A 62,542-nucleotide genomic window follows, 5' to 3' on the forward strand; every position below is an offset into this window, starting at 1 on the left:
ATGTGTGATCCGTCATGAGGTGAGAATAATTTGAGTGTATTAGTACGTGCTGACGGAGTGGCTGAGATAGTAAAGAAACCCACGGAATGGTCAGAGTTTAAGTCAAGAATATTTAGAGAATTTTAAGTTGCTGGATAACTTAAAAAAATATTTATAATGTCTGGATTCTTTTTAAGTGAACTAAGTCAATATGTAGGTCTTGGCGGCTAGATAATAATGACATTTTTGTTGTTAGAAAAACTGTATAGTATAACACCACGGGGGTGATTAACACGGCAACACCAGCTTTGACCTTCGGCATTGTAATCACCACCAATAATCAAGTTGTTTTTAATTGAACTAAAGAAATCGTTAAGTATAGGCTCCCTTATAATGTGATAAGGGGGGGGGGGGTACAAGGTAATTGGAATATTATTCAATTTAAAAAGAATGGAGCAAGATTGAGTATAATCATGACAATATTCAAGAAGAGGTTAAAAAAATAGGAAAGTTTTAATTAGTAAGGCTACTCTTCCATAAGCAGTATTATAAAGGTGAATGGTTTTTGTTAGATGAAATCTAGAGATCTGGAAATAAAAGTACTTAATGGAGTGGGCTTTGGTTATTAATGTAATGTCCTAACCTATTTTGGAGTATGGAACAGATTGAAGCTCGTTTATGTGGTCTTTGAGGCTATGTGCATTAAATTGCAAAATTAAGAATGAATTTTTTTTTGATTGTGTTATTCATTTTTCTATCTAATAAACTGGTAACTAAGGTAGTGAGCTAATAAATTTCATTGGAGTAAGACGTAGGTTCTAAGTCTACGGAAAAGAGAGGGAACGGGTTTTTGTTGTGTCTGTAAGACTGGCGTTACTGGCTTAAAACCGTATAAACGCATTGCTGGTTCTGCTTTTATTAAAGCACAAGGCGTGGTTCGATGTAAGTTGCGAATTACTACTGGAGTTGGTTTGTCCTCCAGAAATCGGTGAGTGTGGAATTCTGCATTTTCTTTTTTTAGAAATTGAATAAGCGCTCTATATAACTCGGGATTTGAAGTTTGAATTTTTAATCACACAGCTGTTGATTTTCAGTGGAAATTGTCAACACCGATCAGTTAAATTAGTTCTCTATGAACATGCAGAAGCACCAAACCTAACTAAGTCTATTATTTCCCATTCTAGATCTTAATCACATTTTAACTCTAAGGAAATAAGCAAAGCAATAAGCAATAAGCAATACGCAAAAAACAATATACTTTAACGAGTAAAATATGCAATGAAGGCTTAATGACTAATTTATTATAAATTGTTTAATATTATTAATACAAATACATTTATAATTATGTTAAATAAAGTTCAAAACATAATCAATAGAAATATTTAATGTATTTATTATTTTAATTTATTATTTTAAATTCTTAACTACTTAAAATGTTATAGGTAAATTTTTAGAGTCGAAAAGCTATATTCAACTAATGCTACACTGATGTAGACGCACACGTCCCTAAAGTCTTGGTAGCTTTATTACAATATTCTTATTTGATTACAATTTTAATGTTATAAAAAAAACTTAACGAGCATATTTAAGAAATATTTTAGATTTAATATTACTTTTTTAAACACCAAATAATGTTACTATAACGTAACAATTATAATATTTTAAATTTAATCAAGTACTAAAATTATAATAATATTGATGTTAGGAAATTGCTGTATGGGAAGTGCTATGATTCTAAAATTGTTGGTTATTTTGTTATTTGTATCATTATTCATTTCCGTCAGACATCTGTGGTCGCTATTTTAGTTATACGAGACTCGTAAATTTTAAGGTTGTGTTGTCCATATTTAATTTGAGTATTATTATCTTTGATATTTTTGTTATATACAATCTACAAAATGAGTGACAACACAAGTGTAAAACGTAAAAGAAATTGATTTAAAGTCGTGTGCTTAAAATGTGGCAGTATATTTCAACAACGATTTTAAAAAACAACACGAAGAAAAAGTACACAATGGAAAGTCGATCAATATAAAGCTTGTTAGTGCTCCCGAAAATCCTTTTCAAAGTGCAGATAAGACTTCAAAAATCGTAGAAAAGCGAGATTTGATATCTATGTGCTTATTTTAATTTAATATTAAGTTCATGAATAGTTGTGTTTGTAGTTTGTTATTAAAATATGATAAAATGTTATACCTACTACAATATCACTATGTCTGTAAATTGGAATCATGTTATTACAATGTTACTATTTATTTATTAAATTAACATTATTTCTAGTAGTTATGCAGGTTCAACAAAAAGGTTCATTCGTAATTGTTTATTATGTTATACACTTTTATGGAACAGTAATTTTATAAATAAAATAGCACATCAATGGTAAATTTTAAAAAACCGACGTATACAAATTTAGTGTTAATTTTATTATAAATACAATATTTATTATAAGATTTTTCGTTGATTTAAAAGTATTTGAATATTATATTATATTATTAAATTATAATAGTATAATAAATATGTAACAGTATTATAAATTTTGTTATTGAAAATATTTTATTCTAATATACTAGTCAAGATGTGATGAAATATATATACGTAGAAGCGAAGTGCAATGGAGAACATAATTAAATAATTAATATTTTGGAATATTGTGTAAAGTATGTCTACTGATTATTATGCATGTAGGTAGGAGATAGTTGTCAAACAAAGCAAGAACATTTTTTGAGTTGGGGCCATTAATGCTTCTCACCCAACCCCCCCTACCCCTAATTATTTCGTTCGAGAAGCCCCTGGGTGTCATCAAGTGTACCATCCACAATAAATGACATAATTATTAAAAATGTTGATTATATAATAGGTGTATTATATTTAATTATTTAAATACTTTTTTTATTAAATGTATGTGTTTGGACAATGAACATAATAGATATATATAATAAATTATAAATATTATTGAATGAATGTTATTCATCATTCTGGGTAATATTCAAAAGTACCTACAATTGATATTAATTTCATTGTTTATATTTTCATTTGAGATACTATGATCTCAGATCTGTAACAATAACATTTGGAATTGGTTCATCATCACTTTCAACGATAGCAAATATCCCGTTATTTTATTACACTTAAAAGCGGATGATATTAAAATATCATCCTTTTTCGTTTTTCTTTTCCGAGCACCGCTTTTACCGCACATACTTTTTACAGCCACTCATATTCGATTTTGATATCACAAATTCGCAACATTATTAACATACTTCAAATATTCATACTTATAAGTTGTATTTGTAAAACAAAACACAAAAACTAGTTAACAACGTTATCATGACTTCAACTTAAGATTGTTCAAGATTTGTATTGTTTTCATAGAAAAACAACGGAAATATAATTTGTTTGGTTGATGAGTAATACTTAATTATACAGGTATACCTATATTATATTTTATCATCAAAAAAAGTTGTATAGTGATTATCTATATTCTATAATAGGTACCCAGTAATAATGTTGAAACCGTCATAAATTTGTAATCGACGGTATTCACACTACTCGGATAATCGTATAAATCCCATTTCCTTACCATTATCATCCTACTAAAAAGAGACGATATTGTCGATATTACGATAGCAGAAAAATAATATCATATTATCCAACATCAATGTAGTTAGCTTATAGGAAAACGTTAATGTATTTATATTTTTATCCAAATATTTCTTATTTAATAAAAAAAAAAATCGTTCTATCTACCACTATTGTTTAATATCTATCCGTTGTGGGGCCGAGGCCATGCCCCCCCCCACATTTATAGCACATGTATGTACCTATATCACATATATTTTATTATAAAATTATGTAGTTAAAAAACATCAGTCTTAGATATACGTATAATATACGTAATTTATACAAAAATTGCATGCAACATACATACAACTAGATATACAAATAATATTGTCAGTGCATCGTTACATAAAATCAAATCCCAAAGTTATACTAGCCATTTTAGCAAAAAAGAAAAAGAAAAGAAAGACGGACTTTATATTATGAGTATTAATAATTTAATTTAATTGTTTACTTTATTGTCTTTGAAATCCATTATCAAACCATTTACCTAATTTAATTTATAATAATAAAAAAGCGGATAAGCGAGTACGCTCTGCTGTACATTAGGTGCCTAGAGACTTGAGAGTCACTACTCACTGTAATGAATGTGTTAAATTTAAATTCAATTATCATTGTATACGTAAAACGATTCTGGTCTGTATAGACAAGAGTAGGTCAAATTCATTTTTGCCAAAAAAATTGCAATTGAAAATGTCATTGTGTGTCTGGAATATAGTAATGTATTCTTAATGTTTAACAAAATTTTTTATTGTTTGTGGTTATATGAAATGTCATCCAAATGTGAACTTAAAATGTTTGTAAAAAATAACCGTGTTTTTATATTTTTTAGATTTGCACAGTATGAACTATTTATGAGAATAGTTATACATATTTCAAGATTTTGTTGAATGTTGTCAATATTTTAACTTCCTACGAGTATAAGCAATTATTGTGCATTAACGATTTACTTTTTTGTTAAATTTCCACTAACAACAACTTATGACGAACGTTGTATTACATTTTCAAGTTTTTTGACAGAGCAAAAAATGTTGTACATATCGATAAAAATTTTAAAAAACTAATACAACTCGAAATTTTCTTATGCCTTTAAATAGGTTAAAAAGATTCGTAATATTTGAAAAATGTTATGAAGAAGAAATTGCTAGTATAAGTATTCAGTGAAAATGTCATCTAGATCAAACAATTCATCGCTTCGATCTGAAACTAAAAATGGTGGATACCTCTCAGCTGTAGATTAGATGTAGTGTGGTTCACTGTAATGGAATGAGTTATATCTGAATTCAATGATATAACATAACTGTATACGAAAAACGAGAGAAGACAATCTTTCATTCAGCATGCATCATGAAAATATTTTTAAATTTCAACATAACAAAAATTGTTATTCTCAGTTTAAAGATCTAATTCAGATCAAATCTGCGACAGATTGAGAATAGCAATAAAAATTAACTTGGTTTATAATTTTTAGATATATTGTAAGCTACAATTTGGACGAAATTAGATATTTCATCGGGGAACATCCTTTTTATAGTTTATATTTTAATTTGTTTAGATGATCTTATACCAAGACCGTAGCCAGAAAAATATTTAGGGGGGGGGGGAGAGTATAAATATGTTATATTATATAATAAAATATGAACCGTAGCCAGAAAAATATTTTAGGAGGGAGGGTTAAACTATAAATATGTTATATTATATAGTAAAATATGAAAATATAAAAATATTATTTAAATTAAATTAATCTTTATTTAAAAAATAATAAAATCTTATTTTAAAAAAAATTTTTGGGGGGGGGGGTTTAAACCTGAACCCTCTCCTGGCTACGGCCTTGTCTTATACCCTTAAATTGTTTGTATTTTAATGCTCGAAGTGCATGTTAAAAAATTATTCTCATCCTTCCATCCCCAAAGACAAAATGATTTGACCACCACTGGATTAAGTTATGATTTCTAAAGGCTTAGGTGTTTGGTTAAACATGTCTGTAAATGAAACTGAAATATCATTATTTAACACTGCAAGGTGTTGGCAATACAACATATTTTGGTATCTTTTTAATATTTTATATTTTTTATGGTACACCTATATAATGCTCCATTGTGAAAATGTACGTTTTTATATGTGTTTCTAAACGCTGTTATCAAATTCAGTACCACACTGTAGTAGTTATACTATTTTAGTCACAGTACGCGTACCTACGACTCTCTTCCTCATTATACGATGGTAAAAACTTCACTGCAGTTCCCGCCTAACCAGCAATGCGCAATCATTCGATCAGAGCTGTCAAACACTGAGAATAAAACCCTGTTCACACGTCGTATGAAAGTTTTTTTTTCTTCACATGTTCACTGACGGTGAGGTCCGTCACTTGCGCATTTTCAATCATCGTCGCCGCCGATAAAGAATACGCACCTATCACGCTTACCCGACCAGTAGACCTACTCAACGGCGAGCTTCCCCCCCACCACATGATACGACACCGACATCTCACGCACCGTCACACAGCCTCACAGGAGATAAGACGGCACAAGACGGATCGGAATATTTAGCGTTGCACGGCGCCCGCGACGCACCGGGTCCGACGGCGCCACGGTCCGCGCCCCGTACTCGTAACCCGCTCGTAAGTTGCCGAATAGCACGCATAAGGGTTGGTATGGTAGGGGTTTGATGTGGGGGAGGTGTGCATGATGTGACGGAGGGAGGTGTTATGGTATCGCGGTGACAAGGGTAGAGTGGGGGATGCATGCATACGTTTTGCGAGGGTGCGCGCGCGCGCGCGCGCTCACGATTACAGCGTCTCGCCGGGTTGCCGAGGTTTTTTTCCGCGCTCAGTACATGCATGCACGCCAGCAGTAGTGCCGACTGTACGCCGTCTCGCGGTTGACCAGCCACGGGCGACGTCGTTGTTGTCGTCGTCGTTGTCGTCGTCGTCGTCGTCGTCGTCGTCGTTGTCCACCGTCACCTCTGTCGCCGCTGCGAGATAGTTGCAGGACCCCAACTGTGGCACGCTCATACCTATTATTTCGGTAATAATGCTTCGTATAACACATGTATTATTATTATTATTATTATTATTTTTTTTTTTTTTTATATATATCGATCATCGTCGTGCAACAAACTGTACGGCAGATTAAAAACTACAATGTGTACCTATCATTGACATTTTTGTAACTCTAATAAATGTAATGAGTTTGTCTTTTTTCCAAATCCTACTCTTTTTGAACTTATCCTGAAGAATACGTGAATTCATTCGCGTAGTCTGTTTACAAGTTATGATGCCTGTTGCCTATACTCGAACTCACTGACATTTATTGTTATACTTAATTTCACACCCCGTTGACTCAAGTCGCAGTGATTTGTTTTAATTCGATCTTGATTAGAATCGGCCATTATATGAAATACAAATATTGCCAGCCACTATAGGTACTGCGAAAAATACAGACAATAGAAATTATTAATCACGGACGAAAATCTAATTGTTGTATACTCTATGTCTATCCAATTTTAACGCTTCAATGGTGTGATTTAAATTTATAACACGGTGTAGTGTATCACTACAATACAACACGAACAAGAATCATTTAAATACTTTACCTAGACAGGTTGAAAATCGTATAGGTTATTATGAAAATTAAAAACTTATATTAATATCGTACGATAAGGTAGTGATTACCAAATCGTAAAATAAAACTGAGAATAGTTTTAAAATGTTAAATATTTATTAGAACAACCATTTACAAACACAAACAATTTTAATCAAAACAAATATCTTAATAAATGAAAATATAACTCGATATTTTAATATTGTTTACAAAATATCCAGTCCAAATTAGAAGTTTTCTTATAAATTATTTTTGAATAGCTTCGTGGAAATAAACCTAGGTACTATTTTAGCATAATATATGTAGTAGATATGTAATTTTGTATGCAACTACTGTCTACTATACAGTATTGTATTAATATTTTAGCATTTTAAATGTAGACGTGTCAAAATATTCAAAACATCCTATTTCTGATCAATTATTTATTCAATTTATTTGTCTAGAAACATTTTTGGAGTTAGCTAGGTATATAAAAAAAACTAAATTAACATAAATCATTGCAAAATGAACCATCAACTTTCCGGCTTTGTTTTAATTTACATATTTTATGTCCTTTTTTGTTCTCTATATGAAAGTATAGATATATTTATATATATATACATTATATAGGTAGAGGTACTTAATTTGAAAATATAATATTAAATTACATAATACACAAAAAAAATCATTAAATCACGATAAGTAATATTTTTGAAACTGTATCTTTTTTAAACTTAAGTGAACTAGTATTAAAAAAAGCTACAACATAATTACTTTAGGTACATATTTGTGTTAAAACTATTGCGCTTTTACTTTATCAAAATAAATCACACATTAGGTAGGTAGGTATTACTAACCAGTAACCACATCTAAAATTTACTTGTGTCAAACTTGCTTTGGTATGCAGTTAAACATTTGTTTAATTATAACTTATAAGACGCGAACACTGTAATTAAATCTAATATTTTAGTCATTTATAATACAGCTTAGTTTGATAATACGATATTATAAATTGTAGTTCGTATATAATCGACTAATACCGATTGGTAAATAGTTAAAATTATATTTGATATTTTATATTTCAAAATAATCAACTATCTACGAAATATGGACATTTTTTAACAAATTAAAATTTAATTCAAAATACAAATGTTATGTTATTATTTTGAGGTTTTTGCATTATCAATGTTTGTGGTAATGTGGTTAATTTGTTTTCGAAAAAACTGAAAACTTGTTTATCTGTGTCGTCACCCGTCACTATCATCTTTTTTTTTTATAGACAGTTTCGAAATTATCCTAGCAACCGTACCATAAAAACTTTTATATTTTTGCTAGGCAATTATAAATATAAATATATCAAATAATTAGTAATTTACAAAATGAATAAAAACTATATTTATACATCATAATAAAATCTGACAAGATATGTTGTAATTTAGTTATATTATTTTATTGTGAATGTTCCTAGTTGCCTCGACTTTTTTGATATGATATATGTACAACTTTGTCAATACAATATGATTTACTTAGTATAATTCAAAATAATATAGATTGATAATATCAATTTATAATCAAATCACATTCTTTTGAACATGAATTCCATTTTATTTTATTTCAAATAATATTCAATAGATAAAGCTTGAATGCTTGATATGTGATTCATAGACTTCATAATAAGAATGAGGTAGACATTTGTGTATTAAACATATTTTTTGGACGATGATTTCAAGAATAATTGTATTTACATATTATCTACATAAAGAATAGAGCAATTTAAAATATTGATACTTCCTAGAAAATTACTTGATACAAAATCTAACGCAAGCTTCAGTTGTGTAGCTGAGATTCAATACGATGTATTAAAAAAAACAATATATACCTATATATTCTTATATGATATGCAGGACATGTAGGTAGGTACTTATAAAATATAAATATATCAAAGTTAAAAATATATTAGCTTACGATTGAGAATTTTTTTTATTATTATTACATTACAATATATTTAATTTCAATTACGTAGGTTATATTAGGTACTTTACCTACCTATACTTGTAATTATTACTATTTATAAACTTTCCTCTCAACAATTTATTGATACTTTTTGAGGATAACATACTAACATATAACATACCCATTCAAAATCCAGTTAAATTATTACTTTAAGAGAAGTTCTTCCAAGTAATATTTTCAATTTTGATGTACTTAACTGTTTTTCTTCATATTGATATTTATGACACATAGTATGGATTTGTTCGAAAATATATTTATGTGGACTTTATACGAGTTTCGTACATTATGTTTAAGCTTCTGACACAAAAAACAGAGATCGACTAAAAACTGTTAATGAACATAATATTATAATTTATCACTCAATAGTCAATACTTGTTAGTCAAGAATTTACAAAAAAAATCTCGCAGGAACTTATACGGAGATATACTAGACAAATAGAGGAAATTTTAGTAGTTTTGCAAGTGTTTTTTACCACTTACGCATAGATTACCTATGCAAAGATATTAAGATATTAAGGCGTTTCATGTCTTGGAATATTTATCAAATAATTAATGCATTTAATTCAAGCTCTAGTTTTGAAAAATAATCTGATGAAATAAAGAAGGAAAATCTCTTAATATTCTCTAAACTATTTTACAGATAATATTATTTTAATTAACAAGATGTTATAAGTGTGCTAGATGGACATAATTTTAAATATAAATTCTGTGTCCATACAGAAAAGACAATTTCGCCTCTAAATAAAGAGAAAATTACTAAAACAGGTATGTTTATTTATACAAAACAACCCGAATAATTTTGCCCGGAAAGTCAATATAGCAAGTTCACTTGAATGATTATTATTTATGAATTATCACTTTGTCTGAGTCCCACACAGTTTTAATTATCCACCACCAACCAATTTATATAACTATCCAATACTATTATACAAATATGAACATAAATAAAATTATAAATATGTTAAAGAATGATAATTGTATTGTTTAATGGAATTATTGGAATGACTAAGTTATACTATTGTCTTGTAAAATAACATGGCAGTTTATAAAACGTAGTATAGTATATATTATGCAATAAGCGTACGTAGATAATATACATATAATGTGCATTAATGTTTAATAGATACAACAATTCAAATGCAATAGTTGTATATACTATAACTCAAATGTGGAATAAAAAGGAAAAAAATATATTACACTATAATTCTATACCCAGTATATTATAATACGTTTTCATTTCATTTGTAAAACTTGAAAGTTATAAATAAATATTTAAACATTATTTATATGTATTCTTTAAATTTTATATAAGATTCTAAGCGGATCAAGGAGCGATGAATGTAATATATTTACAATGTTGTGTGGTTTTTTTTGTCATCAACATTTGGGGTCGTAAAAATGCTCCAATTTTTTATATCAGCATCTTTTCTTCACCTTCTAAGTTTTATTAATAATAATAATTGAATATAAGCATAGGAACAGATATAGTGCATTACAAAATATAGATGTATCTAATATATAAAATACGTAATTTATCTATATATTTATTAATTGAATAAAGTTTATTTGTTTTTTGTTTGTAAATTCAACTGCAGGTATGGTTTTTTACCCGTAAGAATATGTTAAGTCCATACGTACTAATTTTTGATCTACAATAATAGACACTGTCATATATGTTTTTACTAATATAAATTTTGTGTAAAAATTCATTTAAATTAAATAGGCACTTTATTTTTTAAGGTGAATTTACATGCGCGCTCATTGCAGCAACATTTTTTCTAGTTCAATGGAAGGAGTAAATATCGGTAAAAAAAATTTAATCATAATCTTTCAACATGTTAAAATGGTTTATTTATGCTACAGATCTAATACTATGGTATGAGACAAAATACAACTACTTAGAATATAGCTAATTCCTAAAGTACCAACTTACTTTATAAATTTAATCTTCATTCTTAAAAATAAAATAACTCTAAAAATAACATAGACATGTAGTATTGTAGTTAAGCATAATAAATCTGTTACAGTGATATACCAGTTAGTAAACAATTATGTACGATTAAAATACACGAGTATGTGTTAAAGGATTTATTTACTTTCGTCATTTATAACTTTCGGCATACTATAGGTAGGTATATTCCACATGAATAACACGTTTATATCTACATACCTAATTATTAAATACACGTTTAAAACATGATTTAATTAAAACTCTGAGATGCTCAAACGCCTTGTTAGGTAAATTAATTTAAAACGAAAATACTAATTTATTAAATAACCTCAAAGCTTAATTTTGATGAACAAGTTTATAAATGATTAGTCTCGAGCATTTTATTGATTTACTTTAATATAAAATTGTGGTAAAATTACTAAAAAGGAATAGACGATATTTAAAAATAATGTAATAACATTATTGAATGGTAGAATTTAAGGAAAATATGGAACATCACAAAATTATTTTTTTCACAGTAATGGTAAATTGGTAAGTTGAATTCATGATAATGTATTTAAAACTGCAATAGTCGACATTTTTTTCTTCGAGACTGATTTGGAAGATTCTATTATTAAGATAAATACCTATCTACTCCGTACGTTGCAATAAATTCGGCCAAAAGTTGAAATTAGTAAAGTAATCCATATTATACATATATAAATCTATAATTATTAGTATAACATATAGTAGAATCGTAAATGGTAATCACTAATTAATATTTAACTAACAATTATATAATTCGGTTTTTATTAAGTTTTAGATTTTTTAAACCACATTAAAATAGTTGCTGTTATTGGATATTGAATAGGAGCAATATTAAATACTAGACATTTTGTTCAATTAAAAATATAAAGTTCTGTGTTGATGCCTGTTGGTTTCATCGTTTAACATAAGTTTTAGAATCATATATCAGATCAGTGGCGTAATTGTGGCGGGGGGCTATGGGAATGTATCCAGCCGGACCTTTTTTTTTAAACATAACTAAGTAATTCAATACTTATAAGTACAAAATATTTTAAGATTTAAAAATAAAAATTAATGAAAAATGGTTAACTATCACAGTTAAAAGATAAAACTTATGAAAACTTACAACTTTCTACTTCTAGTACAATTTTTAACGACCTAAATGTTTCACCTAAAACACAGTTATGAACACAGAATGAATTAGAATAATTTAAACAAATATTATTTGTGAATAATTACAATTTTTGTAAATAACTCAATAATAAGGGCTGGGATTAAATAAAACACTTGTATTCCCTAAAAAATATGATCAATGCAAAATTGTGTTAAAAATTCTTGACTGAATGTAGTATACTAAAATTATAATATACATCTTAAAAGATAGTTAAACAGTTTTACAGACTGAATTAATAGTTTTGGGCTTTTTTAATCTAGAAAAACAATAATTTCTATGTTTTATATATTTTTAAATTATTTACCTAAATATAGTAATAGTTTGTTAAATTAATATAAAAATCATGTACCTATACATTTAAAAATAAAAAATAAAATTTTAATTTTGAACTCAACCTTTAAAAGCGCCTCGAAAATTCCAAAATTTTCTAAAAAATTAAAAAATGGCCTTAACATCTAAAATTGTCAAAAACTGTAATTTAAAAATATCTTATTCTGATTATAAAACGAGCATTCCGAGGATAGATTCAGAAAATAATTCAAGTATCAAAGTTCATCAAAATCTCAACCAAATTATTTGAATAAATATGAATTTGTATTAACTTAATAAGAACGTTTAAAAATGTTGTCAGTGCATCGTTACATAAAATCGAATCCTGAAGTCATGCTAGCCATTTTAGCAAAAAAGAAAAAGAAAAGAAAGACGGGCTCTTATATTATGAATATTAATAATTTAATTTAATTGTTTACTTTATTGTCTTTGAAATCCATTATCAAACCATTTACCTCATTAAAATTTATAATAGGTAATAAAAAAGTGGCTAAGTGGATAACGATCTGCTCTACATTAGGTGCCTAGAGACTTGGGAGTCATTGTAATGAATGTGTTAAATTTGAATTCAATAGTTACAGTAGGTTGAATTCATATTTTTGAAAAAAAAATTACAGTTGAAAATGTTATTGTGTTTATAAAATACAATGAAATGCTCTAAAAGTTTAATATATCCACGAATAATATTCTTAAATTACAACAAAATAATAAAAAAATGTATTCTTGGTGTGAGCATATAATTTCATTCAAATTTGAACTAAAAAAATGTCTGTAAAAAATAAATTTGTTCGTATATTTTTTAGATTTTTTCGCCACAGTATGAGCTTTTTATGAAAATCGTTGTTCTAAATTTTCAAACTTAGGCTATAAAAATTGAACATTTTATAGTTTTTAACTACAAAATAATAATAAAATTGTCGAGATTTTGATAAATATTATCGAAAATTAAACTTTAAATACTTAAAAAAAAATTATGCTTATAAATCTTTAATATTTCTCAATTTTTATTATAACTTCTTACCAAGAACCTTGTATTAAATTTTCAAGATTTGTAATCACCCTACAAATACAATTTTATTGACATGGATAGAATAAAAACTATGAATATTTTAAATTTCAAATTTCTATAAATACTCAAGACGAGTCGAAATATCTTGAGAACGTTTCATGATGTACAGACAATTATAAGATTAATTTTTGATGAAAATTTCAATTATCTACGGTTATTAGTTTTTGAATAACGACGACATAAAAAAATCGTTGTCTGAGAATTTGTTAATTTACGGTCGAATATCCAATGTCTAAATTTAAGCGCTCGTAAACCATTAATTTGATTTTTCGGTAAACTTTTTTACCTTGGCAAATGTAATAAAACTTAAGGGGAGTCTTGTATTCAATTTTCAAAGCTTAGATATAAATTTAAACATTTTTATGAATTTTTGACTAGAAATGATTTGCCAAATTTGATTTTTATGAATGTATTCTCAATTGTCGAACTTTAGACTAGCACGAACAATTATTGTGCATTTATGCTCTACTCTTTTTGAAATTTCCACTAACAATAACTTATCACGATGTTTGTATTACATTTTCAAGTTTTTTGACCGAACAAAAAATTTTCCAAAATGTACTTATTGGCAATAATTTTAAAAACTATTATAACTCGAAATTTTCTTATGCCTTTAATTATGTTGAAAAGAGTCGTTATTACTGGCTAATTACAGTTTATTACATTTCATGAACATTCACATTTATCGCCAGTTATTCGCCCCCTACGCTTTGTGAGTATAGCGTTACTTATACTATAAATTCGGAAGGTTTTATTCGGAAGCACTGCTTGGTAACGTAGTGTTAAGTTCTATAAACACTTTTTTAATATTAGGTGTGTTTTCTAAAACCAGTAAATTCTTTATAGGTTAAGTTTTTTATTAAAAAGCTTGGTACTTAATTGTCAATGGAAATGTTGAAATTTGAACGAATTTTTGACCAAGAAAATAATGAACATGTTTCATCATCTTCATGCTCATTAGAATTTTCATCGCTATTCTTGTTATATGATTCAAAACCTCCAGGCTTCGATTTTTTTTAAATAGCTTCTTTGAGGCAGCTAACTCTTTAATAATACCACTTTTATCCACAATGTTTTAAAATATGGATGAGGTAAAGCAGCAACAATCAAAAACTTCTGTATTAGTTTTTTTCTAAAGCATGTTTCCATGCTTGTTTTGATAATATTAATTAATGTTACACAATAATCTAACAGTGAAACTATCTTACAGACTAGATATTATTATGTTTATTATAATATGGATTTTAGAATATTTAGGTAAAAATATTATATAAATTATAAAGGTACCAGTGTACTACCTATATATATTGTAATTTTTAATTATACCTATTAGGTAGTAACAAGTCGGTAGTATAATTACCTAAATTACCTAATTATCAGTTCTTTATTTCTTATGCAATTTGTACAATCATTATATCTAAAGACTAAGGACAGGAGACACACAGGAACCAGGACATTCATAAAAATTAATTACGTATAAAAAATATGAATTCGGAATTAGCCATAAAGTAAGATTAATATATTAAAGGCAATATTTGCAAGATACTTCGAATGTGTACACTATTCAACTCACAACTACATATTATTTTAATTCCTTTATAAAGCATATTATATTCCACGGAAGAATTAGTTCGTTAATCTCTTTGTTATCCATACTTAATAAATTAATTAATTCTTTTAGTCTTTCGTACTTTTATTTCTTTATATTCGCGTCAAGATAACATTAATGTATACAACTATCTAGTGACCACGATTTAAGATAATATGGTTGCTCAACGAATCATGAAAAAGAGTTTGCCGAAATCACTGTTAAAAACAGCTGGAAAACCCAACACTATGGCTTGTATGTAATAGTGGCGATAAGTTCAAATATCGCGGTGGCGGCTGGCGCATTGTACATTTTGCTTCTATATTTCGCCACACATCATATTCTCGCAAGCGCTAGTAATGCATAGTCCAGTTGTTCTAGTCATTTAATTTGGTTGTAACTTTAAAGCGATCTTATCATAGGTCATCGGGCAACCATACTATCGTGCTAGACAGTGACTAGTGAGTAATGAGACTAATGAGTCACAATAGGCAACTATACAAGTGTGTTTGTCGGGACTCGGGGTGTTGTCATGTCGAGTCCCGTGCCACAAATTATGATGCTATGAATAGCCAAATAGATATACCGCATACGGGAAATATTATTTTTCCCGTAATATGTTTAAATTGTTTTTAAAAAACAAATGTAATAATCGTACGTCATAGTTGCAGTCGCCTCGTACCCTCGTCGACATTTCTGGGGGAAAAAATAGTCCAAAAACCAAATTAAAAATCTTGTTCAAAAGAATTTTGTATTTAATATTTTTAAACACAAAATATAATAATAAGTATTTAAATATTTAACAAGTATGGTTGTAAGATGTAATGTGATATTAAATACCGTCGCAATGAAGGATTACAAATCATGATTGATCCACTTGTGTTTACAACCTTATCGTGATTTGAAAATAATAGTGTGCGATTTGTAAGCCCAAACTAAATTACATTTTGGTTTCGAAATTCTGTCTTTCCTAACTTATTTATGGTAGGTACCTAAACATAATTTATTTTATGGAAATTTCAAGCAATCATTACAAGTAGTGTATTTCAACTTCTTAACGAGTACACGCTATAATGCTATATGTAATGACATACATAATTCATTAAACCGACATTCATATTATGTCATTTATATTATTTAAATTAACTGTACTTATTTAAATTAAAATGGATCATAAGATCCAAGTTTAAGACATTTGATAATACAAACATTAAAAGTAATAGAATACAAATACTTTATAATATACAAATGATTTTATTCAAATAACTACTAAAAGATTTAGTGGGAGTTTAGTTGAATAATATATTTTTTGTTTTCTTAATAATGGTTTTAAAACAACAGGATTAGTTAGTTTTTATAGTTCCTAATTACAAATCCTAATACCTTAGATGATTTGCTGATTATATGTAATAAGTGTTAATTAAATGAAAAAGTATTAATGAAGACTTATTGATATGGCAAGATTGCAGAAGTGTAACCCAAGACCTAAACGATTTTATTAGGTACATTTTTCAATATTTAACGGTGATTCAAACATAATACACAAATAAAAAGAATATTCTGATAAATTAATGATAATGATACATATTTAGCTTCATTTAATAGATGAAATAATTTCAAATCACCAGCACAAAGGTTCCTCATGTAAAAAAGTAGATCATAATACATGAGAAAAACAATAAAGGAGCCCAATGTGAATCGTAGGGTACACCAGACGAGACATGCAATGGATCTGATTTGAAATTTTAATTTTACAATTTTTGTTCTGTTTGATATGTAAAACAAAATCCATGATAGTACTATCAACGAATACCATGTTATGTAGCTTAGATATATGTCTAGTGTGATTTACTTTATCAAAAGGTTTAGAAAAGTTGGTGGAAAAGAATCTAATATGTATTTGGGAAACGAATTGATTTGTAGCCGTTCTTACCCTGCCAGGCTATACACATACTGACATTGAAAGTAATGTTATAATATTTTTATAAATGATTGATTGAAACATTTTAGATATTATAGATAGTGAACAAACAAACGGGGCGATCATTTGTTATACTTCACCGTTCACAGAGAACGCAATCGTGCGCGGTTACCAAATCTCGTCTATTTCTACGCATCCCCACCACTATATTAGCCCGACCTCCATATCTGGTAGAATTCTATACCAGACGTTGCTTGGTTGGATAATTTGACCACGAGGCGTTAACTGGTTTACTTAGATATTGGATAATAGACTACGATAGAGCTAGGAGTTGTCTCAGTTGACGGAGTATTACTTCACCAAATAAGCATAAAAACCCTGTCTCCCTAAAGAGATGGAAAAGGACTAGTTGATAAAGATAGATTAAATGAATTTAACAGTGGAATAGTTTATACAAATATTTAATTTAAAAAGAAAATGGTCGGAATCATTTTTGAGCCTGGCTAGATTAATAAGTAATTTTATAAATTCATCAAATATGGGAAAATAGATACAATTATGAAGGTATATTTAATTTTCTTTTTTATTTAAAGTAACATTTTAACAAATACAATTTGCTTCATAACATTTTAACTTAGACCGATTCTAAAATACATTCTTTCATTGCAGTTGATGTTGGTTCAAGTCATGTGCAAACTAAAAATGGTTTCAGCTGCTCTATTTTTCAAACGATTATTGTCAACTAACACCTTGAATTCGCCGTCTCCGATTCACGAGTGCTTTCATTAAAGCGTTACAGTAATTCTAAACTGTAAATCTTTGTATGAACTCGTGCTTTGCAATAAAGTTTGCATTTACACCACCTAAATGTTTTAAGTGAGTTAGTATTTAGTTTATCGAATATCTGTAAAAAGACATTGATTACGATTATAACAATCATTATAGTATAGTAATATTCATAAATAATAATAATTATATCTTCTTATACTAGCGCCATGCATTAGTTCTATAGCAACTGCTGATAAGGCGATTAAGTTTGCCAGTCACAAAAAAATAAATTATCCCTACTTGTCGTTAGGCTATCGTTAACCTAACCAGTATATCTAAAATCATGCACTAAGCCTATTTATAACCTTTTTTAGATTAGATTTGGTAAAAGTAAGTATGTGGTTACTGATTTTGGTTAACCCAAATTGTTGGTATGAAGGCGGATTTTATCAATTTTAACAACGCCAGATAATCTCTAATATCGTGATAAAATTATATTATGTTATATTATTACTATATTTCTATAAAATAATTGAGCTAGTATTATTTTGACGTCTCGCGTCGGGCCCAAATAGTCTAAATGACCTATATTGAAAATTAATGTAGAACGTCAGCAACATTTAAGGCTAAATGCTTTTAGACGAATATGTATCTATAGAAACATTCTCAAAGCTTTTTTTATTTTATTAGTTTAATCTTGGGGGCTCAACATTTAAGTCCTATTGGTACACACATAGTAATAACTAGTAGACCTCATTGGGATGTTGATATCTAAGTAATTAAATTCAGAAGAATTATATAATTTATTTTGCCTAGACCCCAAAAGCTAGCACTGTCTCTAGAGTGCCAACTTAACAGCAAGGCTAAGAAAAATATATAAATTAACTTAATACAGCTTGGGAGCGTAACTTAAGTTTTCTTATATACATTTAAACGTATACATGATTGGAAAAACACATTCACAGGTTTATCATTAATATCAATCCAACAAAGAATAGGATATATAATTAATTTTAAAAAACTCATCTGACATTTCTTTGATAAAGCGAAGAAAATACAAATTTTAATATTACATTTAAATCACTTTAATTTCCTTTTTAATTATATGAATATCTTAAAGCGAAGAGAATAGCTATGTAATGTTACATAATATAATGTGTCATATAGTGAAATTTTATTTAAACTGTAACTATTTTTATAACTAATTTTGAATTTAACATATACAACTATATAATTAACTCAATAGGTAGTGTGTATTATTTATTTCGTTCGGTACTAAAAATAAACCACACGTGTTTTTAATTTTTAACAAGCTAATGAATAATTCTACCAGATAATCACATATTTGTATCATTTTTGTACATAAACAAAAGAGACAACTGTATGCTAAGTCTTAAATTTAAATAAGAGTAACCTCAGTCGGTGACTAATTTTCTTCACATGATTCGGTCATATCACACACATCAGTTAAACCAGTTCTCGACGTCTGTTTTAATGTGTTAATCACTTAATCTAACAAAATGCGAGGTAGGTGATTGTTAGAACAATACATTGAAGTAACCGATAGTGAGGCACTTTACGCATGTTAGCCACACCCATTACCTTCGAAGAGTACAAAAGCATGCCGCAAGGGTTACTCTACCTTTTTTTATACATAGCAATAGATTATTGATTTCTTAGGTTTCTGTTATGTTCTTGATATTTTTGCACAAAATTGGTATTAATAAAAATTGTTGGCACATTTTTGTCTACATAACTTAATAATTTCTCAACTTTTGGTTATTATTATTTTTTTACGGTTTTAACATGTATATTGTTTTAACCATCGTTTGTAATTTATGTATTATTCCAAATTATTTCATTCAAGTCTTTCAGTCATTTTAACGTTCAGTTAATCTTACTGTGAGTTCTTATCTTCATCATCACTCCACGTTATCTTGGCACAACTACTATATTAATCATATCAGTTGTATTTATTTGGAGACTTAAACGCTAGGCTTCGAGGATATTAAGTCTTAGTTTGCCCCTGTTTGCTGATATTAGAAGCAACCATCTCTACAGTTAAGACTATCGTTGTGTCTATTGAAGTGTACTGTATCATAATTCATATTCCCAAATCAAACATTGCCCCATTGCATAAGACTTACAGGCAGGGTTTAAAGTGGGAAAAAATTTCAGAGGGGACTAATGTATCCATATAGATTTAATCGTTCCATACATCATTTTATGTAAAACGTCTAATGTATAAAATCCTAATTTGTTAAAGGGGACGCTCTTTAACCGCTGTTAGTGTTAGGGGGACTGAGTCCTCCTGCGCCCCCCCCACTTTAAACCCTGCTTACAGGAGTAAATATTATATTCTTTATCTCTGTATACATTGTACATTATACTTATTTACGTTATGTATTTGTAACTTGCAAGAGATAAATAAAAAAATAAAAAATTCGAAACACACAATAATTCTTGTTTAGTTATTCCCTACTGATCATACAAATGATGAAGAAACAAGCCTCTCATCCGGATAAAACACCGTTATTCAAATTCTAGCTTAAGTCACTTATTGTGGTATATAATAAACTTTTAATTTTTGTGATGTTGGGCTCAAGCTTGTAGTTATTATAAATTATATACAATTCAAAAATAATAAAATTTTGTTTTTCATTGTATCCATTTATGAATTATTTATGGTTTTTATTACGTTGATGAATATATATATATATATGCTATTATTTAAGTGGTGAATTGTGGCTTAGGTAAGAACTATATGTTATAACTATACAATCTACGAATTCTCAATTCATTCTATATCAATATCCAGATAATGTAATTGAGTAAGTATCAACTCGATTCATGACTACCGTTAAATAAAATAACATATACATTATAATCATTATTAATTACCTACTCGAGTATTATTTAGTAACAAAAAAATTGTCCCATTAAAGGTCAGGGAAGCATAATCATATTTTAAAATAAAAATAAACTTGTGTTTAATTAAGAACATATTAGCTGTAATACTATTTCTTATAGTATATTCATTATGGAATTGATGGTTAACTATTTTTATTTTTGCAGTTTTGGTTAATTTATACAAAATGAAGATTCAAAAATCAGACGCCATGATTCGGACAAGTTTACTGACTGTACAAATGATAATTATCGCTCTCAATCTGGTATTGATTGTGGTAGTGATCAACAAGAGAAAATGCAAGGTATTGTTAAACATATCACTGTCATTAACTAAACATCTATATTTTCATGTTCATTCCCGTATGATAATCACAAATGGCCTATCCACTCTATAATATCTATTTGTCAACTTTTGATAATGTTATGTAAAATAAAAGAACGCTGTGTAGCCGCTATTTAAAATATTAAAATATTTTAATTTCTTGACTGACGAATATAAATTAATGATGGATTATGGTTACGAAAAATGCTGCCACCCGGAGTTATGGTACCTCCTCGTCTCCTTAAATACGTCCCTATCCACACATAATGGTCACCGTTTGGTATATGGAAATTTGGTCTCGAGAAGGTGGAACTCCGTAACATAAAGAGGAATCTTAAGTTCCTACAAGAGAATAGGAAGTATAAATTATATACGTTAATACTACATGTCTACATATGAGATGTGTAAGTTCCTACGCGTTAGAAAAATATTTTTATTGCCATTTATATTTCATTATCATACATTTTTTAATTCAATATACCTTATTAATTTAATATTTTATATAATATTATAATTTGAAAATGTTATAATACAATGTACTCTTGATCATCCATTTTGCGGATTATCGGTTGTCGGAATCATCTACATACATATATGTATACGAAAAATATATATTTATCTTCACATTATACATCATTATCGGTTTAATTGGTGTGTGATAGCCGATTACTCGATAACAGTAAATTACAATAAACGCTGCTGTTCAAAAAACTTCAATCACAAGTTAAAAAGAAGTGTTTTAAAAAAAAAAAAAAAGTACCTAACTGATTTTTTCAATTAAATAATTTTTGAATAAAAATATCGATTTCCAATTTATGTTTTATTATATAAGATGTAAAATATTTTCGTAATATCCTCGGAATTTGCTGGATGTTCTGCCACCCTATTACACGGATAATCGAGAAGTACACTGTACATTCATCATTTCCATGCATTTAAATATAATATTTCATAGTTGTAAAAAAATGGTGGGCATGTGGGTACCACTGTTGTACAGTAGTTATCGAACATGTCATTGTAATGAATGTATTATATTTTATTTCAAAGATGGAAAACGATTCTGTGGACTTGATCATTTGGTAATCAAATTTAAAAGTTAAAAAAAAAATTAATTAAAATGAAACACATCTTATGGCTATAATTTCGCGGAGCTAGAGGAATGAGATTCAGGGAGCAATAATTTTGTTCGAGATCTTATCAAATAATAATAATTATAAAAATTGTTAATTTTACAGACGATTTCATTGAGTATGTGGACGTTATTGGTAACTATGATAGTCGGTTCCATCATATTGGATATTGAAGTAAGTTATAAAAATACGTATATCAACATTTAAACATACACAACTAATCAAAACAATAATATTCAATTATATGTACTTACATTAAAGTTATTAATAAAACAGCCAATAGTAATATTTGTTTTCTATTCGTTGCTGGGAGACGGCATAAGGGTATATGTGAGGTAGGACATCCAACGACTTAGGAACATACATGCTACTCGGACAGAAGCATTTGCTCTCGTTATCTATTTTTAAAAATGATCTCCACTTAGAGATGGCAACGCTAGGTATATATTGATGAATCGATGTATCGATTTATTCAGGAAAATATCGATATTTGATCTTCAATAATATGGGAAAATTGATATATTTAGATCAATGATACCGGCATATCGGTATTTAAAAAAAAAATATTTATTTATATTAGCATATTGATTTCGAATTATCGATCTAAAATGTATTTTATACACAGAGTCGTACTTGTAATATATTTATATAATTTAAAAATGATATTGTTTCAGTTCAGATATATTTTACTGCCATTTTAGGTTCTGAGCGCAGCAGTAGTGGTCAAACAGTTGTATGGATGGATGGATCCCCCTTGACCTATTTTCAATATTTACATGATATTAGCTACAGTCCTTACATCCGTTAAAATATTTAATAAAACAAAAATCTATGAGGAACCATATACTACATTTTTAAATCTTAGAATTTCGAATTTACCTTGTATTTTATAGTTAAACTATTTTTCCTTCCATGATTTCCATGAAAGTTTAACATAAATATCTGTAGTTAAAACATCTATATTCACAAAAGGTTTTTTTGGGGTGGGGTAGGAAAGGACCTCGAATCAATCAGAAGTGTTTACATTAGGTTATATTCATATTAGCTCTATCACGAGGGAACAAGTTGCAATCTTTCGTCCTGAATTTAATTTCCACTCCACCCACGAACACAGTAGATTTTAAAATAAAACAAATTATGGTGAATCTCATTAATGCATTAGACCATATGTTTAATTTGTTACTGAAGTAGAATTCTAGTCATATATTTACAAGTAGATTCGCACTGCTTGCTTAAGTATTGAAATCCTTCATATACTAAACTAATTTTACAGAAGAATATACTTATACATCATCACATTGATATTTCATTTTTTATAAAGTATCTTGTGATAGTATAGTTTAAACAAACAATATAAGGATAATTTTGTCTACCATGGATTAGTTACATATTAACAACTTAACTGTTTATTACTGTTATTGTGTGTCCTAAAGAAGCTCTTACTAGATCTTATTGGATTATGCCTTTGTTGAAAAACCACAGCTACACCTAATAACTCAATTATAAACTTAATTAAAAGCAGTGGCTAGCCGTTTTCGAGGAGGGATAAGCCCCCCTCCTAATATTAGAATGTCAGTCGGAAATTGTAAAGACTACACCCCTAGAGATTTTTAAAGATTATCCCTATAAAGCATTAACTTATGTGTTTTCTCGTTTTTAGGTTCTCCTTCAGTACTTTACACCAACATTACCATTATGCCTTTTAACGCCATGGCTCCGGGAATTGGGGTTTGTGATATTCTACGGCGCGATCGATCTTAAACTGTATAGGTAATTGTACGGTATCAATTAATTTATTCAGTTTTACTGATATTTACATATCCATAGGATTCTGATGCAATTTCGTACTAGAAAAGCTCACTGTTGGACGATTACTGACAAAGATCTGCTGAAATATTTATTGTTCGGTGTTATTGTGGTCACTGTTTACCTCACAGCCTGGACCGCAGTTAGCCTGAACTTCTTTCACGAAGGATGGATCCTCTTGATCCACATTGAATCTGAAGATGGCTCATTGTACACCACGTGCAAACCTCAGTGGTGGAATCACGTTACAGAATTCGGTAATTAACTTAAGTATAATATATTATTTTATACTAGGTAAGTATTTAAAATAATTTTAATTATTGATCTGAAACAAACTGTGGCTGCATAGGCCATTAGTCAAATACAGTTTTGTTTTTCTTAGAACTTATAATACGATACTTATTTTAGAATGTTGGAACTTAAAATTGTATTTTGTTTGGTTGAATGACCATTTAGTGTCATATTGGTGGGGAACTCAATATTATTTTGTAAAATGTGGGATAACACGCTCTTCCGTCTTTTATTGCATTAAGACGTGTACTGACTGACTAATCTCATGCCATGTGATTTTAAGTGTGCTAACATTAATTATCATCGCATAAATTATCAACAAGTATATAATTTAAAAAAATTAATTTTTCCAATAAAAAAGTATAAAGTAACATAGTAGTTCTTCAGTCAGTCGTTGCCAAGAAGAGTAAATAAACTATAGTGGCTGTGATGTGTAAAAGAAGAAAAATGATATATTTTGAGCTTATTAAATCAGTTAACATAAGATGGAATTGAGAGAACCTTATGGAACGTTACTTCAAGAAGTATATGATGAACTAGACCAGTGTTAAGACTGGATAAGTAAAAAATGATCTAGATATAGATAAACGATACTTGCTCTAGGATTATCTAGATTAAGATAAGATAAAAAAAATGATGTTCCTGGTTGATCTAAAATAGATAAATAGTAGATAAAGTTATTGTATATTATATTAGTGAGGTAAATCATTTAGAAATTATAAACTACCGTGTATCGCACAACAGTATTTACCTTGTTCGACATCATCATCATATGATTAAATTTGTTCTTCTCTATTATAACGTGACAAAGGCAGCGATTCCAAACTAGCTGTTGAACAGAAAAGAAAGTTTTATATAAATAATTTATAGTAATAAAAAAAAATTATGTATTATAATTACCTGAATTATCATCATCAAAACACAAATTATCAAGAAACTCATCATCTGACTCCTCGTTAGCTAATATATTATCTAATTCATTCAAAATATCAATGTCTGACAACATATTTTCAAATTTTTTTCTTTCAGAAAACGAAAAAAAACACTCGTTGAAATCGTATTTATGACGAAATTTTACAAATGAAAACATTATCGCAGGCTAAATAATGATATTATATATTTTATAAATAACCTTCTATATAAAAAAATACAACTAATATTATATTAATAATATTAAAACCAGTAATAAATTATAAACGCAAGTAATGCAACAGCGTAATCAAAAATCTGATTTCAAATAATAAATATTTCGGTTTATCATTAATTAATGCTAGTTTGGGAACCCCGGAAAATTAAAAATTTTATTTTGCTTGTAACTTCTTTGATAATTGTCGGATTTTTATTTTTATTATCTCTTCGGATTTGTCTAATCATTTACCAAATGTCCGTGTTATCGAATCAATGAAAACAGCTATTGCTGATTTTTAAAATGAAAAGAAGCATATGTGCGTCCATAGCACCACGGAGTTGCTTATATTGGACACATATATGCGTCCATAGCAGTGAAAGGGTAGGTTAATAACTAACCTAACTATGGGAATTTTTGTATTTTTTTTAATTCATTATCTTTTATGTATTATTATTATATTTAAGCGATCAATAGATTGAATTTTTTTAAATGAATTGTATTATATGTATAATATAAACCTAACCTATTTTAATAACTGTAACAGAATTATAGTTCAAATGAGACTATGATTAAAATCAAAATAATTTTCGCTGGAAAACGTGTTCACTACCTAAGTTAGTTAAAACATGAGAACTAATTATGAAAAAGATTTTTTGACTTACAGGTGAACTATTGATTTTAACTGTGGGCTTATATTATGGAAATTCGGCACGTAATGCCCGCGTGCAGTTTGAAGAACGGCGTTTTCTCTTTTACGCAATCACAGCGGAATTAACGTTTAGTAGTATCCATAATGCAATCCGTGCAGTCTATCCAATACCATTCCACCAGGATGTGACATTCATAGCTGCCTTTTTACGCAGTCTGTTGACGAACACTCTTGCGTTATTCATCATATTTGCACCAAAGGTATGTTCTAAGTATACAAATATATTTTACATATTATATATTTCATATAAATATTTAGTTATTATTATTTTTTTTTTTAGTTCAGTTAAGAGAGAATGTAAAAAATGCATTCTTCATTCGTTAAGTAGTTAGTTTTTCGTAAATACCCAGAAATGGAGCACTTTATGAACTTGGAAAACTTTTGGGGATTCTATTTACAATTTAATTAGAAATAATTCAATACATTTTTTTCATGTTAATCACTTAACATTTTTGTAATAAAACCATACTACTAAAACAATAAAATATGTTCCGGATCAAGGTATAGTTAATATTACATTATCCAACATAGAGACGATAACACCTGTCCTAATTATTCGGACAGTGGCAACTCCAAAGGATATATTTATCAAGGATATGTAGTTTGGTTTAACTAATCTTTGTTATTTTGATAAATGAAATTAGTTAAATCAAAAATAGTTGAATGATTTTGTGCGAAATGAGTCAAATCAAGATATGTTCTTATCGTCTGCAGAAAAATCAACATTTTTTCGGGATTATTTACAAAGACCGTACATTTAATCAGTACTTAACTAACATTTAAAGATATTGATTCTTTACTTTTCTGCTTTTAAAAAGAGAGATTTCTTATGTTTAACCTAATGTCCAATGCATAAGCTATAGTTCCTTAAATGATGTACCAACAATCATTAACACATATCAAGATCAGCATAAATCTACTAACAGTGTAAAACGCATATTAAAGGGGCCTTTTTGGTCAAAAAAAAAAGACAAAATTAGTGATATGAATTATAAGCACTGTTAGTATGGAAATGTAATAAATGCTTATTGTTGCCAATTATTATTACAGTCACATGGTATAATCTTGTTATTATTTGTTATGTGAATATTTTTTGTCATTAGGTATGGTATCAAAAAAAAGTTAACGCTGAACTCAGACATTCAGCTGTAAATCAAGAACTTTCAGAATCATTAAAAGCTGATATGGCAGATAAGGACTTCAGAGAAATGAACATATCAGAGATGACTTCAGATGAAATAAGGGTGATATTTTTTAATTTGAAAATCATGTGATTGATTAACATTTTAAGTTACAATAATGTATACTAATTTATCCACAATAATGATATTTAAGCACTGGCGTGGTTAGGTTAGGTTAGGTTAGGTTAGGTTTGGCTTAGCACACCAATGTGCCCCGATAAACCGTTTGGGAAACACTGTGCTAGAGTGTAAGAAATTTTAATATTCGTATGGATGTAAATGGGAATTTAATTCAAATTGTTGAAATTTTCAATTTTGTTTTGAAAAAATAGGCTATAATAATATGATTTATCTATAATGTATAAACTTAAGTATATTTATTAACTCATGAATACATACACTTATAAGAAAATAATGTAACATGATTATTTTTGATATTCATAAATAATATAATTGGAGATTACATATTAAATCAATTTTATTCAAACAATAGCTAAAAATAAAAGTAAAACAGTTCCACATGTACATTGTTTTAAGCATACTGACTGATGTCAGCGCCCTTTCCGAGGCTCCGTTTCCCATACTACGTGACAGTTATATTTCAATAATATTCTTCTTGAAAATTTGTTACTTTTGAAATATTTTATTGTACATATGTAAGTACACAGTCGAGGAATATTTTCGATTTTTCTGGCTGAGCGCACCCCAGTGAGCGAATGGCAACACTAGCAGATTACATGCTTCGTGTGCTCTGCGCGGTACTAAAGTACTGTGACATGCATGCGTATACACGTAAAATTGCAAGCATTGGAAGGCTATAACTTCCAAAATAACGGTTGGTTTCCGTATTGAAAAACACGTCTTTCAACAAAAAAATTCAAAATTCGTGAGGGGCGTGGTAAAGTGCAAATATCCGTGTGAAAAATATATGTTTATTTAAATTATAATATAAATATTTGAAATATGTTAAATTATCTCATTTAAAAATAGTCGCTAGGTTAGGTTAGGTCAAGATTTTAGCAAAATTATTAAACATAATTTTATTTCAGGAGGAACTCAGTCGTGTCTATGTACAAATGGGAATATTACGGGATAAAACTGTATGTAAGAAAAACCCTCATATATCTAAACGAAAAGGTGGAAAGAAATTGCCACATAGACGATTTTCATTACAGGTAAATTAACTGAACCAGCTGAAACCAGGAGTGGGAAAATGTATTGTTTCGTTGAATAAAATAAAAACATAATGTTTTTTTTCTATGTTCTCGGAACGGTTGTAGAAGAAAGGAAGCAGAGACAAGGTATGAAACTTGTATGAAATATTGGAGTGCGATTCTTAGGATCAATTTTTTCACATTTGAGTCTCTGTAATAATAAATTTAATTTGTTTTTCAGTCATCCATTAAAATTCGAAAAAAGAATAAAGAACTAGATTCATCTGAAATAAGTGAAACAAATGAGACAAATGAAATCTCCAAATCTCCCGAAGATTCGGTGGTTAGCAATGAAGACGTTCCTACTGTTGGAAGTGGATATGGTATTTGTAGTTGTCATTCAACAACGGGAATACATCAAACTACTTGCAACGAATTTAATGATAGTAATGGTAAGATATATTACACAATGTTAATAAATTTTTATTTATAATTTATTTCGGTTGAGGATTACATTATTAAGGAATAATTATCACAAGATTATTTATATATTTAATAGAGTTAAACTTCTGCTATTGTTATCTAATTTTAAATGTGCAATATATTTTAAAACTTATGGTAGTACTAATCTTAAACATATTATTTAAAACCTACAATTTTAAAGTAGGTATAGGCTATGTAACACTTAATATGCAAGAATGATTACAATTTATTTTTTTGAATAGCCGAATCTTATAAACATAAATTAAATTAAATATCTCTACTGCTGTCTCTCATACAACTAGATTTATCGATATTATTAGCTGATTTTATACCTCATAAACGAACTACTACACCCCGTCGCACGAGAGAAGTGTATAGGGCGGCGACCAAAACTCGTCTTTTTCTACACATTTCCACTATTTTACCAAACAGAGCATCACCGATCATGCGTCATCGTCGACAATAACACTGAGGTGGTTGCTAAGAGTGCGCGATAAACACATCGTGGCACGCCGATTGTTACATAATGCGGACCGAACGGCCGCTGCCGCCAGTCTCCATACTCGAAGTTGTAACCTAACCTAACTTAACCTTCTCTCATGTGGTGGAATATATATCAAAACTCGAGAGAATTCCTACTAAAATCGCTTTATATCTCGTGTATGACAGTAGACAGAAGCTTCTACTTTTGTAGATTAGTTGTAGTGGAATCATGGCTAAATAACTAGGTATAAGCACAACTGTGTGATACGTAGGTGTCATGGCCGATACTGGCAGTGCATATTATCACTCAAGATCCACCAAACCAAATTTCAGGGCACATTAAGATTGATATATAGATGGTTTCTGTGAAGTTTGTACGCTTTGCAAGGTTAGGTTAGGTTCCTGGTTCCGGAGTTAAGACCTCTAAGTGTACACCTGGCGACATGGCCAAAAACAACAACAAAATGTATGAAAAATGAAAAAACGTGCTTTAAAATTTCGTGATTTTAGGCAAACAATGCCCGTAATTCCACTCTCAACACCGGCAGATGTGATCAATGCGTGCATAAAGTCTTCTTTCCTGTGGAGATATGTGCGGAAATTGACGCTAAACATAAACATGCGTGTTTAGTTGCACAATGATCAATCTGCAGATCGGTTTTCGAAGCAATTGTTAGAAATCGGAAATGGCAAAGTTCGAATCGATAACAAACGGTTTAATTAGGTTGCCAAACAATTTGTGTACGATTCTAAAATCAAAAGAAGAATTGATTGAACGAGTGTTTCCGAATATTATCCAGAATTACAGGAATCACAATTGGTTGAGTGAACTCACAATTCTAGCACCAAAAAATGTGCATGTCAATGCTATCAACTATCTCATCCAAGAAAAATTGCCTGGTGCAGTGACATCATAAAAATTTGTTGATAGCGCATTTAATGAATATGATGCAGTCAACCATCCAGTTGAATTTTCGAATTCGTTGGAACCGCCCGGTATGCCGCAGCATTGCTTACATTTGAAGGTCGGATCATCAATTATTTTACTACAGAATGTTGAATGCACCAAAACTGTGCAATGGTTGATTGATGCCGAATTTAATCGAAGCCACAATATTGACTGGCAAAGCGAAGGGAGAAATTGCACTCATCCCAAGTATTCCTCTGATACCGACAGACATGCCATTTGAATTCAAACGATAGCAATTTCCCGTGAGACTATCATTCGCATTGTCCATCAATAAGGCAAAAGAACAAACGCTCCAAGTATGCAGTTTGAATTTAGAGAAGCCGTGTTTTTCGCATGGACAACTATACGTGGCCTGTTCAAGAGTTGGCACTCCAAAATGTTAATTTGTGAAAGCCCCAAATGGACAAACAAAGAATATTGTTTACCCAAATGTGTTGTATTGATAATAAAAAATTTGGAAAAAAATAAATGATTTTCTAGGGAAAATTCTATAATTTTTATTGTATTTTTGTTTTTGTGCTGTGAAGCGCACAAGGGTCGGTTATAAATTATTATAAAACTAACTCTAACTGAACAACCTACGTGCTATTATTTTCGTTTGAAAATCCAAGTCGAGTATTGAAGGAATGTTGCTAGGGGACGGAAAAAATAAAGAAGGCGCATAATAAACATCTGATTTAAGAATTTAATTTAGAGAAAGCAATAACTACACACGAGCGAAGCCGGGTTATTCAGCTAGTTAGTTAACAAAACAATACAAAATTGTTAATTCCGTGGCTAAATAAATCTAAAATTCACTGCCAGCTAAGATTCTTCTCCATGGTAAAACATGCATACAAGATATATAATATATTGCATAATAGTACGTGCTCTGCCCATAACCAAAATGAGTCTCAATGCGATCATACATAGTTATTTAGCCATGGGTGGAATGTAAATAAAGTGATTACTGAAGTCAATTCTAACTTAACAGTTCTTTCCAGAGCCATCTATTGGCTTCTGTATGAATGCCCAAGTTAAATATAAAATAAGAAAAAACTTCTGTACTTTTTTTATTAGAAAATGTCAGTTAATTCTTTGTGAAAAACTGTTTGTAGTAAATGAAACGTGATAGATATTATTTATTATAAGACTAACAAGGGAAATCATTATTAAAAAAATAAAACATATCAATTATATATTTGCACTAAGTGGTCAAGAATAATTTAAAAATAGTACCTACGAGATAACAAGAACCTTAAATAATGGATTTTTCGAGTTCATCTAATATAAAACAATTTCCATTAGTTATATATAGCCATATAGGTACACATTTATTTTGATTCATTCCTTAAGTGAATCAGTTATTTTATTTTACTTTCCAAATTCAAACAATAAGCAAATAAATATGTAATAATTATAATATATGTATTTATGATAATTATTTCAATATTTATTAGACATCAACTATGGCGAAGGAACATCGACTTCAAAGTTCAACGTGTTGACTTAATGTCTTAGCACAGGTAAGAATAAACTTTTTTTTATTTGAATTAAAATCACTTAAGACCAACACCATTCATACATTTTTTTTTTCATAATAATTATCAAGTATTAATATTGTTGGTATAATTATTTTGTGTATTGTTTCAGAGAGACCACAATGTTCATAAAATAAGTTAATATTGGATTTTATGTTACAACTGCTGTTGTATAGATGTGTTAGTATTTTAAACATGTGTTATAGATTAAATAAATTCTTACACTTATTATTGATGCACTTTTGCTAATTTAATTCTGATCGAGACGAACATCACTATTAAAAGACATAATTAAACTTAAATTTAATTTTTAAATTAAAACTGTGTTAAAAATCATAATACGAAAATTGATTATTTTAAGGAAGTCTTACACACATATTGTTTTCTCATTAGTGCGCATTAATATTATAAAATACCAAATTTATATTCTGCAGACGAGCTTAGGTTTCATTATCAAACTTTAACAATATCTGTCGTTTGTTTGAGGTTTTTTCAATGTTAAAATTTTAAGAGAATTTCAAATTCAATTGAAAATAAAAGTACCTAGGTAGTTGAACATTATTTTTACAAATGGAAGCGATGGAGAATAGCATTTACTTTGTGTTACAATTTACAAAACTTTAAATATGTCGTTATTTCCTATTACAGAAATTGATCAGGACATGAATGGATGATTAACGAATGAAATATATATTTACCTATATATACAGCAGCTAGAGCTGAGATTATCTAGATTTTAACTACCTACGTACTTATCATTTATCTTAACTTGATAAATAATGTTTTAGTTGTCTAATGTTAATCTTAGATGAAAACCCATATCTAGATAAATTTTATCTAAAACACAAAACATTTAATATCTGACATTTTGGATTGTTATGAAATATGTAAAACATAACAAAAAAATTCTGAGAGGAGCTTTCTATATATTAATCATAAATGTAATTTGAAGAAAAAACACGAAAATGTATAGATTATATGTAAATGCAATTTTTTCAAATACATCTATATATCGATTTTATTGATAACACCCTTATGTTGATGTTAATTCAATTATAAACAATACCATTGTGTAATGAGAATAAGTTATACATGAAACTTAAAAGTCTTAAACAATAACTACTTTCGTCTTATACGAATTAAAATTAAAAAAGTATGCATACAAAAAAATTAAATTATGATTTTTTAAGGTTTTGAATTATGTTTCCTTGTCCAGTGTAATACTGTAAAATTTATTTTCATTTGATTTTTATGATTTTAAAATATCTTCATTATCTTTGTAAGGCTTGATCCTTGTTCATAGATTTTTTTAAAAGCACTTCATCCCACAGTAGTTTTCTCAAAGTTCATTCGCATATATATGAAATAAATGGTAATTGTTATTTTTTTTCAAAACCTTATCTCTGGTTAAACCTATACGTCATTCCAAATGCAAGTAGGTACTTGATTCTATTTCATTAAATTTTTAAGTTACACAGAATTTTATTCACCAAAAAATTATTTAGGTACAGTTATGTGCAAAATATAAAACAAAATTGTAAATCAACCCGGGTAGAAATATTTAGTTCAGTTAGTGTTAGTTGTTAAATTTTTAATTTTTAATTTTTAACCAGTCCAGGATCAATATTTGAATACGAAATTACGATTACTAATGTGAAGGTAAGACACCAGTGTTTGTATGGTGTCCAGAAATTTTGTGTCTAAATGGTGAAAATAATTTAACAATTTAAGGCGGTCACATTTGAAATGTCCAAACCAGGATTCGAACTAGGCACCCCCATCCTAACCTAATCCTTTAAGTTATAGGTCATAACCTAACCTATATAATCACTTACCTACGGATTTGAATTTAAATTCCGTTACCTATTATGTTATTCAAGCAAATTAAAATACTAACCTAACCATACCTGTATGACGTATCAACGATTTCCCTATAATAATCATTGTTGACTATGAGCGATACAATCAATGGACATTTATTAATTATTAGCAGTGCTCAAAATTATGGAGGGGGTGAGAAGTCTGCTCCTAAACTATTTTTTGAATTTAAATTAGCGTTCCGAATTTGTTCATAATTTTTAAAAGCAACTCGCAGATATTCGGTATTAAATGAACACAAAATATTTTTTTGTTTATACATTGAAATATTAGAAAAAATATTAAAGGACAATTTATATAGTGGACTCTTTTTTGAGAACCAATTATAAAAACGTTTGAATCTTCTACATAACAATCATCTACGAATCGTGGATAACATTTCAGTGACCAAATGTCTAATATTGATAATGAATAGATACATTTTTTTTTGCTTTTCATAAATCGAAATTGTTATTAGTTTGATAACTAATTTTATTTTATTTTGAAAACTAATAGCAAATAGTATTTTATATTAATTCAATTATCTAATAATGAAGAGTGTAAATATGTTATAATTTACATAAATTATAAAATATACCCGGAGTTCATAAAGTATAGTGGGCCTAAGACAATTATGTGGCTCTCACACTTCTACGACGTCCGCCATTCGGGAAAACTACTGAAATTCTGTAAGCCAACAACAATTTTAGCAGTCTAAAAAACCCTGGAAAACCAAAAAATGATGTAAACAGCTATAGACCGATATCTCTATTAAGTGTATGCTACAAATTACTGGAAAGATTGATTTATAACCATTGATTACATTATTTCACATAAATAATTTGGGTTCCGCCCTAATAGGAAATGCTGTGACCAGGTAATGGCACTTAATACCCACACAGAAATTGGGTATTACAGAAACGTTAAACTGCAATGGCATTCATACACCTATCATCGGCCTATGACACTGTCTAGAGAAAAGGGCTTTTATCAAAATTCTTTAAATGTTAATAAAACTCATCAATAATATGCCCAGGCACAGATTTTTACTGTTAATATTGGAAAGAAAAAAAGTAAAACGAAGATGCCAAACAATAGCCTTCCTCGAGGCTTTGTGTTGGCACCTCTTCTTTTTAACCTAAATATCAAGGACCTACCAGTGAAAATTGGAACCTTAAGAAAATTGTTATTTGCTGGTGACATAGTCCTAGTTTGCCGGAGTAAAGATTTCGAAGGCTTAGAAAACACTCTGGAAGTCATTGACATAATACATACATTTTACTATCAATGGAGACTCAAACATAATCAAAAACGAAAATCACCCTCTTCCATCCGAATAACAGAAAAACAAACCAGGAGATATGGTTGCAATTTCAAGAGCAGTTAGTGAAAAACAACCCCTTTCCCAAATACCTTGGTGTGGTATTTGGATTCATCTGGCCAAAATAAGAACCCGTCATAGTATAATTGCCAAATTGAGTGGTACATCATAGGGAACTGATGAAAATACCCTAGATATAAGCACTCTAACACTAGTATGTTTAGTATTTAGTTGTGGAATAATGCCCCCCGATATGGATACATAGTGCACACACCAATACACTTGATAATCGACTCAACTCAGCAATGAGAATCATGGAGGGAACATTAAAATCTACCCCTTAAAAATGGCTCGCAGTAATGAGTAATATAGCTCCTCCAAAGATCCGAAGAGAACAAGCTCTTTTCCGGGAATGAATGAAGATAAACATTAACAAGATCTTTCAGCCATACGTGGATTTAAGATTAAATAGAGATATATTAAGTCTTAAATCCCGCAAACCACCTTGGATAAGTGCAAAGAAGCTATTACTGGAAAATATGGAGGGAAATACCAAATGGCTTGAGGATTGGCCTTTGAGTACCCTGATGGACTGTCTAGATACATTTGGGTGACTCTAAATCGTATCAAAACCGGCCATGGAAGAATTAAATATGTGAAGTATAAACGGAAATTACATACTACTGTGGAAATGATACGCAAACAATCCCCCATTTATCAACTAAATGCCCGATCCGTGAATTTAAAGGCACTCTAAATGATATAAATACAGCTAATAGGGATGAAGTCGTTTGGATACGAAATCTGGACATTCGTTTATAATCTATAGTTTCAAATATATCCCAGCTTTAATAATTGCCATTCGTCTCTCTAGGTTCATTTTTATTTTTACTTTATTTATTTTATGTTATTCCATATAGTCTATCTGTTTGTTAATATTTGCATGTCTAAATTTGTTGCTCTACTTTGCCATACGAAATATATATATAATTTAGATGAAGTAGCTAATACATATTGTGTTTGGGTGATGTTTAAACTAAAAGTAAATGTGAGCACAGTGAAACATCAAAATAACAGACAATTTTTTGAAAATGAGAACATATATGCTTCCATTTGTAATACCCTCCAATTTGAAATAAAAAAGAATATTTCTGGTATTGAATGTTCAAAGGTTTCACTGTATATATAATATTTAAATCTGGCCCCAAATTAATTAAGCACTGTTTCAATATCAATCGACACTTGAACACTATTTACAAAAATGGTCCAGGTTTGTTCACAGAGCACTGTACTAAATATATACCTCAGTGCAAAATTCTACGCAGACACAATTTAACACCATTCGATATTAGAACACCACTAGAACACCACTGGTGAAGTTTTATTGACAGGACACTTTCCAAACACGAAATCATAGTCAAACATTTCTACCCGGGAAAAGTTATTTTTGGACACAATATATTATTATAGTTGTATGGAAATTAAATTTGTTTTGCTCTTTTGTTTCCTCTTAATCTGTATTAATGCGTTCGCAGTGATGTATACCTACGAAATTGATTATATCGAAATATATATACAGTGAAACCTCTGAATAACGGACACTCTCGGTCACCAAAATGTTGTCCGTTATTCAGAGGGAATACATTTTTGAAATGTATTTGTATAATAATGTATTATGTATGTAAATACATATAATGTTATTAGTTATTACTTATTATTTATTGTAAATTACTACATTTTTATATTTTTACAAAATAATTATTAATTATTATTTAAAGTATATTTTTACAATCAAAATCAAAATTATGTACATGTATTTTTAAATTATTTTTGTTTGAAGAAATCGGTGAGCTTTGTCTGTTTGTAATTACACCGTCTCTGTGCAATCTCATTCGCTAATGTTACAGCAGAAATAAAAATAGAATTGCTCTTTACCTCTATTTATGATTAAAGCATCCTGTAAAATTGTTATTTGATATTTTGAAGTTTCTGCTTCTTCAGACTCGTCTTCTTCCTCGTTTTCGGGCTCACCGGGCTCATCAGGATCATCGGTGCCCATTAGATTGGTGTCGTGAGTGGAAATGATTTTGTCTAATTCAAAATATGTTTCTACTTCAACACTGCTGTCGACCAGTGTGATGAGAGCTAAAAGTTCCCCATCTGCTGCGGATTGTTCTCCAGTATCAATTGTTTGTCCTAATTGTTCATCGCCTTGGTGACTGAAACCACATTGCAAGAAGCATTTTTTTACAGTTTCAGACTTTATTTGGGCTTGAGCAGAAGCCACCCAGTACAGCATCTACAACATTTAGCTTTTTAAATTTTTGGATTATGCCCTGGTCAAAAGGTTGGCAGTGAGACGTCATTTTTGGAAAAAAGACTTGCTCGACATTTTGCAGTTTAAGATGGGGATGAGGAGCTGCATTGTCGACAGAAAGTAGTACTTTTCTTTGACTTTTAATCATTTGTTTATCAAATTTTATGAGCCAGTCTGTCATAATCTGTGTCATCATTCAGGCCTTTTTATTCTAACACCAGTCAACGGGAAATTTATTTACGTCTAATTTTTTGAAAGCTCGAGGTCGTTTTTCCTTACCTGTGATGAGAGGACGTTCAAACTCACCTATCATATTACAACACAATAGCACAGTCAACAGTTCTTTTGAAACTTTTCTACCGCGGCGCGTTTCATTCTTAAATGCCATAGTTTTATTGGGTAGAACTCTAAACAAAATCCCAGTCTCGTCTGCATTGAAGATGTCTCGCTTTTCATATTTGTCGATTATGTTTGGCAATTTTTTCTTCCAGTTCTCAATAGCTATTCTATCAACGGCTGAAGCTACCCCACAGATAGATTTAAACGAAATGTCATGCCTTCTTCGAAATTTTTCACGCCACCCGTTTGAAGCTTTAAAGTCATTTAATCCGTGAACTTCATCAAGTTGTTTAGCCTTTTCTGTATTGTTGGTCCGGAAACCGATAAATTTTTTTCCTGAGTCTTGCTAAACCAGACCAAAAGTTCTTTATCAATCACACTGCCTTCACATTTTCTTTATTTCGTTAATTTTGGTTCTTCATTTCCATTTTCAACCCACGCTTTATAAATTTCTTCTGTGTTAGACACAATATTTACGATCTGTGTTTTTTCAACTTGAAACTTTTCTGCGAGTGCACGAATTCCTACTTTTCCGTTGTTTTTACGGTAATCTAAAACTTCAACTTTTTCGCGAAGTGACAACCGCTTTCGTTTTAACGTAGTCATCGCGTCGAAAACCGTCACTTACTGACATACTTTTGTCATAACACATAACCGTTTCACCGATAACCGAATTTGCCGTAATCTTATCGTCCCATAAAGAGTTTGTTATCGTAATTACATTATTATGAGAGTACATACGAATATGAATACATATTATTTTCAGATAATGATTAGGGATTTACCATTATTTTAAAAATTCCCTAGTAAAATAATGTCCGTTATTCGGAAAGTCCGCTATTCGAAGGTTTTCCTATTGAAAAGTAGTAAAAATGTCCCCGTTCCCCCAAAAAAGTCCGCTATTGGGAGGTGTCCGTTAATAGAGGTTTCTCTGTAATTTATGTTCGTTAGTTAATACTTAAGAATTAAAAATAACCGAAAATTATTTTTATATTTAAAACAATTCAAAAAAGATTATGTTTCAACTGTATATGAGATCATATTTACAGTCTAGGATGTAGTATTATGTATATTTTACTAAACTGTTAAAGCAATTATTCCACCATATCTTTTTACAAGCCATTTCAGTAACCTTCAGATAGGTTAGTTAGGTTACGAGATGAAAAGTTTTTAGTTGTTGCATGTGTGATGTATATACGTGTATGAATGCTTTGGATCCAAGAGAGTAGTGCCAAAATGGTACAATTTTTTAACCGAAATAAGCATCTATATGATTCTAATATTAATGTTGTCTTATTATTAAAAATATTGATTTTTCAGGGCAGTACACCTTCCTAACAATTAAGTCTCTATTTTTACCTAATATTATTTTGTGAATAGTTACAATTGACATTTAATTATTTAAGAACATACTTATATATGAACATATGATGAATGGAGGTTTTCAGTCAAAATCATGATGTTTTTAAATAAGTTTTGTCATACGTCATTATAGTAAGTTATCATAGTTACTAAGACTAACTTAATACTATTATAGGAGGGTATCTTCTTAGAGAATATATTAAACTCTAATTTTTTTTAAGTACCATACTCCTAAGTATTTTATGTTCTACAATATTGTCAAAAGAAAATAAATTATGTATTTTTCTTATTGTACTTTGTAATTATATACATTGTCAGTATTATTTTGTACTATTACAATTGTCAACATAATATGATTATTATAATTAAATAAATATAAACTGTAATCTTGATAATTATTTTTTTTCAAACTTCTGTACTTACTATTTATACTATATTGTGAAAATTGGGTAAACCATCTAAAAATTTAAAAATTCAGCTTAGATTTTTTAATAATAAGAAAAATGCAAAATTACCTCAATTTTAAAGAGAGTCTTAACATAACCTTCTTTAATGTTGAACATTGCTGAAGACGACACCACACATCAAGTGAAACGTATATACGGCGGCTGACAGAATGCGCTGTCAAGTGTTTTACACAGATTTATACAAATTAATACTAGATAGACGACTCCTTATTCCTACAATGTAAAAACTATGAAGCAGACAAAATGACCGAAATTCTTTTATCTAAGAGGTGAATATTTACAAAATATATGTTATAATAAAATGATAAACATTGATAATATTATAGCGGAAACCAAAATTATAAAATATGTATAAATTATAATAATATATCATAGACATTTAGATTAAAATTAAAAGTATAATTATAATCATACATTATATTATTCTTTTAGTTACTTTAATAATAATAATAATAATAATAATAAAATTTATCGCACTAAACTAGAAATACAATATATAGAAACACATTTAATAAACAAGTTTCCATCTTGTCCAATGCATGTGCTTAAATACAGATGCTCTAAGTTCGTATTAAAAATGAACTAAAAATACAAATAAAAGTCTATTTAGCATCATATTATAACATAATTAAGTAAAAAAAGAAGAAAAAATAATTATTAAATATTAAATAAGAAGAAATATTATTTATGTATTTCTGACACTTGGTGAAATGATTAAAATTGGTTGAATTAATATTATATTTATAAAATAAAAAGACTCCCCTAGTTATTGGATTTTGAGTTTTAAAATAAGTGCGATTAATTGGTAAAATTAAATCAAAATTATTTTGCATTCTTGTATTTATAACAATGTGCAGACTTTAATTGAAACACTGAAATCTTGTATTAACTTTTAACATTTAGCATTATAAAATATGCAGCTTATAAGATTGACCAAAGTTCAAACTTTAAATTCATGAGAATTAAATTAGTAAAATACAATATATTTTTATTCAGAATGATTTTGATTATACATTTATCGTTTAGAGTAAGACATTGTTGTGTGTAGAGTATATACAGCTCCACACTAAAAAGGAAATGCTATAAGAAAAAAGATCTTAATAAAGAACTCTAATTATAATATCTAAAATATTAAGGATATATTATATATACATAGATTGATATACTATACATATTATTTTTATCACACCAATCTTTTACAGATGATACATAATAATTAGCTGTATTTAAAAGGAATTTCAGTATTTGCATTATAATGTTGTGGCATATGTAGCTTATTTATTTTCTATAGAATTATGTAAAATGGTGTATTTTTACCGTGTTTATCAGTGCAATAGTAAGAGAGTCGCAAATAGTGGTATTCATTTATTTTCGTAAGAAAAATGCTTGTTTAAATGAAATGATTAGGTACATTTTATTTTATTTTTCAGTTTTCCTTTAATAAATAAAGAAATAACACATGTTTATAAATGTAATATACACATAATAAATTGGTACTTGGTACAGTAGGTAAGTACTATGTAAGTAAGTTAACAATATGTATTTAAGAGTTAAGTAAGTTTAGGTATAATAAAAATCATAAACTAATATTTAATATAATAAATTGATATCATTATCAGTGTATTGTCGATGCGACAAGGCGTAGGTCACTGTCTAGTGCTAAGACTCCCAGTTAGATGTTTAAATATAGGAAGATACAACAAGTAAGGTTGAATGGTAACGCAGGATGGCTTTTATTAAAACGACACAACATAAAAAAAAATCATAAATACAAAGATGTTTTGCGGAGACGCGACTCAGTCGGTGCATCTTTGACACGATGTATAATACCGTGACAAATAAAACTACATACAGAGGATTCAGCTTAATGTGGCCACCGGTTAATATGGGCATCCGCTTATTGTGGACAAACATGTCTGGTCCCAATACAAATGTATATTAACGATGTTAAATAAAACCGCGTAATATGGACACTCGATTCGGTTTGTGTGGGCAGTTTTATTTTATCATATCGTTAGAATATACATATCTGTATTTAAAAAGGACTAGTTTAATCGGGTATCGTCGTATCTATGAGATTTTTTTTACAAATAAGTGTGACATAATAATATAAAAAATTATTATTAAAGTTTCAATTTTAAAGTTGTGTCGTTCAGAAGGTTAAATGAGTTTGTTCAATCCTGTCACCTGGAGGAACACGAATATGTTAGGTGATGGCAGGACTGGTCCAAGTATGTCATATAAGTCACCGGATAAATGTTGCGTTTCCTTGCATCGAGGTATTCAAAACATTTGAAGGATGTGAGGATGTGTTTTATTGTGAGTTCGATCCCGCACGTCATACATGAGGGGGGCTCACTCGGGACATTTGGTAACCATGAGTTATTCTGGTGTGACATATTCTTAGTCTGTTGATGATGAATATCTATGAGATTGTGTTATAACCTTCTACATTCAAAGATTCATTTTATTTAGTATATTATATGTATTTAGTTTTATTTGTATACCTAGTAATTATTTAACATTTTTTCAATTACATATATGATAATACAAATAAAAACTTTTTTTACTATAATTTTTTTTCAAAACTAATTTCGGTTTTTATGGGCAACCGCTTAATGTGGGCAAACAGGGCTGGTCCCAACGTGTCCACATTAAGCGGAATCCACTGTACTGACATAACACTAGATAAAAATGAAATGCGGATGCGGTCAGGGCAAAAGAAAATAAAGTTCGTTTTGACATTGTTCACAACATTGGGTCCACTTGGCTATCTAGAGGTTAGGTTAGGTTCCGGGGAACACAGGTTAAGAAACACTGGTCTATAATCAGTAGCAACTCAAAATGTTAACTAAAAAGCGCTCGTAAATCAAACAGACGCTGTAGTACAGCGCTACACTCAGTAATTTCAAATCAACAGCTCTTTTGCAATGTTTGAACTACACTGAAATCCAAATATTTGACCACCGGTCGCGCTACAGTCGAGTCTCTAATTTTGTGAAACGCACTATAGTCGCGATTTCGCGAAGGCGAGTCCGGAATGGCAAAACGACGTTCTTCGAACATTCAATATGGCAATATGACGCCGGCGATTTGTTGCGATGAAAACAAAATCTGACGAACCTGTCGACCGACGATTTTTTCTGTCTTCAGTGTGAACATAATATACATGAGCGGCTTGTGATTAACTCGAAGCGTAGTGTACCTTCCTACCTTCCTTCAACGAGATGGATGAAATTTACGCAAGTAGCTCGCGATCGTACGTGCTGTACTTCTGTTCTTTGAATGAAAGGTTTTTCGGGTCGTTTGTTCGGAATGAACCTATGGTAAAAGTTCAACGACCCGAGAAGGAGTTGTAGCAGTTTTTTCGTTGCTGGTAGCGGCCACTCACGTATTGCGTTTACGCGTTCGCCGTGTGCGTCGACATCGTGACCAAGAAACAACATTTTGTTTGCTGCGAAAACGTATAAACTTACAACCTTTGATAGTATATTATTACTGATCAGTCAGTGATTAGTCATTTATTTTACTATTAAACAGTATCACTATCTACTATTACAGTAGATTAAAGTTAAGAAAACGAGTCAAAATGTTATCAAGTATATGAATTGATAAAATAAACATCATATGGTGTAAATTTTAACTATCTACAGTTATTTGTTTTTGAATTACAACAAAATAAGAAAATCGCTAAATGAGAAATCAAGTGAATATCCAATGTTCTAAAAACTTTGACTTCTGACGCTCATAAAATTTACTCAATGACGAGTGTACCTCGACTCGTGCTGTACTTTACGTTACGAATCGAATACATATTTAACTTTAAATAAGTCAATAATATAATACTTTATTGTTATAGAATACAAATTTATTTGAAAATATAAAAATTGTAGCTACCAAAATAATTCTAACTTAATAATGCATATTATAAAGATTTGGTCGCAAGTATTGTATGCCCATATATCTCTACAAATAAGACATTCGTGATCAATAAACTGTTGAGCGGTAGGTATTAACGTGTCCGCTGGTCTATCAGGAACAAATTTACCGAATACCTTTTTGTAGTACGACTTATTTCACCTAAAATATTAGATAACGCTATTTGAATATATCTTTAAACATTTATTTGAATAGATATTTAATAAAAACATCATTATGATTGCAAATCATAATAAGCAATTTTTAAAGCAACATCTCTAAAATATTCGGTGTAGGCTATCACCAGACACTTTAACCTATAACATTGACAACTTAGGTGTATTTTATATGAAAGTAGCTATTACCATTATAAAGATTGATTTAAACTTGGTAGTTAGATACCATTTCATTATTTACATACTATTAAATAGACAGTATTATATTTTATAATTTAAAAACGAACTTTAAATAAAATAATTTAAAATTGTATTCAATAAATTTAAAAAAATAAATTACTATAGGGTAAAGGCACCAGTGAATGCCAGTTTAAACAATATGCCACTTTCTAAAATGTATTAAAATTGCAAAAATAATGTTACGATCTTGAATATAAGATAAAATAAAAGGTGGTTTTCTTATGTATCTAAATAATTGAAGGATATTGACCATTATGGATTGTATGATAACATTTTTGATAGTAAAAAAAAAATGTCAGTATCAGTGTCGTTAGTATCAATAATGTCGTCAGATGTCACAAAACTGACAAATAAATTCGGTCTCTTCACTACTCTCACACTCCTCTTCAAGTCCAGAGCCAAATTCTAATTGGTGTTTTTTGGTAAACAATCAATATCGAACTGACACTTGCAGCCATCACACTCAATCCACTTTCTTCTTCTTCATCATTGACGTCCTGATCTTTTTTATCAGTCTCATTCCATGTTGGTTTCTTCCTTTCAGAGACTTATTTTTTTCTAAATGTTTTTCTTCTTTTTTCTTTTTTTTTTCTTTTTGTTGTTCTTTTATTTTATTCATTTTATTCTCTTAATACTCCCGAAATTCTTTTGATGTCACCACTGCTGTTAAATTGAGACGTCGACGACATTCCTCAGTTTTTTTAAGGGATTTAGGCCATAGCAAATTCCTTTAGAAAGGAGATGGCACACTTGAACCTTGATCTGATGCGGTGATATAGCTTTTGATAGGTCATCTTGCCTTTTTTCTGTAGGTGTTGGTAATGGAATAGCATTATTACTTTCATTATTTACTAAAGTTAAATCATTGATTGTTTCTTCCTTATCCAATTAACAGAAACAGAAACATCCATGTTATTTACCAAAACTTGACTATTTTGCCATAATTTAAATAAAGTTTTTTGTTCTACATCTAATTCTATAACATCTAATTTAGGACCATTGAATGTTTTCACTAGATCACCACCTAATAGATATTCTAGATACTTATTTTCTGCTATATAATTTTGTTTCAATGTGGGACAATCACTACCATTTTGCACAGTTTGAATGTGTTGGACAGTTCTACATTTAGAGTAATCAATGGCATCTGGATACCACGGAAAAAGACCACAGGCACGAAAACCATTTACAATTGTTTCCTTTTTTAATCTGCCATTCACCACTCCATCAAGCATAGGAGCAAAGTCTTTTTTTTGTAAGTGACATGCCTGAATTGTTCATTCTCCACTGGTGAACTACTTTGGCCCATTCTTCTTTCGTGGGCCCAAAGACACTCACATCGAAGGGTTGAAGTATATGGGTTGCATTTGGGTATAATGCTAGAGTAAAAATTCCATTTTCTGGGCAAAATTTACTTAAATGATAAGTTAGGTGAGATACATGACCATCTAAAAACTATTAAAAATTATATAATCAAATCATGTTTCTTACCAGCTACCATAATTAGTATTAACTATTATTGCCCTTATTCAATTTTAGAGCTATCTGATGAACAGTTCATTAAACAATTTCGGCTTAGTAAAGAGTTGGCTGGAGAACTTATTAAAGTATTAACGCCATAAATGTCTGAACAAACTAGAAAAACATCAATTTCAATAGAAAGAAAGGTATAGATTAATTAGTTATTTTTCTACGTTTAAAGTATGTAGGTATACCTATAGTACTCAATATAAATTTTCAATCAATTTGATGTGTAATTTTAATTTATTGAAAGGTTTTGACAGCATTGCGATTCTTCGCAAGTGGATCATATCAACTTGATATAGGAGATAACAGGTCTTCAGGCTTAAGCCAAGCTTCTGTGAGTAGATGCATAACTGAGGTTACTGATGCAATGAATATGTCCGATGTTGTCAAGCGGTATGTTCATTTCCCAGATTCATTTGAGAAACTGAATACTATCAGTAGAGGGTAAAAATAATACCTAAATTATTTTTACTCTAAAGTTCATGGTCTTGGGTACTGACCGTTTCATAGGTGACAGGTGTCGTGTTTAGATAACATAACGTAGAACAAAACGTGTGCTAAATTAGAATACTTAGGTACAGTAAATCAGGTAGGTACCTATCAATATTAACATTAGTGTGCGACTGAGGCACAGGTAGAGGTAGGTAGGCTGGAGCTATAATATCTGGATTTTACGAAAAAACTGGTGTACCGGGCGTTATAGGTTGCATCGATTGTACACACATAGCAATTTTTCCACCTCGTTCTGAAGGACTATATCCGGAACATATTTACGTGAATCCGAAAGGATATCACAGTATAAACACTCAACTAGTAAGTAATACAATTAGGTACTTAAGTAACGATTTAAGTAATACAGTAATAAATATAGTTTAAATCACTAACGACAAAAAGGTGGTTAAGTTTATGTAGGTAGTGAATAAAACTGTTATTAATTGCAAGTTGTAACTGAAAAATGAATTTATAAAGTGGCGTTTAAAATTTAATACTTACCTATACTACTTACCTACTACTTACCTAGTACTTAGTACTTATGTGAATATTGTATACTATTGCTTTAACATTGTATTAAATTATAAAATTAAAGGTTTGTGATTCAGATACTAGAATTTTAAATGTGAACGTTAATTATCCTGGTAGTACTCATGATTCCTACATATGGCGTCAAAGTTGTGTATCAACGTAGATGGAAAATTTACACAGTAACGGTCATTCATCATATTTTCTTTTAGGTGTGAATTACATATCTTCACTATAATAGTTATAAGCAAAATTTGATCTATTCAGTTCAATATCTTCTGTAGGTGATTCAGGATACTCACTAAGATCTTGGCTTTTAAAACCACTAAGTGATCCAGCACCAGATTCTCCTGACGCTTGTTATAATAATTGGCTTACAAGTACGAGATCAACAATCGAAAGGTGTAATGGTATTCTTAAAATGCGCTTTAGGTACATATTCTCTTTAAGCTAAATAAATAATACAAAAATTTGTTTTATAAAATTATAATCAGATGTTTACTGAAGCATAGAGTTTTGCACTACCACCCAGAGAGAGTTTCAAAAATTATTATAGCATGTACCATTCTTCATAACATGTGTATTAACGATAACATACCTATACCAATAAATGAACCTGATAATCCAGTAATTGACTTTGGAATATATGATGCACAAGTTATTCCTGATCCTGTAGTAGGTCAACAGTTAACAGTTGGTCATCGTATGCAACAACTAGTCATACATCCAAATTTTACAAGACGTTAAATAAAACTAAAATTTAAAAATTCAATTTTTTTGTTACATTATATATTAATCACATGCAATGTTGTCTAATACTCTTCATAACAAGTAAACCCACTCAGTCTGTAATAAATAGTATTTCTTCAAATTTGTGTTTGTTATTCTAATTATTTGTTTTTATACATATCATATTTTAACATTTAACCAGTGTTGGGTAAATTACTTTAGAAAAGTTTTACATTACTACCCAACACTGTATTTAACATATATTAATTTTTGTTTATGCATGTGCAACTAACATAACTTACATATATATTAAAATGTTAATAGGGTTGGCATAATCATGAATCTTTTATCATTAAGAAAAAAAAAAAGTTTGAAACAGTTAATTCAAACTTGGTTTTATTCATTATTAAAATATCTTAGATAACCTTTTAAAGCATTCAATTTAGTCATTCAAGATGTTGTAACCCTGAAAACATAAGCGACATATAAACATATAAACTCAATACTTTCATACTCAAGCACCTAATAATAATTTTACATTAGATAAAAACCAAAAAGCCAAGTGAAGAAGATTTTAATAGAAAAGCGTATAAAGCATAAATGCAAAGCAAAGAAAGTAGAAGAAAACAATTAACATTTTAAACAAGCGCCAAGCAGCTACAGAGTTTGTCTAGATGCCAAACTTTGAGCTATACTCATCAAAGATTCAGCTTTTTTTTCTTCGGCTAAAGCAATTTTTTCCAGGATTAATAATTTACGCTCATAATAACTGGCCTTAATTTTTGTTTTTTTTTTGGCTGATAGCAGCAAATGATTTTGTAGCAGCAACTGTGTTTTGTAAATTGTTTAATTTACAATTTTTTTTAACTTTATATGCATTTCTGTGAACAAATGAATTAGGAAATTTATGTATACATTTAATATTTAACATATATTTTTAAACATGTAAAATCATTGTATTCCAAGTAATAGATTTATACATACCTAATTGATGGTTCAGATACTGTTGGTAAATGTTTTGAAGGGTAGCCAATAGCACAATCATCAACTTCATTCACTTTATTTGAATCTTCTACAAGATCTTCAAGTCCATTTAAGCAACTGAGTGAAAATAAGTCATTTTAAAATACATACATTTATATATTTTTGAATACATACAAACCTATCATCCCACATGAGATGTCCATCATCCGGTGTATCATCTGATTCAACAGGCATAACTTCATTTACCAAGACCATATTTGAAGTACTTAATAAGCTTTGTGTTGATCTTTTATGTATTATAAATGTTAATAGTTAATTATACTAAATAATAATTTATAATTTGATATAATAATTAAATAAATGTTTTTTGTAACAAATTAATTTAATATTTTTTGTTCTTTTGAGATAAAGGTATTATAGTCAGTAGGGTATCAAGGATTTTTTTCAAGGAGGGGGGAGGGGGTTATACGATTTTTAATAGACATTCAGTATACACTTTTTATTTTCATATTATTATATACATGTTGTATTGTGTACAACATTTGCTCCACCAGGGGGGATATTACCATCATATCCCCCCATATAGATACGCCACTAATTATTTGTCAAAATGATTATAAGTTATAACTAAATTTATGTTAAATTAAAGAAATTATTCCATTTGGCTAAAATTATTTATGTTTCATCATATTTGTAAAAATAAATATTGAATGGCAACACCTATGGAAAGTTAGCATTTTGTCCTACCAAGAAAACCTAACTAAATTACAATTATTTACTACAACACATAAGATTAGTATTTAATGTAACTTTGCCTACAACTACTAGTAGTACACTTAGCCTACACATAATAAACTTACGAATGTGGTACAAAAAAGGAAATATCAGCAGCACTTTCATCTACTAATATATTATGTCCTTTAATAATTGTTGGACCGAGCATTTCCCATATTTCACTCTCAAACTCACTAAACACCTCCAAATCTAATTCTCCACCACCAGTTTTATTTCTTTCTTTTCTATTCACAACAAACCCCAATTTAAATAAAGTATTCAGTAATTTGAAATACCGGAATTATTCTTAAAACGACTAAGAACCTAAAAGAACAGGAAAACTTATTATTTATTTAAATGTGGTGATAGTTCTAAGTATTGTAAAATATGGGTTCCTACTATGTTTCGGTTCTTAGACTTCCTCCAAGAACCTCCTGTTTCTTTTGGTTCCGGTTCCAGTCCCTGCTTTACACACTAATTACAAATATATACATTTTTTTAATTTTCATAATCAATAAGCATTATATTTAAAATTTTTAAAAATTGTTTTTTTTTTGTTGTTCTTCTTTTCAGTGTTATCCAAGGTTGTTCTTGTTTTTCCTTGGTCTTTTTTTCCTATCACCGTTCATAATAACCACTGTATGTATATGTTTACACGAAAGAATAAATTAATTTTTAGAATCAAAACTACCACGATAGAGTTGCTAGGCACATAAGTTGGACAGAGGTAGCCAAATCTACTTACAACATCTTCGACTGTATTCAAGAAGAAAAAAAATATCAAAAAGTAAGATTTTACGAAAAACGAAAATTTATATCAAAGGTAAACCTAACTCCGAAGGACTTAAAAATTTCGTATTAGCTGATACAAATGGCTTAGTTTTAGATTTTTTTATTTATCAAGGTAAAAAAACTACAATTGATCATGACGATTGTGAATTTTCATTAACTTTGGCTGAATCAGTTGTGTGGCATTTAAGTGAAACAGTCACACCCAAAACTTGTTTATATTTTGATCGATATTTTACCACTGAAAAATAAGTACAGATACTACTAAAAAAAAAAATTTTTCTACGGGTACAGTAGGTAATGAAAAATCATTTGACAAAAAATATAACATTAACGTCAGATAAAGCAATGATGAAATCAAATAGAGGTACTTCAAAACAATATGTGAGAGAAGATAAAAAAAATGGTATTGGTAAAATGGTTTGATAATAAGCCAATCCATTTATTATCTTCGGAAAGAGGAAAAGAACCAAAAGATACTTGCCGCCGACGGTTAAAAAAAGAATTTAAAAAAATTGATGTTGAAAGACCTAATTGTGTTAAAAATTAAAATACATTTATGGGAGGTGTCGACTTGTGTGATCGCATGATAGCTCTTTATCGAATGAAATCTCATACAAATAAATGAACAATTCGTACAATTTTCCACTTTGTAGACTTGAGTATTGTAAACGCATGGATATAATACAAAAAAGATTGTGATAGTAAAAATATACCTAAGAAAAAAATTATGCCATTGTTAGATTTTCGCATTGAAGTAGCTCGTACTCTTATTATGGATGGTGGAGAAGACACCGACGTTAGCGATCGCGAAGAAAATAATTCACGTGAAGAAAATAGAGGCTGGTATAATAATTTACCACCGAAAGAATTTCGTAAAAGTGGACAACCTTTTACCAGTAGCAGAGGAACTTAATTTCCCAAATAGATGCCGTAGAGAAGGATGCAAATTTAAAGTCGTATTAAATGTGACAAATGTAATGTGTCTTAATAAAAATAACAACTGTTTTTATAATTTCCATAAATGTTGAATTTATAACTAATACTTGTTAATATGCTTAATTTTTTTATAATCAAAAACTTATTGTATTTTTTTGTCAACTACCTACAGTTAGTAGTAAAAAAGTTTTAATATTTTACTTTTTTTTTAATGGTCATACAAGAAGAGTATTTCTAGTAAATTATATGAATTATTTTATTATCTTTTAAATTTAAGTATCTTTAGAGTCAAACTGTTACTTGTCAATTAGTATTTATTGCTTATTATTTTAAAGTTAAAATTTATTTTAATTAACTTAATTAAAAAATATAATAATTTATTTTGAATTATTATTTAACCGTATGTAAACCTAATGACCTTTTTTGAGGACAATGTTTCAAGTTCAGAAAACCATTGATAATTGTAATCAAATCGTATACAAATAGTATTTTTCTTATCCAATATATGTGTACAATAAAATGTAATAAGATAAAAAAACTGAATTGTTGAAAAATTTTCAGGTGGTTCGTCGATTTTATTGCATGTACTATTTTGTACACATTAGTTATCTGCCATGATTTTTAAATATTCCCATCGGTGATCGGTCTGAAAAGGATATCTGACGGCACTTTGGTTTGCGCGCCTTCCGCCAGGTAGCGCTAAAAAGGCCGATCAACAACCGGCTGCTATAGAGAGGGCCGTATTGTAATGCCATTTTGCGTAATACCCGCGGTAGTTTTAAAATTTCAGACTTCAGTATTCAATATTCATTCAAATTTATAATAAATATAATCAAATGTGCACTTTATAATATTATAATTTATAATACTAATTAATACTATTGACGTAAAAAAAAAACTAAAGTGAAGAATGGAAGGATTCTCTATTTCTCTCTCGAATGCATTACTTTGTTACCTAATTAGTTACCTTTTTCTTTGTTATTTTTTTCCTTAAAAATAGCTTAATAAATCTAACAATTTTAATATATTTTTACTGTTAATTAAACTAAAAAAACAACCCAGGGATATACAGATAGGTACCTTGTAGATATGGGGGTAGATACATAATATTATGTACAACTAGTATATTGCTATTGAAAAAGATTCCTTCAATTCAGAAGTTCTGAAATTATAAGAAACCCCAAAATATAATTAGATTACATTTTATATTATTGATATAATTAATAAATTTATGTAGTAGCATCATTAAGTACAATTAGTGTCTTACTCATTCGGTGAATTTTGTTCTTGTACTATTTTAATTTCATCTAGGTCACTTGTTGATGCATTACAAACCCTTTTTTTTATTTCTTGCCTATTTTTTGGTGCCGATCTTTTTGTCCCTACATTTGAAAATCGTTCTGGTAAGCCTAAAAATATTGTCGGAATAGAATTTTCTCTCAATGCCGGACGTATTCTTTCAATGTATTTAATTGACCCATCAGGCATTTTACACTCATATCTTAAAAATTATCTCCTTTAAAATGTAAACCGCAAACTACAACTTTTATGGATAAGTTCCTATCTTTCCGTGGTATTTTATTATTGCATACAGACAGTAAGTCCTGCAAGATAAATAATTTTAAATCGTTCATGTTTATACCAGAATACCTGTATTAGTTGTTATGTAGCTTTTTATATATTTATTTTGTTTTTGTGATTATTATTATTTTTTTTTTTGTCTTTCTAGTTATATTTTTATTTATCCCTTTGTTATTAGTTAAATATGTGTCAATTATAGTGTAATGTTTTTTATAGGCATATGGATTGCTAACGCGATTTACGATCAATTTTTAACCAATGGGTCACATCAAAAAGTACTGTGTCTATGTAGATGTATACTGTAGTGGACAGTGTATTACTATTTAATATTTACTGGTTTATCTTAATCATTAACCCTACAATGCATGATTTTTTTTTATTATTAAAAAAATTGTTTTTGGATAGTACTATAGCTATAGAATACGTAAAAAATAATTTAAAAAATCTATTTTGATTTCAAGTGTTGAAAAAGTCGAAAAAGTTGGTTGTTGCTATAGAGCAGTAGTTCTCAACTTTTTTTGATTCATGTCACCTTTAGGCACTAGAATCAAACATCGCGTCACCCTAACTGTGTAATGTAAAAAAAAAAAAAAACCTAACATCAAAATAATAAACAATCTTAGCTGTATATATTAAAATTATTCTTTTATTAAAAAAAAAATACAGTACAGAAAAAAATTAAAGTTAAAAAAAAAATAATGATTTATATAAATTTAATGTGAAATTTGACCCTGGTGTTTTTTACAAAGTTGGGGAATCCTAGGGTTGATGGTGGAAAGAGCGAGTCTCATATCGTCTTCTATAGTTGTTTTTGTGAGTCTGTTGCGTTTTTTTGTTTTTATGGTTTTATTGGCAACACCAAATAAACGTACGCACCAATTTAATATTAAAATAATGAATGTATTTTATTAAATTGTTAGTAAAAAAAAACGATTTAAGTATAGCTGTATATTGTGAAACAAACACTGGTTATATTACGACTAATTGTAAAATAAATGTAAAATGCTCTTGTTAAACATACGTTATGTATAATGCTCGGTTCTAACTACGACTGACTGACCCCCTGTGTGTCGTCGAGACGGTGCCCCGTGTCACATCAAAAACCCTTATTCAGCGGTTCCCACGGTAGCAGCGTCGTACGACACACACTCTGCATTTTGATTATAAAGAAATACTTCTATATGTTTATTAACATATAGATGTATCGAAATAAACTGTATAATAGCCATGGGTTCTTAACACCCACCAGACTAAATGAGACACGGGGGTCCAATGACCACGGTGTTTCACCCAAATTAAAAGTTTCTGTAAAGTTTTGAATTTTCTGTGATTTGGGGTCAGTTCAGTGTGACAATAAAAAAAAATGAATATAATAATAAAATAAAATAAATATATATGTATAATAAAAGAAAATACACTACACTTTGGTGTCTTCCTGAGTACCATTAGACCGTTCTGCTTCTGGTATTTCAGGGTTATATAATTTTGTGACATTTTTTCTTAATTTAAAACTTAATATAATAGTTGTTAATATTGTTAGTGTTAAAATAATACAAATGACAATAACATGAATTTCAATGTTGAAAATTAACGAAGGCTCAGTTACGGTATGTGAAAGTTTATTTAACTCAACTGCTTTATTGGTTAGTTGGTTCAAATTTTGAATTAAGATTTTATTAGTGAGGTTCTGAGGAATTTTTGTTCTGACCATGTCTGAAAATGTGTGTAACGGTTCATTTCTAGCATTTTCTGGTATAATATCTAAATTAATATTCCTACTAGCTTTATTATTAGAAAATAATATAGAGTTTCTGAAATTAATTCTGCAAGATGGGAGTATAGTTATTCTGCCTACCCCCTCAATTTTGATCTTGGAATTTTCCATTGAATTTGTGCAAGTGATGGTACCTAATTCCGGTTGGGTGTAATAGATCCATGAATTAGTTTGCACCAACTGATGCCATATAGGGGTTGTTAAGGAAATGAATTTGAATTTGCAATGGTCTGGGTCAAATTGGTTATTGACTAGTAATGAAACTACACATACATTCGCTCCTGCACAATGTTGGATATGCTGATTACCTTTACAAAGTCTATAGGGTTTTAATGTTATACATTCTTCCCACTTTTCGTTATCTAAAGTGATAAAATTTTCGTTGTCTCTGGTCACACCTAAATAATCTATTTCAGGATCGACTAAGAAAATGGTTTGTTCACTGTGGGGTATGGGTAAAGGAATCGGATGATATATGTTATATTCATCACTGGAAATTAGTGGAATTTCTATTACATAGATAANAGACGATTCCTCTGTTGATTCATTGTCAAGCCTGCTTTGGAGAAAAGCCTCTCACTTGGTACCGAAGTAGCTACTGTGCTCAAATATTTTAATGCAATTTTGGACAGATTTGGATAAACTGAGGACATATCATTCCATAGTAATAATGGGTTGTCTGTCAATCTACCTACAGCGCTTTTTAAGTATACATTTAATTCAGATGGAAAACCAATTTCTTCTCTAGAGGCTCGCCCACGACTACGGCCACTTTGTTGAAACCTCCACTTTGATAAGACACAATATGCGAAAATGACTCACTTATGGTTTTTTGGAGTTTGTCTGTTGTTCCCTCACTAATAGATGGTATATTAACTATATTAGAAGAAGAAGATGTAGATGGCATATTTGAGGTAGAAGCTGTCGATGATATAGACAATGTTAAAGACGGATCATCAACATCTGAAGTTTCCAAATCTTGGTTTGGTGTTATAGTAGCCGTTGACTTTGCACTAACAATTTTATGCATGGTATTAAGGTGTCCCATTAAATTGGTTGTGTTGCCTGCAAATAAAATTACAGTTACATATTATTAACTTATAACTAGTAAGTTAAAACAATTATCATACACAATTTCTTATTTAATATGAGTTGGTACTTGGTATATAAAGTAACTAAAAAATGTATAATAAAAATAAATTGTGAAAAAATATTTTAAATTAATTATACTAATTTTCCATAACCTGAGAATCAAAAAATTATAGATAAATAATAATATATTTTTATTATAATCTTTTCCTTGATTATTAGGTATATTATAAAATATTAGTAAATAAGAAAATCACTTACCGCTTGTTTTTAATGTTTTCGAACATAATTGACAAGTGGCTGTACCATTATTATTTTTCATGAAATGCTTCCATACTATACTGCGACCCATAGTTTCAATGACAGTGACAACGACTGATCAAAACAATGAACAAAACAAACTGAACGTCGGTCTTCAAACGAGTCAAATTATTATTAAACATTAAACAATAAGCAGTAAACTATGAACACGAGGTTCGCAGAGTGCAGACCGCAGTACGTAGTACGCAAAGTCGCAAAACGGCAAAACGCAATAAGACGTTGCAAAATGAAAATTTGAAATTGTTCATTGTTGTATAATACTATAATGTTAAATGTATTGACTATTGAGGTTAGGTATCCAGACTGAGATAAGAAATGTGATATTGTGATAACGAAAAAGAGTGGTTATACGGTGACCATATGCTGGTTTGGACTTGTGGTATAAACTTATCATATTTCTTATCTCACTCCGGAAGAACTAGTAGGTACCCAGTTTAGCCGTTTAATTTTAATAGAGTTGGCACTTAACACTTTTACAGTATTTAGTATTATGATTGTTGTGTACTGCATACAAAAATAATACAAGTAAAAAAAAAAACAAACATTTCGATTTTCGAGGGCCTCAATTTTGATCTTGGAATTTTCCATTGAATTTGTGCAAGTGATGGTACCTAATTCCGGTTGGGTGTAATAGATCCATGAATTAGTTTGCACCAACTGATGCCATATAGGGGTTGTTAAGGAAATGAATTTGAATTTGCAATGGTCTGGGTCAAATTGGTTATTGACTAGTAATGAAACTACACATACATTCGCTCCTGCACAATGTTGGATATGCTGATTACCTTTACAAAGTCTATAGGGTTTTAATGTTATACATTCTTCCCACTTTTCGTTATCTAAAGTGATAAAATTTTCGTTGTCTCTGGTCACACCTAAATAATCTATTTCAGGATCGACTAAGAAAATGGTTTGTTCACTGTGGGGTATGGGTAAAGGAATCGGATGATATATGTTATATTCATCACTGGAAATTAGTGGAATTTCTATTACATAGATAAGATAACTATCTTTAAAGAATATAGTTTTTTCAGAGATTCGGAGAATATCATTAAGAGATTCTGGATTTACTTCCAATGGAAAAGTATTTCCAATTGGCAAGTCTACCTTAATTTCAAGAAGTTCTTTAATAATGTGCTGTGGAGTAAATACGCTAGTGTGGATTTTACCATCTAAAGCTGTGTTTATTATGGAGATAAGGTTCTGTGTTTCATAAGCATATTTATTTAATACTAGTTCAAATAATAATGCTTGTTCCAATACCTTGGTGCGGAACGTCAATTTATTAAGGTTTTGAATAGTATGGTCTGTTTGTGCTTGCAAGTACTGGAGGTTTTGTTCCAATTTTTGTTGTTGAAGTTCTAATTGTTGTGTAGAATGATTTGCTTCTGCTTGTAAGAATCTGATATTTTGCGGAATATTGCTTTTGCTGGATACTTTGCTTCTGTATAGTTCTGATATCTGATTTAGAATGAATTCAACGTCGATCTTCGAGCATACACCATACAGAACGTTGGCCATACGCCTGAAGGCTTGCCCCAATCCTCGTCGAACCCTATTATCATCAATGACAATTGCTAACATTAGACTTCTGAGATTAGCATCGATCTCATTTAAATATGGCAAAGTCGCTCTAGAAAATTGTTGTATAAACAAAAAACAAATCTCTTCAATTTCCACGCTACCAAATTTGTTTTGCATATTTTTGCAGATGGTCGTGGTTTCTCCATAGTGGTGCATGATGATATTGTACTTGGAAATTAGTGATTGTACATCCAAGGAGATTACTAATTTCCAACTAACATGTGATAATCTGGCTACTCCTTGTGACTCATAATAGATTCCTTGTTGGTCCTTGAATGACGTTAGATTGAACACTCGGTGATAATTATCGGAGTCCAATCCATTGGTTAAAGGTTCTGTGCTTCTTATAGAAATTAGGCTGAGTCTGAAACATAGTTAGACTCTTTCATGAAATTGTTTTAAAAGGTTCCGGTGTACCTTTACAGGTTTGTTTTTCTTAAGTATCGTGACATTTGGAGAATCTGGTTGGATATCTACGATGGGGTAAGGGCCTAACCATTTTGGTGTTAGTTTACCTTTTCGAGCTTTGTCTTGTATCAGGACTCTATCTCCTTCGACAAGGTTTAGAGGTGCTATTGATTTATCATAACGTTCTTTAGATTTGTGTTTGCTTTCCAATAGCTCCGTCCTCGCTAATTTATGAGCTTCCTGCATTTGTTTCTTCATTTCAAAGTGATAGTCTTCATAATTGTATTGAGGTTCCGGGTCTCGAGTGAACGAATGAGGAACTGTTATCTTATTTCCATAAACTAATTGGTATGGTTGGAATTTGGTTGCAGTATGTACCGTTGAGTTGTGACAGAACATAGCAAACGGAACATAAGTGTCCCAGTTTTGAGGATCTTTGTCGACAAAACTTCGTAAGTAGTCCCCTAAGGTTCTGTGGCTTCGCTCTAGAGAGCCATTACTTTGAGGATGATATGGAGTGGTTGAAGTTTATTTAATCTTAAGAAGTTGGCAGACTTCTTTAAATACGTGACTCAGAAATTCTGTTCCACAGTCAGTGACAAGACTCTTTGGAAGTCCATGTAAGCACACAAATTGGGTTACAAAATGATATGCTACCGTGTTCGCTTCATGATTTATCATAGGGACGGCCCATGCGAATTTGGAAAGGTCATCTTGAAGAGTTAAAATGAACATATTTCCTTTATGTGATTGAGTAAATGGTCCTACAATGTCCATGAAGACTTTCTCAAATGGTCTGGAAGATGTGGTGGTTATAACCATTGGTTCTTTGACTGATCGATTCGGCATTTTATTACGTTGGCAAATCTCACAGGAAAGGATATATGTTTTGATCATCTGTCTCATTCCTTTCCAATGGTGATGCTGTGAAATTCGTTGGAATGTCCGTTGTATTCCTTGGTGTCCCCCCAAGGGAGTCTCGTGAAATTCTCGAATAATCTGTAACTGGTCGTCTTTCGATAACTGTTCTGGTGCAGAGTTGGGCAAAATTTTATCTAGATAATTATTCGAATAAATCTGTATTCGAATAAAAAACTATTCGAATGATTTTTTTACAATTATTCGAATAAACATGTATTCGAATAATTTTCAACTATGATCATTCGAATAAAAAACTATTCGAATAATTTTCAACTATGATCATTCGAATAAAAAACTATTCGAATAATTTTCAACTATGATTATTCGAATAAAAAACTATTCGAATAATTTTCAACTATGATTATTCGAATAAAAAAACTATTCGAATAATTTTCAACTATGATTATTCGAATAAATTTTAAAGACGGTTATACGAATAATTCTTGGTTATTTAATTTGATTAAACATAGTTCATAATAAAATCATTTTTTTAGATATTGCTATTATCGTATATAACATATCATACTATATACGTACTAAGGTACATAATATGTTGTATCTCATATTTATAAGTTCAAATATAGAGCTCCACACAAAAATATAATAAGGTAGATGTAGGCTTGTACTCTGTAGGTTGTAGTTATAAAAGTTATCTGTTTGATTATAATATATGATATCTAAACATAGAAAATGTGGTTTTTTCAAATGTACTTTGTACTTTCTACAGTTTGAAGATAATCTTATGATTACTTGTGTCGTATTGTCACGTTAGTTTTTCTATGCGCAAGTGCCGAGTAGTGAGTACCTACGTATGAACGTGTGACAGTCGTGTTTAATTTAATTTAAAATATCAATTAATTTCAATATGAATTCCTTGAATATACATAATGAAGATTCAATAATTTCAACACAACAGTCATCTGAGGATAATACTGAAGTGTCTGAAATGACGGATTCAGCTATGTCCATTTTAGATGGTAAGTTTTTTAAAATAAAATCTAAAATTGAAAAAAATAAAGTAATTGCTACATGCGTAATATGTGAGCCACGTAATGTTGAAATAAAAGGATCATTATCTTCAACATCTAATTTTAAGTCACATCTCAAAAGAAGACATGATCAATCCGTTATTGAATCATATGACAATTATTTATCAGAAAACGATTAAGAATCAACGATTCTAAAACGGATAATGCAGTTAGTAGAGTACATCGTGTTAAATATACACAAGACCAATTTGACAAAGATATCACACATTTTATTATACATTCAATGGTTCCATTAAGAACTGTAGAAAATCCATATTTCAAAAAAATATTTGATAATATTGGAGTCACTAAAACAATTATTGTTCCGAGTCGACGAAATCTTGGGAGAAAAATTCATAATTTATTTCAAGACTCGAAAGAAAAAATAATAAACGACATTAAAGGTATACAATATGTATGCACCACAACTTATGTCTGGTCATCAAAGAAGAGAAGTTTTTTGGGTGTGACAATACATTGGATCGATGTCGATAATTTTCAACGGCGATCATCGAGTTTGGCTTGTCGCAGATTTCGCGGAACACATAGTTATGACAAAATTGCTGATATATTACAAGACATACATTTAGAATACAATTTGAATTGTAATAAGGTAAGTAATTGTATATACTATATATTTTAATAATGTGTATAGTATATGTATGCATATAATAATGTATATGTATATACTTCGGTGAAATATCATAAAAATCATTTAAATACAAATATTGATAATAATTTCCCTATTTACTAATTTATAGATAATCGCAACAATTACTGACAATGGAAGTAATTTTGTCAAGGCGTTTAAAGTGTATGGTGTTAAATTAACTCACTTTGATAATACTGAAGATAGTGAGTATGGAAATATTGATTTATTTGGTGATGCAGCATCGGTAGATAGCCAGGGACAGGACGATGAACAAATAACTAATTATGATTTAGTAGAAACAACGGAAGAACTTGAAAATAATCCATGGCTACCTCGACATTTACGATGCTGTGCTCATACATTGAGCCTTTTTGCTACATCTGATTTAATTAAAACTATTCTATCACCGCAAAACTCACAACTAACTGAAATACACACTTCGGTAATGAAAAAGTGTACATTATTATGGAACGCTTCAAATAGGCCAAAATCTGCTGAGGTAAATTTTTAGTTTTTTACATTATTATTTACTCTTATATTTTTAAATAATTACAAATATTATACTTTATTTATTTAGGTCATATTACAGACATTGGGCCATAATTTATCAAGACCCGGGGATACACGTTGGAACTCTTTATATGACTCTTTGAAACAAATTTTAAAATATAAGGAGAAAAATTGTGAGTTATTCGAAGCATTAGGATTCAAGAATAGCATGTTAAAGGATTCGGAATATTTATATATAGAAGAGCATTTGAATTGCGTTGGTCCTTTGGCGGAAGCATTAGATATTCTCCAAGGTGAAAATAATATTTTCTATGGGTTTGTTCTTCCAGTCATATTGAGCTTACGCCGCAAAGTTAAGAATTTGTTACTAAATAATTGGAGATATTGTGAACCTTTAGTTAACAGTATCCTCACAAGTATTGAAAAAAGGTTTTCTAATATAGTACAATTAAATACAATTGAAGCAGAAAACGCTATGATTGCCGCATTTTCACATCCAAAATTTAAAAACCGTTGGCTAAGTTGCATTGACTCTTCTCAACATGATCGATGTATTCAAATATTTAAAACAGCAGTAACTAATAAAATAAAAGAAATAAGTACTATTTCATCAACAAATTCAGAATCACCAGAATTGTATGAGCAATCAACATATGAGGAAGCACACGATTTTTTTGACTTTGACCCATTAGTTAACATTGACAGTAACGCTCAACAAAGTAGACGATCTGCAGCATCAGAGGCAGAAATACAGGTACATTATAGTAAATCAATTACAAAATTATAAATTGTAATATAATTAATAATTATTATTTGTATTTTTGTAGGTCGTACAATTTTTCAACAACTTGTCTCAAGACCTGTCAATTCTTCATCAGTATCCGCCAATCAAAGAGATATTTTTACGCTATAATACACCAATACCGTCATCAGCTGCCGTCGAAAGATTATTTTCTTATGCAACCATGACTAATTTACCAAAATCCAACAAGCTATCAGATGATATGTTTGAAGAGAGGGTTATTTTGAAATCTAATTTAAAAATGCAGTAATAACTAATAAGTATATTGTTATAATTATTATAATTTTAATTAGTTTCTTCCTATTATTATACTTATTTATTAAAATTCTAAATTTGTTATAATCGTACATTTTCATTTTTGCTGTAATTATTTATTTATGTTTTTGTAATTATTATTTATTACTATTTATGATTGTTGTAATAATTGTTATGAAATATTACCATTAAATATTATTCATATTATAATATTATAAAACTATTATTAAAATATAATTTAAAAAAACAAATCTAATTTTCTAATTCTTAACTTTCTTCTATTATATTGATAGATATTTGTTTATTGTTTATTCGAATATCTATGTTTAAAATTGAATCGGTTAATTTTTTATTCGAATAACAATAGTTGAAAATTATTCGAATACATTTTTATTTGAATAATTGTAAAAAAAATTATTCGAATGATTTTTTATTCGAATAATAATGTTTTTAAATTATTCGAATAAATTTTAATTCGAATAATTGTAAAAAAATCATTCGAATAATAATTTATTCGAATAAAATGTTAACTAAATAATCATCTAGATAAAATTTCATTCGAATAACGCCCAACTCTGTTCTGGTGTTATAATTTTTATCTCTATTTCTGAATTTCGAAATATGTAGTATAACATGCTCTGTATGGTTTCCCATTTGATTCCATCCCGATCAATCACTAAGCGCGGGCACGCAAGTCGCGTTATTTTCCGCTCTTGGCAAATTTTCTTGAGATTCTGAAGGCTTTGAAAAATATCTGCGCATGTCGGTTTCT

At 29.5% G+C, this 62,542-nt stretch overlaps 3 protein-coding genes and 1 pseudogene across 5 annotated transcripts; 1 reads left to right on the forward strand and 3 right to left on the reverse strand.

Moving 5' to 3' along the window:
• Positions 1–6,434: 6,434 nt before the first annotated feature.
• Positions 6,435–32,317, forward strand: LOC111036453 (probable G-protein coupled receptor 158). 3 transcript variants are annotated; one of them, XM_022318473.1, is made up of 13 exons: positions 6,435–6,623; positions 17,900–18,106; positions 21,074–21,210; positions 22,466–22,534; positions 24,021–24,130; positions 24,188–24,423; positions 26,251–26,495; positions 27,399–27,539; positions 28,526–28,651; positions 28,757–28,777; positions 28,872–29,082; positions 32,006–32,071; positions 32,199–32,317. In XM_022318473.1, exons 3-12 carry the CDS (start codon positions 21,094–21,096, stop codon positions 32,056–32,058), a joined length of 1,329 nt encoding a protein of 442 aa, XP_022174165.1. In that variant the 5' UTR covers positions 6,435–6,623; positions 17,900–18,106; positions 21,074–21,093; the 3' UTR covers positions 32,059–32,071; positions 32,199–32,317. The 3 variants fall into 3 exon arrangements, with proteins under 3 accessions (XP_022174165.1, XP_022174167.1, XP_022174166.1); XM_022318474.1 differs by lacking the exon at positions 6,435–6,623 and adding an exon at positions 10,931–10,996; XM_022318475.1 differs by lacking the exon at positions 17,900–18,106.
• Positions 32,318–37,792: 5,475 nt separating this feature from the next.
• LOC111036451 (tigger transposable element-derived protein 6-like) lies at positions 37,793–38,526 on the reverse strand. The gene is made up of 2 exons (XM_022318471.1): positions 38,398–38,526; positions 37,793–38,266 (listed from the first exon to the last, which is right to left on the reverse strand). Exons 1-2 carry the CDS (start codon positions 38,524–38,526, stop codon positions 37,793–37,795), a joined length of 603 nt encoding a protein of 200 aa, XP_022174163.1.
• A 9,199-nt stretch (positions 38,527–47,725) lies between these two features.
• LOC111036452 lies at positions 47,726–52,333 on the reverse strand (annotated as a pseudogene).
• Positions 52,334–53,305: 972 nt separating this feature from the next.
• Positions 53,306–57,373, reverse strand: LOC111036456. Its single transcript, XM_022318481.1, has 2 exons — positions 56,172–57,373; positions 53,306–54,284 (listed from the first exon to the last, which is right to left on the reverse strand). Exons 1-2 carry the CDS (start codon positions 57,348–57,350, stop codon positions 53,844–53,846), a joined length of 1,620 nt encoding a protein of 539 aa, XP_022174173.1. The 5' UTR covers positions 57,351–57,373; the 3' UTR covers positions 53,306–53,843.
• Positions 57,374–62,542: the final 5,169 nt, after the last annotated feature.

This window comes from Myzus persicae, unplaced genomic scaffold, assembly GCF_001856785.1.
Source record: "Myzus persicae strain clone G006 unplaced genomic scaffold, MPER_G0061.0, whole genome shotgun sequence".
NCBI classification, from domain to species: Eukaryota; Metazoa; Arthropoda; class Insecta; order Hemiptera; family Aphididae; genus Myzus; species Myzus persicae.

What these genes read in the sequence shown, in the direction of transcription:
- LOC111036453 (XM_022318473.1), top strand. Translation starts at nt 21,094, where the DNA reads ATGAAGATTCAAAAATCAGACGCCATGATTCGGACAAGTTTACTGACT. An exon ending in TGACTTCAGATGAAATAAGG is followed by an intron (nt 27,540 to 28,525) that starts GTGATATTTTTT and finishes ATTTTATTTCAG; the next exon opens with GAGGAACTCAGTCGTGTCTA. An exon ending in AGAAAGGAAGCAGAGACAAG is followed by an intron (nt 28,778 to 28,871) that starts GTATGAAACTTG and finishes TTTGTTTTTCAG; the next exon opens with TCATCCATTAAAATTCGAAA.
- LOC111036451 (XM_022318471.1), bottom strand. Translation starts at nt 38,526, where the DNA reads ATGACTACGTTAAAACGAAAGCGGTTGTCACTTCGCGAAAAAGTTGAA. An exon ending in AAGTTGAAAAAACACAGATC is followed by an intron (nt 38,267 to 38,397) that starts GTAAATATTGTG and finishes GGTCTGGTTTAG; the next exon opens with CAAGACTCAGGAAAAAAATT.
- LOC111036456 (XM_022318481.1), bottom strand. Translation starts at nt 57,350, where the DNA reads ATGCACCACTATGGAGAAACCACGACCATCTGCAAAAATATGCAAAAC. An exon ending in ATTCCAAGATCAAAATTGAG is followed by an intron (nt 54,285 to 56,171) that starts GCCCTCGAAAAT and finishes ATCAAAATTGAG; the next exon opens with GGGGTAGGCAGAATAACTAT.